This window comes from Paramacrobiotus metropolitanus, unplaced genomic scaffold (assembly GCF_019649055.1).
Source record: "Paramacrobiotus metropolitanus isolate TYO unplaced genomic scaffold, Prichtersi_v1.0 Parri_scaffold0000021, whole genome shotgun sequence".
Taxonomy (NCBI): Eukaryota; Metazoa; Tardigrada; class Eutardigrada; order Parachela; family Macrobiotidae; genus Paramacrobiotus; species Paramacrobiotus metropolitanus.
In genome coordinates, this window is record NW_026570241.1 from 946,107 (window position 1) to 1,014,067 (window position 67,961).

General features: G+C 43.2%; 8 protein-coding genes across 11 annotated transcripts in view; 4 read left to right on the forward strand and 4 right to left on the reverse strand.

The window, feature by feature from the left end:
* LOC129586480 (uncharacterized) overlaps positions 1–1,166 on the reverse strand; it is a 2,179-nt gene extending 1,013 nt beyond the window's left edge. The window contains exon 1 of the mRNA XM_055479740.1: positions 577–1,166. Within this exon, the coding sequence (XP_055335715.1) occupies positions 577–1,166 (590 nt within the window). The remainder of the gene's footprint in view (positions 1–576) is intronic.
* A 13,239-nt stretch (positions 1,167–14,405) lies between these two features.
* On the reverse strand, positions 14,406–17,891 carry LOC129586583 (uncharacterized). 4 transcript variants are annotated; one of them, XR_008690152.1, is made up of 6 exons: positions 17,510–17,891; positions 16,901–17,215; positions 16,304–16,384; positions 15,788–15,932; positions 14,758–14,810; positions 14,406–14,665 (listed from the first exon to the last, which is right to left on the reverse strand). XR_008690152.1 is itself a non-coding variant. In XM_055479901.1 (5 exons), exons 1-4 carry the CDS (start codon positions 17,691–17,693, stop codon positions 15,868–15,870), a joined length of 645 nt encoding a protein of 214 aa, XP_055335876.1. In that variant the 5' UTR covers positions 17,694–17,891; the 3' UTR covers positions 14,406–14,810; positions 15,788–15,867. The 4 variants fall into 4 exon arrangements, 2 of the variants coding, with proteins under 2 accessions (XP_055335876.1, XP_055335875.1); XR_008690151.1 differs by adding an exon at positions 15,049–15,098 and having other exon boundaries at positions 14,406–14,810; XM_055479901.1 differs by having other exon boundaries at positions 14,406–14,810.
* Positions 17,892–24,474: 6,583 nt separating this feature from the next.
* LOC129586589 (uncharacterized) lies at positions 24,475–25,663 on the forward strand. Its single transcript, XM_055479910.1, has 2 exons — positions 24,475–24,880; positions 25,084–25,663. The coding sequence occupies exons 1-2, from the start codon at positions 24,706–24,708 to the stop codon at positions 25,419–25,421; spliced, it is 513 nt and encodes a 170-aa protein (XP_055335885.1). The 5' UTR covers positions 24,475–24,705; the 3' UTR covers positions 25,422–25,663.
* Positions 25,664–26,091: 428 nt separating this feature from the next.
* Positions 26,092–27,500, forward strand: LOC129586586 (uncharacterized). Its single transcript, XM_055479905.1, has 2 exons — positions 26,092–26,466; positions 26,742–27,500. The coding sequence occupies exons 1-2, from the start codon at positions 26,292–26,294 to the stop codon at positions 27,077–27,079; spliced, it is 513 nt and encodes a 170-aa protein (XP_055335880.1). The 5' UTR covers positions 26,092–26,291; the 3' UTR covers positions 27,080–27,500.
* Positions 27,501–28,342: 842 nt separating this feature from the next.
* LOC129586525 (adenylosuccinate lyase-like) lies at positions 28,343–33,345 on the reverse strand. The gene is made up of 9 exons (XM_055479804.1): positions 32,899–33,345; positions 32,097–32,300; positions 31,958–32,002; positions 31,769–31,848; positions 31,072–31,290; positions 30,874–30,964; positions 30,013–30,230; positions 29,107–29,464; positions 28,343–28,680 (listed from the first exon to the last, which is right to left on the reverse strand). Exons 1-9 carry the CDS (start codon positions 33,058–33,060, stop codon positions 28,594–28,596), a joined length of 1,464 nt encoding a protein of 487 aa, XP_055335779.1. The 5' UTR covers positions 33,061–33,345; the 3' UTR covers positions 28,343–28,593.
* Positions 33,346–37,292: 3,947 nt separating this feature from the next.
* LOC129586603 (astacin-like metalloprotease toxin 1) lies at positions 37,293–39,805 on the forward strand. The gene is made up of 7 exons (XM_055479928.1): positions 37,293–37,571; positions 37,672–37,796; positions 37,859–37,937; positions 38,112–38,235; positions 38,347–38,525; positions 38,858–39,088; positions 39,237–39,805. The coding sequence occupies exons 1-7, from the start codon at positions 37,520–37,522 to the stop codon at positions 39,662–39,664; spliced, it is 1,218 nt and encodes a 405-aa protein (XP_055335903.1). The 5' UTR covers positions 37,293–37,519; the 3' UTR covers positions 39,665–39,805.
* Positions 39,806–44,992: 5,187 nt separating this feature from the next.
* On the forward strand, positions 44,993–45,946 carry LOC129586481 (neuropeptide CCHamide-1 receptor-like). The gene has a single exon (XM_055479741.1). The coding sequence runs from the start codon at positions 44,993–44,995 to the stop codon at positions 45,944–45,946; it is 954 nt and encodes a 317-aa protein (XP_055335716.1).
* An 888-nt stretch (positions 45,947–46,834) lies between these two features.
* On the reverse strand, positions 46,835–48,896 carry LOC129586645 (uncharacterized). Its single transcript, XM_055479968.1, has 3 exons — positions 48,356–48,896; positions 47,453–47,791; positions 46,835–47,206 (listed from the first exon to the last, which is right to left on the reverse strand). Exons 1-2 carry the CDS (start codon positions 48,792–48,794, stop codon positions 47,475–47,477), a joined length of 756 nt encoding a protein of 251 aa, XP_055335943.1. The 5' UTR covers positions 48,795–48,896; the 3' UTR covers positions 46,835–47,206; positions 47,453–47,474.
* Positions 48,897–67,961: the final 19,065 nt, after the last annotated feature.

Below are 67,961 nucleotides of genomic sequence, written 5' to 3' on the forward strand. Positions count from 1 at the left end.
ATGGAAAGAATTTCCTGTAGTACCGCGCCGAGCATCAAGTCGTTGTCTGCAACAAAGGTGCCGAATCATTTATGGCGCTCATCATTGACAAAAACTTCGTAGTATCTAAGTAATAACTATTAATTGGTTACTAGGATTGAATTCCTGGTTTCGGGACTCTGCTGTCCAATGTCCATTTTTATAACATACAGTTTGGAATAACATTACAGCGATGAAGATTGAAGCCGTATAACACGGAGCCTTTTAATACGAACTGAAACTGCTATGTAAAATAACAAGAAGTGCGGCAGCTACCACACGGCAGTTCGCTGTTACTCTAAACCGAAAAAGGCTTGATCACACATCATTCTTACGTTCTCACCTCGAACAAAATTCGGACAGGAAATGTAAAAATGCGGTTGGGAGCGGTATGCTAAAATGTACTTTTCGATACCCTGCGATATCTTCTTAGTAGTTCGTGAACTCCAGCAATTTCCAAATGAACACGGTACCGATTTTAAATGGCGACATTGAATCCGCATAATTAAAAACACAATTTCTTCTTCCCTGATACGGACGAATAATCTATCCCAGTACTCGACCAACGGTATATAGCCATCACGAAATTCCAAATGCAGCATATCGACAATATTCTGTTCTTGAATCCCGCTAAGTGCAGAATTCACTCGGCTGGAACGGAATACCACTTTTTTAAAGGGCAGCTGGCAGATTCTCTCCACACGACGATTGCTCGGCAGGCGGTGAATCAGCTGCCAGGCATGCACAACCTGCAGATCGGATTGCTCGTTCCCTGTGGATGAAGTACCACAGTGAGAACCAACACTGACGCAGCACAGCCATTGGCTCTCATGACTAAAGCTACGCAGAAGTTTAGCTGGTCGAAAAGTGTACGGTCCGCCGTCTTCCTGGCGTACAGCCACGTAGACATCTCGTGGATCGCTAATCATCAGAATGCTACTTCGCGCGTGGTGCCATATGCGGTTGATAGGCACCCACTGCGCCGGCTGCTGGCTTGAATCGAAATCAATGAAAAAGCGGTCGCCTTTAATATCCTGCAGGAATCCCAGATAAAAGTCGTCGTTGTTGATGCCGCTGACCAGCACTGTGTTGCCCAGGTTGAACTGACTGATGCGGCGCTGACGGCTGAAATATGCATTCAGAGCCATTTCAGACGTAATCAGTCCGCAAATACCCTTAAACACCAATCGAAAAATCAAATGGTTATTTGGCGTACAATTACAACGATGAACTGATTTCACTATCTCTTTTGAGTTTCATTTGGCACTCGTATAATGCTACAGCCACGTCATTAGATAGACGTGTCCTAATGGGCTATTCAATGACTTTGGCTACAGCGTTCACTGACCGCGCCTGGGCATAATTGAAAAAATGTCCTTTATGTCATATTGGCCCATTTAATGAGCCATTCGTCTCCGTAATATCCTGCTAAGGAATCTTTTTCTTAGCCTGTTGTTCTTAGCGTATAACTATACGAGTAGTCTATAACCCAATAAATCTCGACCTAACCTAGCTGTCTTGAGCACTGGGTTGTGGTGGAGTCAACAGCTCTGTAAATAGGCAAATGCGCTCGCTTTTACTGTGCAATAATGTGCTATTCGTGCAATAATGCTGCTCGATGGGCTCCCATCCCAGTAGGGTAAATTATACGGAGATCGTAATTAATGTAAACATAAAATAATAACGTAATTAACACCCAACGTTTACTGTTATCAAACTTCTCGGAGTTTTGATACCAATTTTTCAGATGTGCTATACTGCTATAGCAGGGGGTCTACTTGTGGTCTCTTTGTTATTTTAGTCGGTTGTGCGTGGCAGCAGTACCTAGTCAAATAAGTAAGCATGGTACAGAAATTAGCATACTACGAGTTTTATCCGAAATACGTACTAGTACCATTTTAATTCAAGGATATTCGTTTTGATGCGTGTACCACAAGCTGTCGGTCTCGACGATTCCAACTGGATTGTACCTTGCAGTTACTACATTCACTGTACTTCAGTCATCAGTGCAAGGATGTTAATGATCTATTTATCCTTTATGCAGAAATCTGAGACCGTAGTACGGTACGTAGTTGTTTTTACAAAACAGCTCCTTACTACAGCTAATGTACTTCGTTTAGCCAGGAAGCAAAATCACAAGATTTCGTATTCCGACAAAGCATTTTCAGCGCCGACCTCAAAGATGCAACGCAGCAACAGCATTATGAGAGACAGATAAATTGCGCTACTAAAAGCTAATGTCTTTGAACCGGCCAACATCATTAATTTTGACCTTACTCCACCTGGGGGTTTCCTGTGCAAATTAAAGTGATTCCGTAAAGTCATGAACAACCGTATAGTGTCTTTCTTGGAATGCAACACCTGGAAGTGGAATCACTCAAAAACTGATACTCGTAAAAGTAATAATTAAAGGAAACAGCCGTTCCTGCTCTCATCCAGCTTCCGGTCAGATGATTTATGTAATTTTCCCTGGTGGTTTTAAACCGAGCGGCAAACTCAGTTTGGGATCAGTAAGATGCAGGTAACGCATGCACTTTAATTATTAAACAGCATTTTCTTTCCTGTTAAATCGTTCATTATGGATAATCTTACCTTTGCTCAACATTTTAATGCCTCGATGTTTAATGGAACATCAGTGACGGGTCTGATAAAAGGCAGAACAGCATTCAACTGGACTGTCGCCGTTGTTTACTGTACGTAATTTTCCTAACTGCGGCTACGTTTTTAATGACTGTTATGGTTAAACACCGAGAAAATCTTACCGGTTCCCGTATTTTAATTTTGCATCAACTAATCACAGAATGTTTAATTACATTATTCTACTGGCCGATGAATTACGTCCTGTTACCGCTTATTCACCCAACGCTGGTCACTGTTACAAATGAATTTTGCAGCAGTTTTTATTATGGTAACCTTCTAACGTACGGAGCTGCATGGTATTGACTGTCGATTTTAGCGCTTAACCGTTTCATCGCGGTTATCTCGCCCTTTAAATACCGCTTCTGGATAACAAAACCTGCGATTGCCGTACAGCTCCTGTTTCCCTGGATAGTTGCCGCATGCCCTCCGATGAAATTCCGCATCACACAACGAGGGTTTGTTTTCAACCCCAAAGCCAAGACGTGTGATGTAGAAACTAATGATCCGGATTTCATGATTATTTCGGTGTTCGGAGTGTTCTTTCCTCTTTTGGTGACGTGCGGCTTGTATATCGGTCTGTTTATTGGAGCAAAGGTCAACAGGAAGAAGCAGATTAGTGCAGTCGTGACGCAATCTTTGGGGTCGTCTGCAACCGGTCAGCCACAACCCAGCAGACGTCTAATACGACGCCGGCTCCAGTCGTGGCAACCGAATATACGCGTGTGGCGAGGAACGGCGGGGGAAAATATAATACTCGGCAAACGACTTTAATACTCGACCAGAACTGAAACACTAACACTCTGTCTTGGAACTCGTGGACATCATCGCTATATATACTCCCAAATAAGGGGCGGAAACAGAGATACTGGAACATACATAGAGGCATATCATACAATTCAAGGGGAGGGACGATTCCCTTCACATTTCCCCCTTCTCAGACGGGAAAAACTCCGTTTTTACCGAAAAGCAGGAATCGGACCACTAATGCAAAAGTCAATATTGAAAGAAATATCAGAAATATCGTAACATCAGCACAAAAGAGAAAATACTGGCAGATTTTTTTGGTTGTACAACACGTAGCAATTACAACAAAGAAGTGGCAGGCAAAGATATTAATTATAAAAAGTACTGCACTCGACGGTGTCCAGTTGTCCAGGATCCAGAGTCCATAGCTATAACTGGTATCGGTTGGGACACAATCTTCGCTGGCACTTTCCGGTGACATGATGCGGTCGTGGATGACAGATCCATGGTAGGGAAAGCGTTGCACTCGAGGTGGAGTTTCTGTGACTTGGTTAAATTAACTATTCACTGCAAATATTCCTCAAAAACAACATTAGTAAAACGTAGTTTGTGACATGTTTATTGCTATGTATTCAAATTTGCAAAATTATGATGCAGCCAGCATAAATAGAAGACATCATATGCATGCGTTATAACCGAATAGTTGCCATAAGAAGACATAGAGAGAGAGAGAGAAAGAGCGGTAACACACACACACAGTAACGATACAACCAAACGCTGGCTTGACCGGGCGCCGGGCAGTAAATGTAAAAGACACCGAACAGGGCAAAAGCTGGGAATTCAGAGCTGCTAATATCATCGACCAGGTTAAAAAGCTGGGAAATAGTGGACTTAGAAAATATGGCGAGGCAAAGAACAGTGAAGTAACCAACTGAGTTTTATTTATGGGGACTGTACAGAGAACTATACAGTTTTCAAAATGGCGTATTAAAACACTTTTTGCTAGCACAGCCAAGACTACGCGAAAAACTTTTGGGAACAGAAAGCGATATTTTTTTTTATTTTCATATAAAAGGAACAGCTTACCAAAACAACATTCCCAAACTTTTTTTAAAAACCGAGCTTCCCAACACAAATAAAAAAATTACTTTGTTTTGTTAGATTTCGAACAGGAAAAAGCATGCTAAACAAGCTATTAAATCAAACTGTAACTGAATATATAGCGCGCAAATAAATTTCATCATTCCGGGATGCGGCAATGTGGGAACTATTTCGAATTTCAAAAAATTTCAAAACAAAACGTGGGCAGAAGCAAAGCGCGAAACTGTTCACTTGAACTGCCACTCTCCGGTGACTCTAAAGTGGGAGGATCACGGTGAATGGGACAAAGAACAGCTTGGATTTATATGGTTTTGAAAGCAGCCATAGCAATGTACAACGCCTTACCAGTCCAATTACAACTTTAGTGATAAGGTTAATCCTGTGATTACTTGAAATCCGGCACTTTGCATTTTCGAAAACAAATTTTACTGTGGCACCGCCATCTTTTTGGCCAAATTTTACTGTGGCACCGAGTTATTTTCTTTTTTTTCTTTTGAAATTCTGTGAATTTATAAAGTTTTTAACAGAAGACCACACAACATCAGCGCATGGACCATATAACAGGGTTCGACGATAGCTCCAGAGCGGTAGTGGAAGACAATTCACAGAGAGGTGCCTGAACCTGGCTGCTTGCGCGGCCGAGGGCCGAAGTTGTTGGTCACAAGCCAGCGACTGTCCGAAACAACCATCTCTATTATTGTATCGCGTACGCAGCAAACAACAAGTGTTTCCTCTCGTTCGGCATTTATTTCTGAGAATATGAAATACCAACAAAAACCAAACAAAAACAGGACGGTTGTACCGCGGGTGCAACCGAAAACCTCTCAATTGAATCTGGTAAAGGAGGGACGGTGGGAAGATCAAAAAGCTAACACGATTCGCTGCGGTATCAATGTCCAAAGACTAGTTGAACCTTGGCAGCGAAAAACTAAAACTAAAAGAGCTGTTGAGGATAAAGCTTCCCGGGACAGCTGTTTATACGGTCTCCTTCGGGGCGGTGTTGCATTCCGCTTCCCCATGAAGTGACCAATGGCTAACACGCTGCCAATAATCGCACAGGTTACGCAGTAACCTTAGACCATTATTGTATCACGTACGCAGCAAACAACAACAGTGTTTCCTCTCGTTCGGCATTTATTTCTGAGCATATGAAATACCAACAAAAACCAAACAAAAACAGGACGGTTGTACCGAGGGTGCAACCGAAAACCTCCAAAACGCCCAGAACAAAGTAAAAAACAAACCAAGGAACGGGGAACGAGAAAGTAACCATCCGAGTCAATTAGGAAAGGTGTCGCGATAGAATTGTGGAGTACTGTAGCCGCAAGTCGTAGTCCCGCGATACGTAGCGTTCAAAACAACGGCTCCTCCAGTTTCCTTGCGCTTTCAATACGTCGGTTGGAACATCCAGGGAGTGGGCATATGTTGCTGCACCACGCCTAAAGGAATGTGTTGATACATGGGCTGCTGATAGGCCGGCATGGTGTAATGTTGACCGTAGTAAGGCGTTGAACCTGTTAGCCGACAAAGGAACAACCAAATTATGGTGCGCGTAAGAAAATAGAGCACTTTGTGAAAATGATGGCAGTTTTGCCAACAACACTTGCAGTGCGCTTGTGGGGCATAACGGATGTGATGCGGGCAACTTATGTACTGGAATACGTAGAGTACAACTTTGAAACCGGTTGGTTTTGAGCTGTTTCACGGTAAGTACAGTTACCTTTTCCCCGAAAGAAACGTCACTAGGCCTTAAATGTAACCCGCGCTTGTTATAGAACAAATTAGAAGATCGTAACATAGAGAAAAAGGCTATCAAACATGCGGCCCAAAAACAATAACGGAAACGGCGTTCTACTTTTGGCAGTTGATTATGTATAGCAAAAAGTTCGGTTATACCTAATGCGCGTCTTCTGTGTGGAAGTTCGGACCGCTGCCGTTGCACTCCACTTAAAGCGCGTGTAATTGCAAAATGCGAAAGGTCAGGAGAGGGATGGCCGTGAAAGTTATTAAACGATACTAATCCGTTTACATAATTTATGACAAAAGAAAACTCTAACGTGCGAGATAAGTGTGAGATAAACAAGCAGACGGTATGTACCGAAGTCGGTAATGCCCGTAAATTATACTGCTGACAAAACTTCTCAAAACAGTGCCACTGGGAGGAACGGGTACGCTGTGTAGATTTAGCCATCCTTTGCATTTGCAAACGTTTCAATCGTTGTTCCAGTGCGTGAATTTGGGTAGCTACAAAGAACATCGCGCGGTAAGTTGGAACCGGGAAAAGGCTTTGCAAAGCTTTGTAAAAACCGGCTCCCCTGGCTCGGTGAATCGGTTAAGCGACTAAGAGCGTCCGCTTGAACATTTAAAACACCGGCTGAATGTACAGCAGCAACACGAAAGTTAAAGCGCAAACTGGCATAATAAACCGCTTTGAGCCAGAGTAGTGCTTCACAATTCTTTGTGCTACCGCGATTTAAAAACGCAACTGTTTGCGTGTTGTCGCTAAAAACAAGCACTTTACAGCCCGAGAATAATGGTGCCCATACTAGCAGCGGGAGACATGCTCCAATTAGCTCCAAAAAATTAATATTAGCGCGCAGGTTAGTATTGGTTGTGGGTGCTGCCATCCAGTTTCTTGTGAAACCCGTTGGAATCAGCGCAGAGGTGATGTCCACCCAACAACCTACTAACCACTGATCATTAAACACCGCGCCATAACCGGAAAACGAGGCGTCAGTACTAATTGTTAATGTTGGCCAGATTTTCCCCAGTTCAACTGGGCATAAGCCATTGACCGTTGCCAAAAATTTGTGTCACCATCCCAGTTCCTTGCGCAATATTGCGGTTAGCCGGAATTTATCTTGGGCGCGTTTAAGCTGTGCTATGCAATCATAAAACATGCGCGCGAAAGTTCGGGCGCCATAAACAGCTTTACTGGCAAAAGCCATATGACCGGCGATAATTTGAAGGTCTTTTTTTGTAAGCTTTTGCTTCTGAGAATATGCATATGCCAACTCTGACAAGGTTTGCATTTTGTCAACCAGCAATTCCAAGCGTTCGTTGACTGAGTCAATGATATAGCCTAGAAATTGTATACGCTGAGTTGGCAAAATGATTTTTTCATGCTTTACTTCAAAACCCAGTGACGTTAGCAGAGCTATTAAGTCACGTTGAGCTAACTGGCAAGCTTCAAAGGTGTAAGCTATCACCAAAAATATCACCAAAAAATCATCTAAGTATGCTATAACACAATGACCACGCCGGCGCATCATGCGTACAATCGCTTTCGATATACGATGAAAAATATGTGGGGCATTTGAAAGTCCGAAACACAGAAAGTTATCGATATAATAATTTTCAGCTTCGTTTTCAAATTTCCACGCAAAACCTTGTAATTGACGGTGAGGCGGATACACCGGCACCCAGCGGTACGCAGATTTAATATCAGTGATTCCGAAAAAACAACCCGGCTTAGCAATCTCACACACATGATCGATAGAATCAAAGTAAATGATTCTGCTTCGATATAAGAATTAAGAGAACATTCAAAAGGCCGGCTGCAATCTGTAATTGGACGCGGGATCAAAGAGCCTTTCTTGGGAACGGCTCCTATCGCGTGCACGCGAAGTGGTTTATGAGCTTGTTTTGAGAAACGTCCCATATTTAACTCTTCGCGAAAAAGCTCATCAAGCAAAAGCTTGCTGCTGGGATTCAAAGCACTGGCATAATTAGCGCATGCAGCAGAGACAAAAACATCAAGATTATTCACTAATCTGAAGCCTTTGCGATCCCAGTAAGAAGAAAAACAGCGTCTTCATCACAGTGCAATTCTCTTTCCCAGACACCGAGTGAGCGGGTGAGAGAACACCTGTGAAGGAGATCTGTGTCAATAACTATTGCCTTGCCGCCAACCTGGACTGATGGTGCGCTAATTACGGCGGCAAGGCTTGGTGTTTCACGTGGCACTGTGACCGGCAGCGCGATTGTTTGCTCTGCCACAATGTGCCGCTTGGTGGTTGGCGCCGCAGTGGCCACACACGTGCGGAAAACCGGAACATGTGTTTGCTGTACACCGGTTATCTTGCCACAAAAAACAACATGCATGCCGGTATCGTTTTGGCTGCTTATAGGAACGAAAAAGCTGTTTCTTATTAACTTTGTGGCTTTCCTCATGACGGCGTGTCTTTGCATGAAAAAATTTATCACACAACATGGCACGCTCCTGCACGCTAGAAAGTTCAAATTTTCGAAATCTGCCTGTCGACGGAACTCATCGTCAAATTTAAGAACCGCATCGTCATCATAATCTCGCTGACGTACTGACAAAAACTCCAGGTATTCCAGATAGTTTTCGAGGGATTTCTGGTAAACTCCCGAGACTGTTCTGGCTAAACGAAGTGCCGTACGCAGACTATACACCATGAACTCAGAGAACGAGATGTCTGTAGGCGTAGGCCGGCGTTTTTTGCCGTTTGCATTTACTTCATACGGTGCTTGATGATGCGGCCGAGGCAGATTACGCGCATGCGATGAAAGTTTCATATATCTGCTTCGCGACTCGGAACGAGTACGTGAACGTGATACAGAACGACTTGCAGATGACTCACCCGATGCGGAAGACGGATCGGTGTGGTGATGATGTTGATCACCGTGGTGATGGTGCTGATCGTTGTGGTGACGCGGCTGACTGCTCTGAGGACGGCTACGACCGCGATGTCCACCGCGCCCGGATCCACGAGATGCGACCGAGTGGTGGCCGGAACGATGCCCTGTGTGGCGGCGCTTGTTGATCACATCCCTGGCGTCAACAACTGAACCGACAAGGGAGTCAGCGATGAACAATTCAATGGCAGTCTGATCAGCATGATGATTGATGAACTGAAGGTTGCCCGGAAGGCGCTGGCTTTTACCCAACATCAGCAGTTTTGCGACGGTGGTATATCCGGCGGAGTTGAGCAGCTGGATAGTTTCGACAGTCAAACCCAGGATGTCTTTAAGTTCCTCCAAACCGCATACCTCATACGCACTCTGTGGCCTTGACTTGGCATCCTAGAATGCTTCCGGAGGAACTGGAGAGGAAAGGTTAAGGTGGTCATACAGGCGTTTGAGGAGATCAGTGCGGACTCCATCCACTGCGAGACCAGCCTTTCGGCATTCTTCTTTAAGCTCAGACACTTTCAATTTATTCAGAGCCGTTTTGGACGACATGATTATTGGAGGGAAATTAATACAACAGCACAAAATTACAAAAACTTTTAAAAATCGTTAGAAATTAATCGAACGATAAAACGAAGATCTTATCTGTCTCTAACTATCTACGATAGTAGAGAAACAATTCAAAATAAGTGTTAGCTGGAAAATGATTACGGAACGTATTCAAAATTGCTAAAGGTCACAACCAAGGTAACTTAGCCCGTAAGATCAAAAAGCTAACACGATTCGCTGCGGTATCAATGTCCAAAGATTAGTTAAACCTTGGCAGCGAAAAACTAAAACTAAAAGAGCTGTTGAGGATAAAGCTTCCCGGGACAGCTATTTATACGGTCTCCTTCGGGGCGGTGTTACATCCCGCTTCCCCATGAAGCGACCAATGGCTAACACGCTGCCAATAATCGCACAGGTTACGCAGTAACCTTAGGCCATACAACATGAATATTTTGCCGGTTAGAGTCTTCAGTTTGATCTGTGATTGCGCTTTCGGTCCAATCGGCACGTGGTCACGTTGTTCAGTTTATTTTTTTTAAGCCGGTCCAAGATAAAATGTTTACAAAAGATGATAAAGCAATATTAACAAAATAATTTGTATTACAAATCTGTTAAGGCGCCGCTGTACTATAGGCTTGAGTTTAAATTCTGTTTTGTTTGTTTCTGGAAAATTCGGAGCAGATTTTTCTTTGTTAGCAAATTGCACCATATTATGGGGCGGGAAGAGGAGAGTAAAATAAGGTCATCGTATCGAGCATTTTGAACAGTAAATAAGTTTGCGTGTCGCATCCGCTGCACGTAAAAATATCATTAGCAAAACTGCGTGCACAGAACATATTATACAATTTAATTATCGGATACTGATTGCAAGCAGAATTTCATTGGCGTGTTGTGATCGAAAATCCGAAATTAAACTTGACCCAGATAACGGGATTTTATTACGATGTTTTCGTGCCATTAAAAGTTGTTATGAGCGGATTTAGGAGGATATTTTCGTCTGAATAGTTTTGTTATTCAAATGGTTTTGCTAGATCGCTCGACTTGTTATTGCCCATATCGATGTTATTGACGGATGTTAGCATTTATGCAAGGATAAATGGTATACAGCTGCAGAATCCAGAGCAGACGAGATGAAACAAATAAAGCAAGAGTGACACGTGTGACAGCGCTTTTATGCCCAAAAAAGGAAATTACAGAAATTCATCACAAGAATAATTTTCAAGCCGCACATGCCATGCATTCTCAAATTCATTAATCGCACCATAATGTGCTCTGGCCATAAAAATCCATGCGTTGCCCGTTTACAATATGAACGGGAGGGATCCCTTTTAACAACACGTATAAACCACAATATTACGTAGCTACCGATAAGCAAATTTAAAACACATCATCGGGTTAAATTTCACAAAACTTTCACATAGATTTATGTTAAATAATACAGCTAGCATTGTTCTATTGCGCTTGCCGAAAACAGTTATACAGAATCTATTTTTCTGAACCAGCAGGCCGTGCACTGCCAGTGGCCGTACTGCCTAGAGTCTGCACCGGAACATATTCCTGTATGCCTTACGGTGTTCGAGCATATGCTAAGTGATGTGCCGGTTGAGGTGTTTGAACTGTATCGGCAAGATAATTTCGACTTTCGTTATCAAAACGGTATTGTGCCGGACCCATATAAAACTGCCTACCTGTCTCATCAGCGGCCGTAGGGCACCATCGGCTTATGTGGCCAGGCGCGCCGCAACTGTAACAAATGGGCTGACCACTGCTACGCGTATAACTAAAATCCCTCCTGCCATTCTCTCGACCACCTGAGTCTGGATAATCATAACCTGTTTCGTGATAAAAAATTATTTTGCCGATCTGTGTAACAATGGTCATCCTCATCATCATCCGAAAAATACTCTGTCCCCTCACAGGCAGCGGTAATATGGTTGACGGCATCCTGTACTGCTTGTGTAAATTGTGAAAAGACATTGACAATGTCCTGCTCGGGAACTGCGCCGGCCGTGGTAGCTAGCGAACACAAAATGCTTGCGTTGTACTGTTAGCCTTATTAGCCATCTCGATGGACTTCTTATATGCCTCCTTGACGGTAACACTGCGCAAACGCTCGATAAAGACGGCTACAGTCTGGGGTGTATTCGCGACAAAATGGGGTTTAAGTTCAAGGTGTAAGGATTCGAATAGACGATTTGCTTTTTCGAGTTCTGTCGCTTGTGGATTTGTCGCTGCGACATAATCCAACACTTTGCTGACGTACGCACGCGGATCCGAGTTAACGAGGACTCGTGCTTGTTCACCTACCAAATCTAACTCGAACCGAGATTTGCGAAATTCCCTCAAAAAATCTTCTTTAAGTACTGGCCAGGTGAGAATGGCTGGCTGAGTGCCAAACCATTTCACAGCGTATCCGTACAGGCACATGGGGAAATGATCGACTTTATGCTGGGGGTGAAATGATTTGCAGTGGTCAACGTCTCGTACTGATTTAAAAATTCGACTGCATCTTCCATAGCTGCACCACTATATCGCGGCAGATCTTTAACTTGCAACGATTTAACTGTAGCGACATTATTGCTGACCTGCTGTTGGAAAAAGTTTAGGGTGCTATTTGCAATCTGCTGTAACTGCTGCACGGCATTATTGCTATTGGTATTAGCCTGTGCCATTTGATCAATTAGCGCCTGGATCTGATGAGCGGCCATGACATTAACCTGCTGCTTTGGTTTACGGAAATAAAAGTGGTTTACTCAACTACGGACGTTCTTTATTTTAAGAGAAAAAAAGTTTTCAACAGTAGAAGAATATGACTTACCAAAGGGTAGAGGTGGGGACGAGGTGGTAAAGCGAAAAAAAAAACTGGTAGCGGATATCGGCTCGGGTGACCTTTCCGAGGAAGCGAGGTAGTTTCTCGGTATGCGACTCCAAGTGTGGCGAGGGACGGCAGGGGAAAATATAATACTCGGCAAACGACTTTAATACTCGACCAGAACTGAAACACTAACACTCTGTCTTGGAACTCGTGGACATCATCGCTATATATACTCCCAAATAAGGGGCGGAAACAGAGATACTGGAACATACATAGAGGCGTATCATACAACTCAAGGGGAGGGACGATTCCCTTCACACGCGACGCGGAAAACGACGCATCTAGCTCGCGAAAGGGCTGTTTTTGATGTCGTTTATTCATTTGATTGGGTTTGCTTCCGATCCGGTGTTCCTGGGCATTGTGCCAGACGGTGCGGAGCGGTATCCTCATGTTCGGCAATGGATTCTTCTGGTTTTCTACCTGGGCTACCTTTCCACGCCGGTAACTGTTATAGAACTAATAACCTAGTCGTAGTTTAATCGTATCGGTTCGAAATCATACTTTTGCCCTCCGTTTTCTAGATAACTATAACGTTAACAAATCAAGACGCCGAACGTATCGTAACGCGGTTATGCAAGGCTGGGTTTTGCCAAAGAGGATGAATCCGGAGATGAGACCACCACCTGCTTATGAAAATGCAGCACTCCCACGCCTACGTACAGTTGCACTGACAATGCACGCGCTAATTTTAATACCTGGTCCCAAGTGCGACACGAATATTCATTCTGGTTGCTTTCTAACTGTGTTTCACTGGGGGAATCGAAATTAGCCGCACACTATCGCTCGCAAATCTGTGAAGAAGATGATGATTGGATCGAACGCAGCACTTGTCTCCATGAACCAGTGACTAAATTTTTAGAATTCCACTGCCAAATAAGGAGCGCCCACGGTGTCCAGCATGCGATAGCATTAAGAGAACGAATTCAGTACGACAAAGGGTATATAGCGTTCATAAAAATATGTGACATAAAAAAATATCTCATCACTTTTTGCCGAATGCGAATAACCTGCAAACGCGCTTCTTCCAAAGCGTTTTGTTCGCCCGTCCGAAGACAGTGCAGAAATATGTATTAGAAAAGAAACTGTACGAAAAGGGTCACGAAACGGCAATGTATTTACGGTAATTCCCTTTTCGGAACTTGTGCCCCTTTTTTGACGCCAAAGGCTTTCAGAAACGGCGTTTCTCAACGGTAAAGTAGGGTCTAGCTGCTTTCACGGCGGCAAAAGTAAAGTTAAAAAGATAACTTTGCATTTCTTTGCCTTGACCTGCAACTTGAAAGGCGATGGCATACGGGCGGCAAAGGTAAACTTGGTCTACCCGTGTATTGACGGATAATGTGAATTAGGTTGATGATCGTACTTACATACATGTTGATCCAGAAATTGTGTAGCGAGTACTCCATTATGTATTATGCAGAATATGATCCAGATCACTCATGATTGAGTTGTTTATACTGGTATGTTGTTTATACTATATTCGTGTACAGTATATTAGTGTCTTCAAGCAAGTACCAACTTTTAAGGTAATACGAGTAAATTATTATACGAATTATAATAATTTGCTCGGCAGGAAGTATATAGGCAGAACAGAATGAATAGAACAGGCAGAAAGTATGTATTATGGCATATTTTTAAATGATATTTATTGTTTTTTTATATTGCCCACGCTAAACTATTCAGTTAAGAATTTACCTATTACGCTCGGTATGATGAAAAGTGTTGTGGAACTGGTAACTTTCATTTATTTTCATAGTTGTTTTTGGGCGTTTTTGTGGCTGTAAACTCTAAAGTAAACGCTATGATTGTAAAAAGAAAAAAGAGGCCGAACAGGTTAATATTTTACTGTGAAGCTATAAAAACGCATGGAAACATGACTTGATGAAAGTTTACAAAGGTCTGCATAAGCAAGGTTGAAGAAAAATCTCGCTCAAAATAATATAAGGGACAGCTCCCAAAACACAGCATTACCACGTTGAAGCTCAAGGCTTAAGCACTGAAAAAGGAAACTACTGAAGCGGCTTCCTTGCGTTCGGATATGCAATGTTTTGCCGATCATCTTTGAAAATTCAGCAGACGCGTGATCTATGAAATTATCTATGAAATTATCTATGAGCAGCAAGTTAAAGCGATCAATGAAGCGAAGAGGGGAGCACATATCAGCTTGTAGTTTATACTTAGACGTAGCGCTTCGTTCACTTCCGCCAGTGGACCTGGACGCTCCCCATATCTATGCAATGCAAGAGCATTAAAGATGATTGTACTGTACTCGCACACTCCATAGCAGGAACAAGCGCATAATAATTATATCTTGCGAAGCTCAAAGAATATTATACTTTTTTTAAGGGAATCAAAAAAAGCGTTCAAAACTAATATGTTGTATTGGCATAATTCCGTAAAACGCCATAAAAATAATGAGATCATATCGGCATCGTAGCGGTATCAAAAACTGATATTTTATTGCTTACATGATATCTGAGCAGCTCTGGTGATAAGGCTTCCACAGCATAAGCAACAGCTACAAAAGCGAGTTGACTCTTGACTTCTGTATCGTTGACTAAAGTTGGCACCATTTTTTACACTGCGCCAATTCCATGCTATATAGGACCATGCGCAGTGCAAGCGTGCACTGGACTGCTGGAACAGCAGTCATACAATCAACCCAAGCGGTTGATAGCGACTGTTGCCAAAATACGGCCTACTATCAGGGCCGTGTCGAGAACGCCGTTAAATTTCCAAAATGATTTCCTTCTAAAATCTCGGGCGTCATATTTTTGACAAAAATTATGAAAACTCACCAATCATTTAAAATTAGGAAAACAATACAGTCAGTCGTTTTTTTTTTGCGGAATTCGCTTTCAGCCGCCCGGGTTGACTGTAATATTGTTCAAGCAGTTCACTGCACCCGTGCACGGTGCCCGGTGCTGTATAGCATAGATTTGGCGCACTGTAAAAAATAGTGCCAACATGAGTCGACGACACAGTACAGTACTTCTGTTGCAGTTACGCAGTGTTACCCAACTGAGTCTTTTACAACAAGAAAAGTTTACACGCTCGCTCGCTTGCACTAAGGGCGGTTACGACCTTTATACTAGTTATATCTATATACTACAATAAAATTGTAGATACCGGTAGTAGACATCACTCAGCACACTGTATAAAGTATAACCTATGAACTTCGTACATGCTTCATGCTTGCATACTCACGCTCGATAACATTAGCCAGACAAGTGCGACCACACGCATGACATGCTTTCCTCATAAGTGCGGCAACATTGACACTCCGGCTATCTGCAGGGTTGCGCGTAGGTTTCACATCGTACTGCTGTAGTGGTGGGTGTAGTAGGTGCAACTGTTCGAAACAAGCCACTCGTCATAATCTGATTATTGGTTACCATTGATTCACTCTAAAAATTTATCCAGATATTTTTAGGAAATCAAAATCGAAGCTACGCCGTGGACAAACTCATGCCAGTAACCGTGTAATTTTACCGACGAAATCATGTGTCAAGAATGCACGTATTTTTCAATCCAACCTGATTTAATAATTAATTACTCGCATATTATGCATTATAATAATTTACTATCAAATCAGATGCTGCTACTGTATAATATTATATAGCTGCAGTACCATTCGCCTCACTTTAAACACACGTCAATATGTGCAGCGGTTTGGGTTACACCGATCTTTCCTGATTGATGCTGACTCCGTACCTGTCATACCTGTCACCGGCATATTGCGCACACGCAATGGTACATAAGGCTTCGGTATGGACCACAAATATTCGCCCGTGCATGGGTCATCTAAAATTAAGTATTACATAAACTTTTCTGAAACATGTTGCTGTTTATCCGTTTACTAGTACATAATTTTGAGAATTCGGGAGAGCTGATACAATAGTTGTTGCCTATAGCTATAGCCACTTTATTCTGTGCCGTGTTTAATCAGTAGAATATGTATAAATTACATAAAATATGTAAAATACATTTTATTCCGTTTGCACTGTCACTCTTCTATCAGTTCTCTATAAATCTGTCGTTCCGGAAATTAAACTGAGCTTTGAAAAGGGTGTCTGGAAAATAAAACTCAATTGACAATTTTTCACAGATGCCATTGATTGGTACTGTATTATCGCGAAATTAGGAGACATTTTTTTGGACTCGCTTCGCAAAACGGTGCCATTGCTATCAGAAGAGTAGCAAAGTCGCCGCCTAAAAAGGCATACTGATTCAGTCTAAATTGTGTCGCTAAACTTTGCGACAATACATTACCAGAAAACAAATTGCTAGGTCATTTGTATTAGAAGCCGTCTTTCTTACCAGTCCAGGTGTAGAAGTCGTTCTCCTTATTCAGATATATGTCTCCGTTGGGATTGGTAATTGTTCCCAGGCTCTTTCCGAAAAAGGCATAAGGATATATGTTTTGTAGCGCCAGCTTTCGCGTACGCGCATAATGGTGCGTTGCACAGCACTGTGCCAGTACCCACGGATGGCCGTTCCCACCGTTTTGGAAATCGTTTTTGGATACGAAGTTGCAATTTTCGCAGTTTGGCCAACCATCTTTTGGGCATAGAGGCAGACCTTCGGTGAATGCGGGTTCGTTAAAGTACGAATGAGGGTTTTCGAAGTCTTGATCTGGAAGATACGACAGCCATGTGGTGAGAACAGGAACATTGTTATACTCGTACGCAATGATAAAACGACGATAAATCGTTATAATTATTGATCCGTTTGGTTTGCAAACAAGAAATCGTCACCTTCTGTTGCAACTTGCATTTGATGTCTTTTATGTACAAGTAATTGTAGCTTCATTTTGTAGGCAATAGTCATTTAAGTAACAATAATTTATAACGCGGGCACACTAATTCTAAATAGTAAATTGCAGGAGTCTCCTGCAATGATCAGCGTGTCATCCCCAAATTCACTTACAGATATTGATAGACCACACGGATCCAGGATGTGTATATGTATATTGTTCGCGAACTTTAATTTTATAGCCGGCATCTTCCACTGTAATTACGGGCGGAGTATTTGGAAGCCCCTCTTCGGGCACTATCACATATGACGATACGGAGGACACAATGCCAGAAATAAGAAGATAAAGGAGCGCCATGTCAAGTAATGGTATTACAATCTACTTTAGAGCTTCACAATATTGCTGGGTATGAGGTCCAGGTTCATTCAACACTATAATAATGCAGTTATTCCATCCACTAAACTGTCTTTTTATATTAGAAAAATACCAGCTTTCTTGCGAGCAACTGAAAAAGAACTAATGCGTTGGTTGTCCTGGCGGCTTCTTTCGCGGCATTTGTTCGGCAAAAGGTGAATAATTCTAGTAATTCCGGTGTTAATATTGCCCAATCAAGTGGGAAAATCGTTCCATCCGAAAATTACTGCAGTCGAATACACTTCTGTCAAGTGCTTTCCAAATATTCAAAGCGGAAAACTGCTTAGACGACAGAGATATTACGCGAAAGTGAATGCTAGCTCTTCACTGTCGATTCCGAAATCGCATTGTCGGAAATTTTTTCCTTGTTCCCGGCAAACTGGTGTAAGTCCGCGTGACTATCGAAGCAGTTTTTGGCACGGAAATGTGGCCTACAGAGTTTTAAGAACGTAAAATTTTACATTAACAACCCCAAAAGGTATGATATGACGATGTTCTCATACTCGGTCGGTGCTGGTTGGATAAACAAACAAATTTTCATTAACATAGCGGGCTGTAAAATAACAGGAACTTCAGTTACGTTAGATTGGTATGAACCGGTGACCTTCCGTTATATACGCATTTACTTATTATATGTATTAAATATTTTGCAGTTCAGGGTAAAAAGCCATTTGTTGTGACAGTGAACTGAACCACCGTTGATCAGTCGTGGTTTGTTGCCTAACAGCTGGGAGATTTTAATGACAGCTAGCCCATGCGGATACTTATCACCAAAGCGTTTTATGGAAAATAAGTTACCTGAACGGTAATCAAGAAATCAATACTTTCAAGCGAAACAAAAAGGTTAGCAGACGTGGGAACTTAGATGCAGCTAAGTCACAGGCGTGCAGTATCCGAATTTTCGGCTAATTTCGCTGTGACTGAGTTCTTTTGAAATAAAAACTGTTTTATTACGATAGTGCCTATGGCCGCCTGCTTTTATTTTTTCGATGTTTCAGGACTTTAATTTTTTAATCATATTAACAAGATCAGTTTGAACGGGAGGTGCCAGTTGCAACTGATCAAAGTGACAGACCAGTCTACAAACTAAAAGAAAGAATATAATATTATTATAGGCGTGCCTCATCAGACCCAAATTACGGCGAGAGAGAGATATTTTCAAATCCATTTCGCGCCAGTATGTGACAATATCGTTAACCCGACATTCTCCGTAGCTGCAACACAGAAACATCGTTGTCAAGGTTGGCTTACAAAACAGTAGTTGCTACGCTTACAATTCAAGAAACATCTGCAGCGCGGCCCACTTCTTGCCGGGATAAGGAACACTTCCCAACCAGCGCGCATGCCGACTTTGAAGTTTCTCAACGATGGCCAAGGTAACCGGCGGGCAATTACGATTTAATTCGGCTTTACACTTTTGCATGCATACGTCATCCCACTCCTCCTTGCGAAATCTCATAATGGGAATCTTTATGAACAGTTTTAGCTTTTGGGGCTTCTGGCCCGAATTTGGCATTTCTGGATAAAACCTCGGTAGAAGAAAATGAGAAAGGCATACGGTGAAATTGCTGACAAACAACCGCTGGCAAACCGCTTTCAATGGCAGCAGATGGAAGCGGATTATCGCCCACTCTGGACTGCCCCAGTTGAACGTTCCCGCTGTTGGCACCCTCTCTATGCCGGCGCGGGGGTTTTTTACAATAGTAACTGGAATTATTGGCTTCAGACGCAGCAGTTCGACGACGACCGATACAGCATGGTTCAAGGTGTCGGCGCGGTGCTGCTTGTTGACCAGTGCCAGCGTTTTGGTGCTGTTGCTGACGACGCGATGGAATAACGTTCCGAGACGGTACGTTTACCATTATAATCCCTTAAAATTAGTAAATAGTAAGTAAGGTGGCTGAAAGCTGTAGCAGCACATCACTACAAATAACCCAGCGTTGACGGCGTCCAGCAGACGATTGCATTGATAGTTAACGAAGTCAGCACGATAAAGGGCGTGTAACGTTCTTGAAAACGTGCCCGTGTCGTGGTCTCATCGCTTTTTCGCGGTTGCGATTGACCGGTTTCCTCCAAAGCGTCTTGATCACCGGTCCGGACACGTCGGCGAGCTGTTGCTTTCCACAATAAATACAGATACGTTACGAGAATAAAGGTTACGGTGGAATCTACTATGACAATTTCATAGATTTGTGCATATAAGGTGTGTGCATCAAAATTTAACCGGCAGCCGTTAATTGGGCCGGGCAAACGATACCACAATGCGTCCATAATCTCGAAGGGTAAGGTAGCCGCGTGTACAAAGATCCACATTCCCACACACAGCGTGGTAGCCACCGCTCGCGAGTGTTTCTGATGATAGTGCGCGGGGTAGGTGAGAGCCCAGATACGGTTGGTGGTAATGAGAACTTGTGCCCAGTTCATGCAGGTGGCAAGATTGTCCAGCGAGTATAAATACAACTCGCAGAGAATGTTACCGGGCCACCAGTTGTGTTTCATCCAGATAATTTTTGTACAACTCTGAACAAACGAAAAAAACGATGTTGGAGAGCAGAAGGTTCATTAAGTAGATGTTGAACGTCGTACGCAACGTGCGTTGGGTTAACAGTATCAATAACACCGCGACATTCAGTAAAAATGTTGTGGTGCCGGTAAAACCCTTAAACCCAGCAACGAAATCCCATTGGAATTTCGTCGTTGGGTTCGTTAAATTACCGTCGTACAGGAAAGGGGCATCACTATCCGTACTGTTGACCATTATGGTACGTTTTGTACTATACAATTCTTACGATGGAACGGATAAAAAATCTAAGTAAAAAAGTGTCGAAAGCCTGCTTGCGGTTTCCGCTGGCCTATGCGCAGTGCTATATGAACGCTTCATTAGAAATTTTTATGGGGTACGGTTTTCGAAACTCCAGCAGAAATACGAGTATAGTTCATAGATTCCCACAGGAACCAGGTTCCGTTGACACTGCCAACTACATCCGTCCGTCTGATTAGAGCTATATCGTATCTGTAGTTATGCAAAAGTGCAAATAGCAAATAGATGGCTGCAAATAATACCATTATACTCTTTGCGCTTCGATTTACTTTTACGACTTATGTTACTCGTAATGTACTGCTTTCACTCGAATGAATTTTAGCTTTCGCATTTGGTGGATGCAGCAGTCATTGCAGTGTGATTTGGAACAGCTGCGAGCGGCAAAATTAATTATCAACCGACAAGTACAATGGACACCATAAATGTGGTTACACTCAAACCGCGCGCAACCAGATACTTATCTGTACTCAGACATCCAATTCCGTGCTGACCGTCGGCCTGCTGATGTTTACACTTGCACCTTGCACATTTCCCAACGAAAACCATCAATCGATAGCTCAAACGAATGAGAAAAAAATTCTAAGAATTTTGATACCAAACAAATTGGTTTTTATTACTTCTAAGAGAAAATCGAGGTTCCTAAAGTTTCCCGTAGACAAAGCATAGGATCCCTGCGTGTACGTGAAAACAAACCAAACCGTGGATTCAAATCCTATGCTATGTCTACGGGAAACTTTAGGAACCTCGATTTTCTCTTAGAAGTAATAAAACCAATTTATATCAAAATGAATTTTTTTTCATTCATTGAGCTATCGATTGATGGTTTTCGTTGGGAAATGTGCAAATTCCAAGTGCTTGAGTTTATTACGAGTCTACGCGCAATGGACATGACCGACTTCTTTTGGTCTGTTGTCGATCTTGCCGTTAAAATATCGGTCTTCGGACCGATTGTCAAGTGTAACCACATTTATGGTGTCCACTGTACCTATATCATATATTTATACCATACAATACATAGCACGTTTTCATCACTACTGTATTTATTCGTATGTGATAGCGGCACGCTTTGCGGCAAAAACGACTGACGACATGTTGCCGTTACTCACGCCCTCCACGTATTGTTTCAGATGCTTAATCGGCACAGACTTTTCATGCCTCAGACCTGTGTACTATAAAGGAAACCTGGAGAGCATTTAGTTAGAATTTCTTTTCATTTCGAATTTTCGCATGCCCGCGCCATACAAACAGAAACACAACTGTGCAGGGGTTTCCCAATCAGATCTGACAACTTCTAGAGCAGGGCAAGGAAAGCTTGCGCATTTTGAGAATAACCTCGAACTGACGCTGATGAGGAACGTTGACTGCCAAGGTACTCTGTATGTGATGTGGTCCAAGTGAAGGGAAATTAGCGCTGCAAATACAGCTGGGCTATGAATGAAAGATATCAACTATTATTTATGTTATTATAGTATTTCGCACCATGACCTGCAGGAGGCAACAGTCCCTACTACAGATAATTTTCCTTGGCTTGGGAGGTGTTTTAAAGATTTCCGTTCTGATGGGTTCCATTATACTGTATTTGCTAAGGAAAGAAGAAGGCTTCTCGAGAAATTTGATACATAGTTTGATTGGTCACCCACCCCGTTGGTGGAAGAATTCAAGGAAACGTGTTCTCGCGCGGATTCACTTTAAATCAATGCATAAGCGGAACGTTAACGTGAAAAAAGAGCTAGATGAACAAAAACAATATGTCTGCAGCATGAATAGTAAACCATAACGGAACCCTAGAAACATTAGTGGATCCGTCAGCCAGGGACAGCGGGTCCAACCTCGTGTCACAGTTCCGGAATGTGCAGGAAGCCTCGCTGTTTTAAAAACATTGCTAATTGACTTTATTGGTCGTGCCCATAATCTTTGACGCTTCCTGCGTGACCTAAATTACCGGAAATCCCGGAGTGCATTCAGTCGCATTTGCCCAGGCTAACATACCGTATCCTTATACTCATAATATCGAAATCAGGTTACAAAGTGCCAGCCAAACGTGAGTCAGTCATCAATAGCAGAGCGGATTGTTTATCTCAACCTAGTGACAGTCTATGTATGACCTTTAGCTTACAATTTGCAGATTGTGGCCATAATGTACAATTTTACACATAGACTATTTTTAAATGCGTCGAACGCTAGTGCCACTGAACATAAAAACGGTCGCGCAGCATTCCACGGCACCGTTGCTTGCGTTTACGTAGGTTTCCTCACGGCCGCTGTATTTCTGATTACCGTAATGGTCAAGAACCGCGAACACCTTACTGGTTCCCGTGTCTTGATGTTGCACCAATTAATCACCGAATGCATGATAACGCTGTTTTACTGGCCAGTCAATTACGTTCTCCTGCCGCTTATCCCGAACGTTGCTGACAAATTCTGCCGGCATTTCGAATACGGTCAGTTTATCACGTATGCCGCTGCTTGGTACGGATTATCCGTTTTGGCCCTAAACCGCTTTGTAGCCGTTATTTGGCCATTCAAATACCGAAGCTGGATAACGAAACCGGTAATCGCTGCGCAGATTTTAATCCCCTGGGTTATTGCAATATTCGCCCCTTTAAAATTTCGTCTGGCGCAGAAAGGATTTATTTTGAATCCCCGGGCGCGAACTTGCGATGTCGATACGAGTGACGCGAGTTTTCCTGCGATTTTAATTTTTGCCGTATTTATGCCGTTATTGTTAACCTGTGGATTGTACATTGCTCTGTTTATTGGAGTGAAAATCAGCAGGAAGGCAAAAATTACAAATGCGACGCAGTCTTTGGCATCTGGATCTGGCACCAGATCAACTAGCATGCATTCCACCCCGGCAAGGATTCGAGCCGAACATACGCGAAGAAGTGAGCGACGTATCCAGTTGGCCAAGGAACTGTTTTGCATGTCGGTCGTGCATTTGATTGGCTTTGCCTCCGACCCGATTTTCGTTGCCATCGTTCCGGATGCCCAAGAAAAGTATCCCGCTATTCGGCAATGGATACTCTTGGTATTCTATCTCGGCTATCTCTCGACACCGGTAATTCCGTACGATATGTCATGTGCTTAATACTGATGCTAACAAGCAATTGTATCGCAAATTTGTAGATCACCATCGCTTCCACAAATCAAGATGCCCAAATGGTGCTGAGAAGAATTTTCAGGCCGATTTTGTGCTTATGAGAAGCGCAGAAAATCTTGCAGCAGCAAACGTTGCCATACCTAATTAATAATAAACGACTCTTTTACAGCGGTGAAGTCGCAATGGTTCATTGATTTTTAATCCTACTTTTGTTTTGATAAGAATGTAGACGTAGGAGTGTATAATCGATAGTTCTACAGCGCATGGCTTTCATGAATGATTTTCGTAAAATATCCTTGTCGAAAGAGGCGCATAGCATTAAACGTTCTGCTACAAACTACGTGTATGTGTACTGTATATGTGTGCGTGTATGTGTACTATACGTGTATTGTACAGTATATACCAGATAATACATTCATGGACTCGTAATTACCCAAATTAAAGCAACCTCGGATTGTGATATAAATATTGTTCTTACTTTACTGGACCAGACGATCATTTACTCAGTTTTCACTGCCTTTGTATTTAAAATATTCTAGCCAGCAACATGCCAGTGTTTACATTAGGGTTTGTAAAACAAATAAGCTTTCTACTATTTCTCCCGGCTTGCTTGTACCGTCATGGTGCAATCGTATGCCAGTAATAAAGATGCCAAGTACATTCCAACCGTCAGCCGTGGTACCGTTTAATACCGTTCACGGCTACATGACGCTGGGGAATAATAATTAATATTGACTCCTGCCATACATATCTCTATCCACATATCTCCATTTGCCGCTTCTGCGTGCGATCCTATCGATAATATTTTAAACCGGTTCAGCATACGTGGTAGCCGTAAAAGTAAGCGACGATGCATACGTTGGGAACACTGCGACTGCAGTGGTTATGTACACAGTACAGCTGCGCACCGGTACGGTCTTTTCAATTTGAAGACATTCGCAGTTTGTAGTTTGCTGTGAAATCTGACAACAGTGCACAGTACTCTGTACGCCTTTATATTTTTTATATCATTATTGCATTCAAAATACGACACCATGCCGAGTCCGTTCCTGAATAATCTGGATGGCCTGGCCACGGTGGCAGCTGGTATTTTCTCCGGAACGGCATTCTACACTTCCTCGCAGGAAGTGCCTGCCATGCGCGATCTGGGCCTGAATGAGCACTGGAGGTTTTTCCCTTACATGTACCATCGTGCATTTGTTTACCAAAGTATGCTACTGTTTTACCTTAATTGCAGTTATTTCGCTTGCAAAAAACTGCTGATCGTTAAACATATTCTTTTTTGCCTTAAATGCTGTTTTGTTTTAAAAATCAATGTCTACCTCGTTCTTTAGGCGTATGTAAACAACTTAAGCAAGCACTCTGTACACAAAAACACTTAAATTTTCAAGAACGTTTTATTCTGACTCCAGGCGCTGCGGGTATAACGGCTGGTGTCGGCAGTATCATCCATGGACTGCGCATTGTAAATTCGGATTTCGACCAGAAATTGTGGATTGGCGTAGGAGCATCGTTCTTGGCGCTCGTCCCGTACACCTTCATCTTCATGGTGCCGACAAATAACGCCATCTGTGAGGACAGCAAACGGGTGACCGAAGGTGGACAGTCCCGTTTTGAGATCCATCAGCGCCGGGATATGCTGGAGAAGTGGAGCTCCATGCACTTGGTGCGCACCGTCACTTCGTGCGCTGCCTTCGGTGTCATGGTCTATGCGCTGGCGCGTCATGCCAATCTGGTTTTCCGGCAGTAAAACCGTCTGGAAGTAACGGGATAACCGGTTGCAGATAGCGATAGGTTACTGGCATTTACTGTTGCTGTGCTAGCGCCGTGCTAATGTCGTTATGATTTTTTATTTGCATGATCATGGTCTTCATAATTCACTGTAGCGGGATTTGTTAAGATAACTGGCACAAGTACGGTATAATCGCTGTTGTTGAATTTTTCTTAGTTTTGATTGATTGTATTTCTTGTGTGAAGAATAACTGAACATAAGCCTAAAATTATCACGACCTCGGCGCAAATTTGCACGAACGTTTCAAAGTAGAATTTATTCAGTAAAACGTTTTCACGCGCGGAGTACTGCCTAGTTTGAAAGTCCCTTGCATTTTACAAATACGAATGCACATCCTATGCTTTGCATATTATGCTATATTATCGTACACAGTATACCGGCACATGCCGATGTTAAAAGCCATCGTTCGCCGTACATCTTGATAAGTTACTACGCCGTCTGCAGCTGTTCAGCGAAGTGTAAACAGTCGTTATATCAACAACAAAGAAACCGGTAAACTGCGGTACGGGATACCGGCGGTAGCCAACGGAAGTACGGTATATATAATATCTTCCATATGTCTATCTGGCTCATACGTAACGATGTACGAGAAGTATGTGCTATGCAGATTGTTTTGCTTGATATTCTCCGTACTGCAGCGTCTGCACTTTAAACCAGTTTCGCATAATGCTGACTGCAAAAGTGGGCGACATGACAGGCGTTTAAAAGATTATGGTCGCGTGATTAATCACTTTTTCCGTCTTCCACTTTGAAGTATAACACAGCCGTTTTTTCTCAGTTTCCTCTAATCTCTCCCAAAATTGTTATACTTTCAATAACGGCTGAATCATGCCGCACCCGCTTTTTAATAACCTGGATGGACTGACCACCGTGAGCGCTGGCTTATTTGCCGGCACAGCGTTTTATATGTCAACACAGGAAGTGCCGGCGATGCGCGATCTTGGTCTGGATGAAAACTGGAGATTCTTCCCGTATATGTACCATCGCGCTTTCATCGCGCAAGGTATGTTTAATAATTTCATACTTAAATACAGGGGAAGCTGAATAATCCATCCGGATCCACAATTACATGTAGTATGGTGATCTTATTATACAGATGTATACAATAAAAAAGCCATTTGTGTATAAGTATATACTAGTAAACAAAAATTTTTGAGTAACCTTGCATGTTAAGCTCACTCAGTGTTACAGCAAACAAGGCTTGTTCTAAAAATTGAGACAGCCCATTTATAAATTTCCTCGGCAGTTCCGATACTGTACTTACACCCGTTATAACAGGTTCGCTATGTTCATTGGCTGGCGTGGGCAGTATCACCCACGCTCTGCGAATCATCAACTCGGACTTCGACCGCAAATTGTGGTTGGGCGTGGGAGCGACATTTCTGGCTGTTTTGCCCTACACCTTTATAGTCATGGTGCCGACAAATAACGCCATCTGCGAGGACAGTAAGCGTGTCACCGAGGGTGGTCAGTCCCGCTTCGAAACAGGCCGACGCCGAGAGATGCTGGAGACGTGGAGCTACATGCACCTGGTGCGCACTATTGGCTCCTGTGTCGCTTTCGGCGTTATGGTGTACGGACTGGCACGTCACGGCCATCTGGTTTTCAAGCAGTAAAAATTTGGTCGGAAACGTTAACCGTTCTGTGCAGATATGTATTACCTAACTGCCACAGCCGACTCAAACACAAAACTGTATCCTCCACAAACAGTGGTGTCCTTTATTCTTCAGAGTTCAGGTGGTGGTGTACTTGCCTATCTTGTGTTTGCGTTTCGGTTTTTACTAAACAAGCAGTGTAATTCAATCCAAAAATGAATGGAAGTCGGATTTTCCTGTTCATCTTGAATAAGTGCTTAATTTTTCCTGAAGGTATCTTATTGTCGCTCTTGTGGTTTCTTTGGTAATGCATATTATTGGTTGTTACTTATTGCACATTTGTTTCTGTTTATTGGTGTCGTGTTACAATATACGTGGTGAAGAGTCAGAAGAATGAATGTTAAACAGGTAGATCATAAAGCAACGAAAGAAAAAGAATTTTTTAAGGGAGTAGAAATAAGATCACCTAAAAAAAGTTATGTCCGTGACGATTCTTATGGTTAGGAATGCTGCTGTAATGTTACATGTGCTACTTCAAAACAGGTACCAATGCAGCGCTTTGTTCCCTTATTAGCTGCGATACTGGGCGTTTTCCTTAACAAAAACCAGGTTATTAAGCCAAATATTGTTCAAAATTGTTCCTGAAGGAAGCCACTTAAACATTTTCATAATAACTCTTTATTTTAGCGTTTTAGGTGCAACATTCCGATCCATACAATAATTATATCACTATAACACAGACGCTGTCGTTCCGTGGTGCGCGTATGCTCCAGAGAAATTTGCGCTTCGGACAGGGAAATTCCGTGCAACCTGCTACGGTATCAGTTAAGCTGTGCAAGAGTTGGGATATCCATATACAACCTTTTAACAAACTGATCATCGTTCACTTTATGAATAAAACCCACCGCTCCGCAGACTGTTCCGGTATGGGGAATGGGGATGCATGTTGTTGGGAAAGTGCGGCAGCCATGCGTTGAAGCACCAACTGGCGCCTCGTTCGTGGGGATTTGGCTACGCCACTGTCATAAGCACGGCACCCACAGTGTGACAGACATCCTCCGCTTGGGTTTTGTCGTATGCATAGTCAAAACCAACAGCAAATGCTTCTCTGCAATTAGTGCATGTCTCAGTGCAACTAGCAAGGAAGTACACAGATCGGTATTAGAAACTTAATTTTCCGACACTTTCCCCGCTCCTATCAGCCGAGTAGCGATCACATCAGAACAAGCCGAAGAAAAAAATTTATCAAGACCGTGAATGAGTTTTCATATTGTTTTTATTACATCAAGAGCAGAGAACCCTATAGAACGATCTGCTCTTTATTCCATCGAGAACTAAATACAACAAACAAAGGATAACAACAACAACAACAACAATAAACGAGCGGACAATTACGGTATATGGAAATCTCGCAACGTTAACATTACAAACCCGATTAACGGGACTTCGACGTCTGGTCGGTAAAAACAATAATTACTAATAATATTCATGATTGTGTAAACACTGCTCAAAATTCCAGGATGCGGTAGCATCCATCACAATTCCACCCTCACGATGCCAGCCAGCTCCTTCGTGTACGCATTCAGCACGGGACGCACTTCCAAATCCAGAAACTCTTTCACCTACGCAAGAAAAGCAAACCGCATTAAAGTGGTACTGAAATGTGTACTGCAACGTTTGCAAAGTATCGCAGTACTTTATGAACGAAGTAGGTTTAACCCGAAATTTTTTTATCAAGCCCGTCATTTGATACAAGTTACGGCCGCGTTAGCGCGCCGTCATTCGAGTCAAGTGAAAATCGACAGAATTTTTTACTTGTCCTTTTCGGATGATTTGTTTATAGCACTTTGAGGGTTTGCACGCTTAGGACTAGTGTATCTGGCAGTGACAAAGAATATTTCGATGAAAGTCAAGTAAATGAAAATCAATTTAAAGCTGACACAACGGTGCGAAAGTCGACAATTCCGCCGACTAGCGCTTAGTCACAAACGGCCGTTTATTTTTATCCGATGTTCGGATGTTGTTTCCAAATTTCGCCGCATTTTTACCTGTTGTTCGGCGCGTCCCGTGAACGCCTTCGGATTCATCAGGTCGTCCAGTTGCTGATGGATCTTGGCGAAGTAAGCATCGTTGCGGATGCGCTGCAGCAGATCGTTGTCCTTGCCCTCCTGCTTGACGACATTCCCCGCCAGCTGCGATAATTCGCGCAGTTTTTCATGGCATTCCTGCCGATCGCCACCGGCCTTTACCATGGCCATGAGAATGCTCTCGGTGGCCATAAAGGGCAGTTCCTCGCGGATACGCCGCTGAATCACGTTGGGATAAACCACCAGCCCTTCACAAATGTTCTGCAGTGTAATCAGCAGAGCGTCCGCGATCAGGAAAGCATCCGGAATGCAAATACGTCTACGAAACGAAAAACTCAATTTTACTTGCAATTTTTAGCAACATAATGACACATTTGATACCGGTAACAAATTCCACCATCATAAGTACTTTTATGGTTAGTATCACATACAAGATTCCTAAAGAAATGTTTGTCGAGCATGCCAACATGGTTATGAATAAAAATAATATTTAAAAATATAAATATCATATATTTTACCTGTTGCAACTCGTTCTTGTGTTAATCTATTATGTTTCGATATATTGTTAATAATACTATTTCTATAAATAAGGACATTATTATGAAGATACATTTTTTATTGATTATAAATAATACAAATTAACAAAAACATCAACAAAAATAAAAATGAATGTAATTTTTATAAATTAATACTAATAAAGCACCAATAATTATTTATATTAACCTATAAAATCATTTTACAGAGATTCATAGCATTTCTGCATCATTAAGAATGTTCTTTAATAAACGTGGATAAAATCGACTTTTCAGCGCTGAAAACAGGAGAAAAGGCGTGAACTTTCTCACGCTGACAATAACTTTCGTTTACCGATTGGCACTATCGTCCAAAGTCCGCTCCATCCACTGCACCGCGTGCGTCTGCAGGGCATCGTTGACCAGGTTCATCAGATGGCGCGCCAGACTGCAGCAGCGTTCACTGCGCATCGGATTGCGCTTGTAGGGCATCGCGCTCGATCCGATCTGGTCCTCCTCGAAAGGCTCCTCAATCTCCTTAAAGCTGGCCAGCAGACGAATGTCCGTACAGATCTGCGCATGATTAAACAGATAATATGCTACAATAATGATATGTCGTCGATTGAATCGCTCGTTACTGCAGTTTTATTAGAAAGTGCGTAAAGGCAAAATTTAACCTTACTTATAATTCATCATACTCAAAATACATCGCTTTTTCTCTTATTCCGGCCACTTTGGATGTATGGATTTATATTTCGGTCACCAGGTAGTTAAATTTCCTGACAAAACGGAGTTGACAAAGATCAGTAGTTGTTACAAAAACGACTTCTCTTATTAAATTTGAACGTATAACATTAGTAAATTTTTATGAAAATTAAGCAAATAACAGAAACTCTGAATCAGGTGAGACCCAAAACACCGGTCTTTTACTCTTTAAACTTTCAACAAATGAAATTTAATGGACCCCTCAAACGTGTGAGGGTTGGGGGGGCTTGCTCTGCGTCTGTCTGCGAACAGCAAATTGACGGGTGGCTAGAGGCAGTGCGATCAGCAGATATGTATGTATCGAGATATTTGTGTAGTGCGCCACACCATTACCCGTCGCCGTCGCACCATTACCCGGTGACCGAAATATGAAACCATACACTCAAAGTGACCGGAATATGAGAAAAAGCGAAATATAGTGAGAAAAATCAGCCATAATCTCCAGTTGTACCTTATGCACGGACGATCCCAGTCCAGCCAACACCGATAAAACTTCCAAATCCTGTTTGCGCGTGTATGTCTGTCCGCAAATGACAAAACACCTGCACAGAGAAAAAAAAATTACACAAAGAGGCACGAACTAAAATGTTTAGTTTTAAAACCAAGAAGAACAGCTGAAAGCAATTTCGAGCATCGAGTTAGCGCTTACTTCTTGAAGCCGGCAAGATCGCAGACGAGACGATCCAGATTCTGAACGTTTTCGTCGAACCCATCGAACAGCTGGACGAAACTGGCCTGCGTCCCGGTGGTGCCCTTGACGCCGCGGAAGCGCAGATCGGTTTTGATCCGTTCGAAATTATGCAGATCCATCACCAGATCGCCTATCCACAGCGCGGCACGCTTCCCGACCGTGGTCAACTGCGCTGGCCTACGATTTTACAAAAAATTAAAAATGAATACGGACAAAAGTTTTAGATTAAAAGAATCGATAAAGCGCACAATTTACACATTTTTCACAGCAACTAATTAAATTACTTCAATATCAATTACATCAGTATAGTAATAATTGAGCATAAAATTTGATGCTTTTAATTAGCGTCAACCTGCGCAGGTGTATTGTTATGTGTGCTGGCGGATGCCGAATAAAAATAGAATAATTATGATGAGTTAAATTATGGAGGAAAAAATTAACTGAGTTTGCGTCAAAATAGCCACAGCGTAAAATGTGCAAAAATGAAAAACACCCTTAGCATAATAGCATTACAGAGATGAAAAACCGCCGTACGTAATTCTTATCAGGCAAAAAAATGGTAGCATTTCTCCAAAACAACAATCAGAAAAAATTTTGCAAATTTCCTCCGTCAACTTTTAACACGGGAAAAATTGACAATAATTAGTCAGCTTACTGCAAATGAGTGTATCCCAGAGTAGGCAAGGCTTTGTAATCATCAGCAAATTTACTCAGACGATCAATGCAGCGCGCCAGCTAAATTCCGACAAAACACATTCAAACACCCACAGAAATTTTACAAACGAGTACAGACTCCCATTTTAATTTCAGCAGTACATATTAACAGAATAATCTACTATTCTACCTTCGGCAGGAGTATTTGCAGCCCATCGCGGATGCAGATAAGATCCTGGACAAAACAATGATACCAGCAAAATTAGTGCTTACAGAATGCGAAAATGAAGGGCGCATTGCTATTAGTGTGCGTTATCATTGTGGCTTACGGTATTGTCGGTCACGTAGCAGGATGTGGCTCCCAGATGGATAATGGCTTCGGCTTTCTTGCACTCCTTCCCGAAGGTCCGCACATGCGCCATCACATCGTGCCGGACACGCTTCTCCTCCGCCAGCGCAAAATCCCAGTCAATGCGCTCCACGTTGGCCTGCATTTCCGCAATCTGGTCTTCTTGGATGTTCAAACCCAGCATCTACATGTATAAATTTAAATAATACTATGTGCCACAAAGGCACACTTGCCTTCTGAAAACATAAACGACTTAACGGAAAATATTACAAAATAGTAAAAAGGAGTGGAAAAACTTTCATGACTACTCGCTAGACGTTCACGACGTTTTAAAACGTTTTAAACCGCTGTACAGAGTATAATCACGAAACATCTGCCAGTGCACAACACTTCCTATCAATTTTAAGCACCAAGTAAGCAATGGAGCATCTGCGGTCTATGCCTAAATAAATAACACAAGCCACAATTTCACCATATAAAAATTGATATAAAATCCACAATTTTTTCTCACAAAGCCTCAGCGAGAAAAAAATATTGGAAAACTTGTAAGAACAAGCAAAAATGAAAGAATATTCGCCAAATAAAATTATGATGAGTACATACTTTGATTATAATGGCATAATGCTCGACTGGTATGTTCAGTTCTATATACTTTTTAGCTGCATAAACTCAAAATGGTAAAAATATAAGCGATTTATAATATTCTTATGATGTAATTTTATGTGATAATGTAACTGGCAGGCTGAAAACACCCACAAACCCCGCCACTGAGATGTGCGTACCTGTTGCGATTTAGCCAGCCAGATCCACAGATTTCTCCAGGTGATGATGCGCTTGCGCTCACTGAAGTTATAGCACATCTCCTCGCTGGCATAGCGCTGCTCCAACGGGCTTTGGTAGCGGGACTTTTCGGGATTCTTGTCATTCATAGCCATGATGGCCATTGGCAGGGATTCTTCACAAGCGCAAAGCGTGGCGGAACACAAACCAGGCTAGTGCAGTGTATCACTCAACGCCTTCGCCAAATCGGTGAATCAATGAATGGAACCGTCACTCCCGTGATAGAGGTACGTTACAGCAGTACCTAACTGCAAAATTATTTGCGCTGAATATCTGAAAAAAGGATGGAACAGAACAATCAAACAAGCGACACAGAAAAAGTCAGAAAGCTGCCAGAAGAGTCGGTGACTGTGAGAGAACTGCAGAAGTCAGAAGAAATCTGCTCTCATTGTTTTCTATCTTTTGATTTTCCACTTGGGCGTCGTGACGTCACACACTACTTCCGGTATATGGCGTACCAAATACCTCACCCCGTAAACCTTAAAACTTAAAACTCAGAACACTAAAACGTAAAACACTAAAACGTAAAACGTATGTAAAACACTAAAACAACAAAACGTAAAACACAAACGTAAAACGTAAAACACTAAAACACTAAAACGTAAAACGTAAAACACTAAAACGTAAAACGTAAAACACTAAAACGTAAAGCCGTAAAACGTAAAACACAATACCGTAAAACTCAGAACTCAGAATCGTAAACCTCAGAACTCAGAATCATAGAACTTGAAACTGTAAAGTGTAAACCCTGAAACATGAAATCGTGGTTTTCGTGGACTTAGACACTTTTCAGATTTCCAATTCCACAATGCCAATTCCAATAATATTAATGGAAGTCTACTTAATTATTGGAGTTAGGCGGTGATTTTGGAACTGGATTGGCGTTGGTGGAACTACCGTTTATTTTTGCTTAAAATTATCTAAGTCCACGAAAACCACGATTTCATGTTTCAGGGTTTACAGTTTCAAGTTCTATGATTCTGAGTTCTGAGGTTTACGGTATTGTGTTTTACGTTTTACGGTTTTACGTTTTAGTGTTTTACGTTTTAGTGTTTTACGTTTTACTGTTTTAGTGTTTTACATACGTTTTAGTGTTTTACGTTCTAGTGTTCTGAGTTTTAAGTTTTAAGGTTTACGGGGGGTGAGGTATTTGGTACGCCATACCGGTAAGCATGAAGGGGTATCCAAATACGTCGTAACGAAAAAAAGTTTCAATTTTGACCCATACTTCTACCGCTGGCGCCGATCTACTGTAACAACAACTTCGACTTCCGGTACCGCGTTACGTAATTTATGGAAGCCCCCTAAACGTATCCGCTGGGCGCTGGGCGTCTGACTTACTGGCCTTTGTGAAATTTTTGCCGAGATACGAGAATAGTTTTTAATCCACCTTCCAGTATCATTATTGTGCGCATGTAAAAAATGATAATTTTTGGGCACGCTCTGCTGGAGTTTGACCCAGTCAACCAATGGAACTCCGTGGATGTGCTGACAGAGAGCGGACTCATCCAGCACGGCGAAGTGATCGATGTGGCGGAGGACGGACTGATCGTGGATTTCCACTGCAGCGGACAGCGATCAGAATTTCTGATCTGCGCCGGAATGGCAACCGCCGTAGACGTTGTTTCGCACGTCACCAATTACAGGGATTACACAGTGCACCAAAATGGGAACTACGCATACGCTACGTATCACGTAAAGATTGGCGCTTGGTAGGCGCACTGTAATACTGGGGACACTAACTGACCGCAGATTTTACCGAGCACACTACTCTTTTTTATCAGGCATGTGTCTTTCGCTTTGTAGACCTTGGTTTTCTGTTAATTTTCATGTGCCACCCGTATTTGCAGACAGCACGATTTTCAAAACGCGCCCTAATTAAAAATTACAGTAGGAGTACGCGTTGCTATGGAGCAGCCACGACTTCCCGGCTACTCGAAGGCTACTGTGTCCAACCGCCCTCGGGCGGCGTGGCGGCGCAGATCAGAAATTGGTTAAATACGATCCGGAAGGTTTTGTACTTTGTCCTGGACGACGCAACATGCAACGTTTCTGGTTGAACAAAATGCTGGATCGAATCCAGAGGAGACGGACTCACTTATGGAGAACGCTAGCGTGTAAGTGCTGTGCCGATCTTATCCTGGAGCTGCTTGGTTATGGCATCCCAGCAAACTACTCTGTCCAGTGGTAAATCTTCCCAAGGACAACGCCCTTTATACCGTAAAAGTTCTGGAGAAGGGCCGGGAACGTTTAGCACTATTCCCCGGCGGCCAAGGGCGTGTACCGCCGCAATGGTATGAGCTAACTGCTAGATGCTCGAAAGGCGCGCTATATGTGATAGATACGAAGTAAAAGTGCGCCCTTTGCCGAAGAATAATAATTGGTCAACCGTCACAGCAGATATCGCATCTCGAGTCCGTCACCGCATTGAGCGAAAGTTCGGAGCGCGCATCCTGTCAGTCGGCGAACAAACGCTCACGGTTCTGCCCGGGGAGGGTTTTTACTGTTTAAAGCAGAAATGGTGCGTACAAATATGTCGCATTTTTCTTTTTTATTTGTTCAATTTTGTTTTTGTGAAGTGAAAAACAACCAGTTAAACATTTATCCATAACTATTTGTTTTAGCGGTTTAGACACAACATTCCGATCCGTACAATATATCACCATCACACAGACACTGCCATTCCATGGTGCGATTGTACTTACTCCAGAAAAATTTGTTGAAAGGTCGTATATGGATATTCCATCCTTGCCGCTTGCGCAGCTTAATACCGTAGCATGTTGCACCGAATTTCTCTGCCTGAAGTGCAAACTGGTCATCGCTCACTTTATGAATGAAACCGACCGCTCCACAGAAACCTCTGGTATGGGGATGCGTAATTGTATACTCGTATTGTTGGGAAAGTGCGGCAGAGCGTCGGCCAGCTATGCGTTGAAGCACCAATGGCAACTGGCTCCTTGTTCGTTGGCGTTTTTCAGCTGCGCCATTGTTGCGAGCATGGCACCCACAGTGCGACAGGCATCCTCCGCTTGGGTTTTATCGTATGCATAGTGGAAACCAACAGCAAATACCTCTTCTGCAATTACAGTTGTACACAATATGTGCGTTAGTGCTCAGATAAGGGTCAGTCAGTTTAGCGTACGCATATGAAAACCGATGTTCGAACATGCGTATGGCGGTTCATCGTTGGAATAATTTACCATGGGAATAAGAAGTTAAGACTTAAGGCCCTTACAAATTACGTACAACTATACGGTGGAGGGTGGACGATGGTTTTGGTGCCATTTTAAAGCAATCTTTCCAAAAAAATGCCTGCTGTTTATCGTTTTTGTGATTTACCATCTATGGCACTATTTATACACCTTAAATTTTCGAAGTATGCCGCGCTCTTGTATTCTTTGTACTCCAATATCCGCGCTATTCCTACTTGGAAATGTTTTTAAATATTTCCGAAGCTCGTTCCGCGTTAGCGGGGCCATATGCTCTAAATCTCCAGTTGAAAACTTTTTCTTAGGAAACTGTCTTAAGAATTATGAGTATTTCAAACGTTGGTCAGATGAATGAAAAGGCCGCTAACAAAACTAAAAATATATACATATTTAGCATACGTGAACGATACTGTCACGATTATTGCTCTGGGATATTGTGAATGCCATTCAAAAATCATGCAATGGAACAGATTGTGCGTATGACCTCGTGCATATGCGCAATTTTATGGTTTTTGCATTATCTTGTACCTTTGTCTTCTACGTTACAGCTGTAGAATTTTCTTACAAACAGTTTGTCATACGACAAACGTATTAGACCCGTTAATGGGTCTATGGTCTAAGTAATATATATTACTTAGACAATTTTATTAGCTACTAAAACTTATCCTAAAAATTAGGGTATAAAGTTGTACACGATAAGCGAAAAAACATTCAGAATTCAAACGTCTCCTGGATTTGTGATACAGAAACGTATGAAAAAGAGTTTTAGCAATTAATAAAAGCATTTCTCGAGGCGATTGCCCATATTGCGTCAAAATCAGTGTGCTTCAAGCACATTAAGTTCCCTATGTCGCTGAATCTGATTTCAGATCTTTTATCGCTGATTTACAGTTGCAAGTTCTGAGAAATGTAGTACTATCAGACGCCCAGTCATGTTGTTCGGCTAACTTTAAGTGGTATGTACAGAGTACAGTACGATGCTGATTCCTCTTGTCTATGATCAGGTTGTCGTAATGCACGTAAGATGGGCAAAGGTTAGTTCGGTCCACGAAACAGTGGCACGTTGAAGCATGGAATTGTCACACTTCTATGACATGAGCCACACTCCTTTCCTGATGGGAATCGGCGCAAAGTGCACTCGAGGCTCGCTTCCGTATTGTCTTTTACAAACGCGGATATTTCGAGTACCGTGCAATATTTCACGGCATTTAATATCTCGCGGTGGTTGCATGCGTCAACGTACAGCGAGTTAGTAGAAAGCTGAATGTACATCTATCGTTTCCATCCATATTTATTTTAAACTTCTGTTTGTGACATTATCTTCATTGTATTAAGTGTGCGTGGTATTTTAAGAATGGCTGTTATCTGGTTATTCATTTGTCTTCTAAATTTCTATTTCTGGTCCGGTAAGTTGACGTAAATTCGTTCATGAAGCACATCGTACATGAAGCGCAAAATGTAACCACTTTAAAAAACCGGATAACACTATGATAACTTCTGAAAAAGGGTCTGCAAGTGCCGGCAGTGATGCCGATAACAGCACAAGCGACACAGATGGACGGTATTCGGCTAGTCTGTTCGAAGGAGATATCTTGGGAATCGACACAATGGCTGATCTCGAATCAGTACAAGTAGGTTGTGGTTTGAAGTGACAATTTATAAAAATAGTGCCATTATTTCGGATTAATTACAGACCCAATCCAATGCCGTCAGCGTAGAGTCTAGGAGATGGCCAAGAGGAATAGTGCCCTACACTCTTGGTCCAGCATTGCGTATGTTTTTACTGTACTACGATGAGCGATCTTTATCAGATCACAAAATTTAATCCTCACCGTATCCACAGATAAAAACAGAAAGTAAAGAATGAAACCTAGATGCACTAGCTATCGGTAAATTAACTGCATTAAATTAAAATAATGCAAGCAAGCGACAAATCATCATTACAGGTGTCCATCAAGGTACCATTCTGCAAGCAATGGCATTGATTACATCTGAAACCGACGGATGTATCCAGTTTGTCCCTCGAACGCACGAAAAAGATTACGTAGAGATTTCCCAAGTTCACGACAGGTTTGAATCCTTTATGCCAACTGCTGATGTTTCGTGCTTTAAAATCCAAAGTTAGGCACACCCCACAGTACATTTCGTATTAAATTTATCCTATTTGAAATGGCTCATTAGGTGCGCATCGGAAGTGGGCCGAGCAGGCTACCGGCAGCGGATCTACCTCACATCCCGATGCGCCAGGTCCTTGGGTCACGTTCTTCACGAACTGATGCATACGTTAGGATTCTTCCACGAACACGCTCGTAAAGATCGCGATGATTTTGTTACCGTCAACTTCGACAACGTTAAAAACTGTAAGGAATATTTGCACATATAATATTCAATTTAATTATACCCACTTCATAGTTCATCTATAGGGTGTTGTCATCCGACTTGCAACTTATTGATGCCACTGATCAAAAACTTTATGATGTAACCCATAAAAGCGAAGTTCGGCCAAATATAAAGCCGACTATTTCTGCGTGAAGCGTCGGTAATACTGCCTTGTATGATAATACATCAATCCTACGATTTAAATGCGCGTTTGGGGTGGAAAACGTAGAGTAACTTGTTTGCGGGTGTTGTACGTGGCGGACACACCTTACTGTTTTAAAACAAACAGTTTTGTTGACTTTATGTTTTTCAGTTGCCGAGGTGCGAATCAACTTCGAGCGCAAATATATCGACACCACCGTGCTTGGCCTACCTTACGATTACCTGTCGATTTTGCATTATTCACCGGTAGCGTTTGCCAAAAGTCCTTTTACACCGACCATCTCCACAAAACGACCTTTTAGTATTGGCCAGAATTATAACTTGAGCTACAGTGATATCATACGGATTCGCAAATGTTACGGCTGCAACGTGGAAGGTAAAGGTAAGCAGCAGTTGAAAAAGGCTTCTCATTAGGTGCGTTTACTTGCAATCAAACGAAATTCATATTTCTTTGATTTTAAAAGGATGTTTTTTAAATGTACGCTTTTTAAGGACTTTTGTGGTGCGACCCGTAATAATTTTAATCGTAGAGGAAGTATTTGCCGTTGGTCTGAACTACGAATACGACAAAACCCAGGCCGAGGATGCCTGCCGGACAGCGGGTGCCGTATTGGCGACAAAAGCACAGCTGGAAAAAGCCCACGAGGACGGCGCCAGCTGGTGTTTCTACGGATGGTTAGCCGATGAAATTCCGCACTTCCCTAACAGTATACACCTTCACCCTAAAGGCTACTGTGGAGCGATTGGCGTTCTGCATAAAGTGGGAGACGAACAATTTACGCTTCAGTCAGGAAAATTCGGTGCGACCTGCTACGGCATTAAACTGAGGAAGCGGCAAGCGTGGAACATCCATATCCGACCTTTTAATCAGTTTCTCTGGAGCATCCATGACCGCACCATGGAGCGACAGTGTTTATGTGATGGTAATATACGGTACGATGCGGAGTGTTGCACATAGCACATTACCGCTTTTTCCATGATGTAATAGTCAACCCAGATATTCGATATTCATCAAAACAACTACAACTACCGAGTACTGTAGCTTTTGTTGTTTCCAATATTGTTTTTGTCGAAAACCGGTGCAAAAGTTGAAATCATTGAATTCTGTATGCCAAATTGATGCCAGATACAAAGAAGATTGGAAGAATACATGTTTCCCACTTGCACGCTGCTAGCTTTCGTGAATCTTGATTAATGGATTAAACAAAATCTTCTTTATTTAATTTTCTGCTGTGCAGCCAGGAAATCCCATGCTAGATTATCAGTCTGACAGGGAGCGGGCTACCTGCTTGGATTCCAATAAAATTTAATTTAATTTACATACGGCATAATTTGGTATCCATACAAGTGTACACTGCAGTCTCAAAGCTTCCCAAGTTGGGAAGCTTTGGGAATCCCAACCGTAATAAAGTACGTACCTTACCGCGCTATACCGCGTTATCTTACGCTAACGACAGCCATTTTCTCTTGTTCACGGTTTGTTACGATTACATCCGTACCTTGATACGAACAGTTTTTATAGACGTATATATTAGCATACGTATCACTTCTTTAAGTTTGGACGCTGGTTCTAGTTTATGGTATGATACTTATACTTATGGTTTATGATTTATGGCATACGTGTAGCAATAATACAATCTCCAAGTGATCGCGCCTGATATTATATCGATTCGTGGGGAGTACATGCAGCAAAATTTGTTGCTACGTACTTTTGCCTTTTCGAAAGCTCCATACAGGTATATACTTGTACACCGTATTTACTCTTTAAAGCATTTATAGCAGGGCATACTGAATTAAACTGAAATCCGTGTTCAAGGCTTGTACTATACAGATGGCTCAGATGCCCGCCAAAAAATATGGTTCCTGTTGATAATTAAAGAGGTCCTGGAGGCACAGTGCTTAGTGCACTGCTGACGTAGTTAATTTGCCGATATCGATTTCTCGCGGTAACGGATAAAACTTTCATCAACTATTGTTTACATGTGAATGCTTGAGCGACTTCGATTTTTGCTGCGCATCCTACGCCAATTGTGTAGTGGCACTATGGCTTGCAAAAAATGCACGCCCACCAATACCATCGCCGTCTGCTTGCCGTAAAACGCTGCCTTATTCCCGAGAGAACGAGAAGTATCCAAAGTGCGTGCGAGATCTACTGATTTAAGGTTGAGCCAATAAATAAAGCATCCCGTCACCATAAATATCTACGTAGAAAAAGATATCTGCATCTAAATCAATTATCTCTGCCATTTTGCGGTAATTTTATAACCCATCGCCCATTAAACCAGTCGGATCAGTATAGCGTAAAACGCCAGTATGACGGATTATTTCAACATGTCGTTGCCAGCAAAGAATAACTCCTCTATAATAATAGACAACCAAAGTTCGACATCTATGGATGATGCAGCTTATAAAGCATGGTCAGACGCCGCCGTGTATGTGCCTATTTTATTCCTAAACGGGACATTATTGGTGACATTTTTAACAAATCAACACTTGATCAACGGTTTTGTCGTATATGTTATCAATCTCACGATCAGTAACCTGTTTTGCTGGTGTATTTGCGTTCTTCCGTTGGAAGCCACGTGGTTCTTTACAAAAACCTGGTGGATGGGAAATTCGGCATGTGACCTTTATCTGTACGGTATTTGGTTGCTGCCGGGTGTGACGACATACTCCCATGTCTGCATTTCTTTAAATCGATTGTGGGCGATCAGTTCACCGTTAACCTATCGAACATATCACTCTCAAAACTTTGCCATCTGCACCTGTATCGTATTATGGCTGACAATGCACGCGCTCTGTTTACCGCCTCTTATCCGGGATTCCTTGGTCTTTCGGACCGACCGCAAAACGTCGTGCGAACTGAACGTTGATGCGCAAAAAGCGTGGTCTGCTGTTTACATGCCATTGATTTTCTACGTTCCCAACGCGATTGTATTGTTATCATTCCCGTGCACAGTCGGCATTAGTGCCTGGCGCAACCACAACCGGCACCCGGCCATCGACAACAAGTCCAGTAGCCTGCACGCGCATGCTGTACATGCTGTAGTTGGGCGCAAATATCAGTCACGTGCCTTATTAGCACTAACGGCGATGACCACCAGTCTGCTGGTGTTGTGGACACCCAATCATGTTGTGCAAGTGTTGCGACATCTTTCGAATTTTGTGGCCCCGCCCTGGCTCATTCGCATGACATGGCTGGCGTATTCTCTGCAGGCAATCATGGATCCGCTTTTGTTTGCTGTTTGTTTGCATGATGTACGGAAGACCTATCTGCTAATCATACGGAAATGCGTCAAGAGCAAGCAATATGCAGGGCGTCACTGAAGCTGACAAAGGGCCCTTTTCTCCCCAACTCACAAGATTTGTTTACTGAATGAAAAGGCGGTTTCGACTACTCCAGTTGCGCATGTTACGGTTATTCGGTTGATAGCTACATAATTTAATAAGATGTTTTCGTATTACCGTTCATAACCCATGCATGTACGGTCATGTAACATATTCTATCAAGTACTGTGCACTTATTTAACTAATTTTGCTAGCGCGACTGACTGTCGCTGTCTTGGCTACGATGTCAGACGAAGAACAATAAAGAAACCGAACAACTGCTATCTTTGTCGAGCAGAAATCTTTTCTACAGGAGGCGAAGAACTGCCATTATCGAAATCTCGGATTTATGAACAGCGAAACTCAGCATTATTAGAACACCTCAGCTGTATAATACATTCGGGCTTCCATTTTACTTTAACAAAACCGGCCACTGAGTAAACCATTATGTGGCGCCATTGACCGGTAATGGACGAGTAAGTACGCTGCATGTATCAATGAACCCGAACATTACGTTATCGTAAGAACCATTAAAAACTGAGGCACCTTCGCCCTAAAATACATCCGCAATAGACCGCGTCTCTTTAATTCCCATCATACTATCATTACTATGTACAGATACATTCGGGATGCCTACGGCCCTTAATGGTAAAGATGTAAACATATCCTTTGACTGCTTTTAATCAAGCTGAGGTGAATACACGCCATAAAATGTCCAAAGGAGCTACGCTGTTCGTGAATCCGGGTTACTGATCAAAATAATCAAATGTTTTGCACGATTGCGTGCAACATATACATGCTGTAAATACAAACATAAAAAATAAACAAAATATTCAACAAGATGAATAGAAGTATTCCTGGTGCAATGTTTGTGAACATGTCGCAAACAAATGCATCTTCCAAGCTGACTAGCAACAGCTCCGTATTTGCGACATTTTGCTGGATTGTAGCTTTTTTCTACATCGTGTTTTTCATATCTACTCTGACTCTAATCATTGTGATGGTCAGGCATCGCGATCACCTGACTGGCTCCCGAATTCTGATTTTGCACCAGCTGATCATGGAATGCCAGATCACGTTGCTATACTGGCCAGTTGACTATGTCTTACTGCCGCTACTCCATCCTCATTTCGTCACAGTGACCAACACATTCTGCCGCCATTTCCACTTCGGCTTTCTGCTGACGCTTACCGCTACGTGGTGCGGCTTGGCGATCTTGGCACTGAACCGGTTTATTGCGGTTATCCAACCGTTTAAATATCGCAGTTGGATAAGCAAACCGATGATTATGGGACAGATCGTCCTTCCATGGATTATCGGCATTGCTACAACCATCAAGTTCTACTTGACCGATGGCGGACTTACGTTCAACGAGCGCAGTCGAATCTGTGTGGTACAGACAGGAAGAGATTTTTTGATCAGCTCCATATTCGGCGTGTATTTGCCGCTAGCTTTAACTTGCGTTTTTTATATTGGATTATTCGGTGGTCTCCTGGTTAATAAACACCGGCATAAAGTCATGCTAAGCCGGGCATCAGGGTCGGCGAGTGATCGTTCCGATCCGACTGGATCCGGGTCCATTGTTGTGGAGAATATGGGGCAGAGTGGACGACGAATACAGCTGGCTAAAGGTCTATGTGCTATGTCGGTTGCACATTTGGTGGGATTTGCTTCCAGTCCGATCTTTCTGGCTGTAGTTCCCGATGCACAAGCTCGCTATCCTATCACACGACAGTGGATATTGTTTGTATTTTATCTAGGATATGTTCCTACTCCGGTAAGTTTGTGTATTGAAGCATGAGCACATGAAAACAACTGTCTGTGCTACTGTGTATATTGTGAAGTGTCTGGTGACTGATTTGATTAAAATTATAGAACTACCTTTGTAGATTATTATCGGACTGACGAACAGGCATGTTCAAGCAACGGGAAAGAGGATATGCGCAAAGTTTTTCCGGGATGGCGTCTGAACGTTATCCGCTAGAACTTTTTATATATAGATACTAGAATAATACCGGTATTAGCGCAGTTCTGCATCGTTAAAGATTTAATTTACGCTTACCTCGGACTAAAACGAGCAACGCGCTCTTCCTTAGAAGATACAGCAGATTATAAGTGTCCAGTGGCAGTATCTGTAGTTCTCGTACTGGCGTTCATCGTCTTGTTGCATTTCAGGCGAAAGCTTCTATCAGCAGTCTGTAATTTTCGAAATGTGACCTATTTCACTGTCGCTGTCTTATTCTATTTTTTTATATTAGATCATCAGTTTTCTCGTGCCACGTTGCGTGAATGAGCAAAAGGTAAATTGAGGAATCAATATACGGTCGAGAACATATGCATCGGGACATCAGCGAACAATTTTATCCTGAATCGCGCTGGATGCACATGCATACTGCATTTTCACATGTACAATGATCGCCGTGAGCCGAAAAAAGCTGATGGTAGCAAAATTTTGCAGTTTGTTTTAGGATACCCTCTAGGTTAGAATATATATATAGCAGGTTAGTATGTATTCCCACGAGAAATATATCTAACCTGCTGCTACCGGCTGTAGCGAATGAACTACAGTACTACTTTTTCATACTCGGTAACACCCAGTTGCGTATCTTGTCTTCCCAGATCGTAGCGTTGTTAACTGTCTTCCCCGGTTCCCATTATCGCAGCGTAGCAAACTCTAAAGTCACATACTACGTGATGTGGATTGCGGGCGTGTGGTATCTACTTGCTTATCCGGCAAGCTAAAGTTCAAACCATATTCTACCGTATTATTTCAAAAGTCATTTTGCATCGAAATGCGTATTCTGGCAATAATATAACTGAATGAGCCCGATATTGCTTCGTTACATTAATGCACATCGTTTATTCATACTTCAACGGAAAGTGCAGCATTTCCGATTTGGGATTTGTAAATCAGCCGAAATTGAACGCATGAAACATGAATTAGCAAACAAACACCCTAATGGACTTCGCATATCCTTCGTCTAATTACAGTGCGGCATCTTCCAGTTTGGCGGATTTCCGTGGCGTCGTTAGTACCGTCGCTTTGGTCATTATCATCATTCCCAACGCAATTGTCTTGACCTTCTTTACCATCCGCAGCTGCCGGCGGAACTCCTTTTCTGTCTACGTAATGGCACTGCTAATGCTAAACATTATCGCGACAGTGACATATTATCCCTTTATTTTAATCAGCAGCCTGTCGTATTGGTGGATGGGCTCATCCATGTGTACCTTCTTCCTGTACTCTGCCGACGTACTGGCTTTTGTCATAACCCTGCTTCACATGGCGATGGCTCTCAACCGGATATGGGCGGTGCTAAGCCCCATTCATTATCGGCAGTATCATACCCGAAAGGTCGCCGTGGCGATCATCTTCATTGTCATCATTCTTCCACATTTCAGCGCTTTACCGGTGCTGATAACGGATGCCCTGTACTATCGCTTCCCCGAAGAACGCTACGGTTGCGGTATCAATATCCAGGCGCAACTGGAATGGATGCTGTGTAACCTTCTCCTCTTGGGAGTAGTACCAATCATATTCTTACTACTCTCCTACCCAGTTGTATTATCAGTGCTGATGAGGCACCATCGAACCGGCCCGCAGGTGGAAGCGCGACGAAATTCCCGAACACGGCCACGACGATTTCCTCGCAAGGCGCTGGTGACCCTGACCATTTTGACCGGAAGTGTTATCTGCTTTTGGTTGCCTTCGGTGGCTGTGGCGTTTTTGGACCTCGCCAATCTGCAGGAATCAGTTGAGTGGCTGGAGTGTTTGGCGATGATAACGTATGCGGCGCAGAGCGTGCTGGATCCGTTTCTGTTCGCTGCTGTATTGTCGGATGTCGCCGAGCAGATGAAGGCTTTGATCTGCATATGCACCAGAAAGTTGGTCAGTGGAATTGCAACTGCTTAGCACGTTAGCAGTCGGCAATATTTGAGCGAATACATAGTCTGACGTGATACTGCAAATTGCTAACAGCGAAACATACCAGTTTTTATTTACGGATACTTAGTGACCTTTGACAACGTTTTAAAACGAATGAGTGACTGTCGTATATTAAGTTGATTTTGTTATTCGCCTGCTGAGGTGCTTACTGATGTGTACTGCAAACCAAAGTTGTTTACCAAAACAGTAATAGCCATTAGCCAACATGTTTCGTTAATAATACCTGCAATTCCTAACGCGTGCACCCATGGAAGAAGAATACCGCGGTAAATACTGGAGTTTTTCTGGTCAATGGTCACACATCTGCCGGCCGTTGTACGAAAAAATCGAGCCGGCATGTTAGCAAACTTTTCTTGGGAAAGATAAAGACATTCCATCAGACAAAGACATTTTATCACTGACAAAAAAATCAGTTTGTATGACGGTTTTACTTGCAAACATTCGAAATTATAGGATCAGATACTCTTGGTACTTACAACAATAAACAACGAAAAAACTTTAAAGGTGTTCGGTTCTTTACACGACATGCCGCCTCGTATTACGTATATCTCCAGTGATACGCCAGCGCACACCTCGTTTCCATAATTATGTTTACCAGAAACGATATGAGAGTATCTGTAGCAATTTAGCAACGCATTATTTTGCATCCGCCACGGAATCCGAAGCAGGGGTAAAGCGACTGTTAATCGACAATGCTCGTATACAATTTATTTCTTCAGACATACAAAAATGATAGAACGACAAGAATAAAGCGCAAAACACTTGTAAATTTTACCAGAAAACATCTGGATCAAGTATTTTAACCCAAATTTAAAACATCTGGATCAAGTATTTTAACCCAAATTTAACGCACCAGCCAGCCAGACAAAATGTTTCTATTGCGCACAAAATTCTAGCGGTAACCAGCCACTGCAGAAAAGCGTTCGTAAATTAGAACACATAATAATGATACACGGAAATGGAATGAGAACTCTCAAAACAGCTATGAGTTCATCATTAAATCGATGAGATCTGTGCACCATACCATGATATTTACCAGGAGGGCATCCCCGGGCAGGAACCGGTCTACGAACAGTTTCAACTGTTTATCTTATTAATACATCTCGACATCGGAATCCCGGTCAGCCACCTGCTGGTCCAGCTGGATAATCGTCTTCCGAATGGTCTTCACGTAATGCCGCATGTGTTCGGGGCGGAGCGCTTTCAGCATGGCAGTGATGTACTGGCCTAAAGAAAAGTGTATACTATATGGGGCATGACACTGATGACAGTAATGGAAAGTACTGGATTTAAATCTATTTGCTTTGTTTAGACACATGTGTGCGAACGGAGACTAGCAATAAAACGTAAATACACGACCAAAACGAATATCTATATCACTTTAACGAACCCGATCTCAATGTCCGGATTCCGAAAGTCAACCATTGCAAACTGTGACCTGTCGTATTTGAGAACCAAAAATAATATCATTACCTATTAAGCAGTCAATCAGCACCTAATTACCAAATGTTTCTGCGGCATCAGTCCCAACGGTTACCGCGACAGCTATGTTGTTACCCTTCGGAGCAGGAAGTGGCACGGCATCAGCAAGACATGAAGGATCAGGGACAGGAGTTGCGGCCAGTCGTGGCAGTCGAGGAATAGGCGGTAATGGTGGATCTGTCAATGAGGATCGATGATCTGGTGCACTCTTGGTCGTTCTCTTTGCATTTCTCTGCACGCTTTCGGCGCCCACATCCCGTTTAATGTCACCGCTGAATCCACTCGTAGCCCTCACCTTTGCAGATCCCGCTACACTTTGTTGAGTGTCACCTACAGATACAGCAAAACAGCTGCCAGCCTGCCAGAAGACGGGGAGCAATGACGAACAATCTACGTATAGAAACCTAAAAACGTCTTCAAGATTTTTTACACTAAGCTCACAGTCTGAAACTTGGAATCTTGGTAGTGCCAAATTACCAACAATTTCAAACCGATCTCTGCTCATAAATGATAAGCTACATGATTAGAAACCATATATAGCATTCTTTTGTGAAAGACTAACTCTAACTGCCATTTACTAAAACGTTTTTCTGAGAAATTGACACTGGATTCTGACCGACCGCAATTCAACTCATCATGTAGCCCAGCCCAGTAAACTGATGGTGAATGCCAGGCCCGAAAGACGAATCTACCGTAAGTTTTTGTTTTTAAAGGATAGGGGGAGGCAGTGCACTTGCACCTCCCCCAAGAGTATTAAGTCGAATTTGCAGCCATCTCCATTTTCGCAATACAGCGAATTCTTTCGACCTGAAAGCTATGGAGGACATGGTCCCTCAAGCCTACCCCTAAATACGCCCTGTGCCCTTCAACTACAACACGAATCCAGCCACGAACCGGGCACAGATTTGCTGCTGTGCGCCACCACCGGCGGAAACAGTCGCAGCGGAAACTCCATCTGTGGACTACCCGAACTCTGCATGGTCTGGCCTGTCAAATCAGACCGCTTCGGGGGCGCCTTCGTTCGGTAAGCAGACGCCTTCGGGGACTTCTTTTTCGGCAACGACACCATCTTCACCACGGAGCTTTTTGGCGGGAACTTCTCCGCATGCGCGGCTGGCTCCTGCTGCTCACTGCGTACCACGGGTTCGTGCGTGTGGTGCGAGTGCAGTGTGGCCACCACTTCATCCATATCCAGCGTGGCGCAACATTTAGGACGCATACGGCAACGCCAACGATTGTCATGACGCCATTCGTAGGTCCGCACATATTCATACCCTCCCAAAATCAACAGGTCGCCACCATTCCGCGTTTTCGAATACACGGGAACGGCCATATTGCTGCGTTTCAGCTAAATCAAGTAATAACTGATAGCAAATGATGCTACCACTGTACTGGAGTCTGGAGAAAAACGATGAGGCGGTCCAAGGAATCACAAAGTCGGGAACTTTTGCTAGCGAGTGAGATTTCTGTGAGATTCGTCCAGCAAAAAGCGGGGCCTGTGAGACTGACTCAGTCACTCACTAACGTAACACGGGTGACCGTCCACCATGGAGGTTGCTGTCTGTACTGCAACCTCCACGGTTGACGGTTCGCGCAAGTTTCATTGGCAACCATCCAATGACGACGGTTACATCAACCAATAGTGGGCTTTGTTACGGCCCGCGCTCAACTTGTCACATAAAGGAGCGCCAGCCCACGGCTTTCGGCTGGAACGCGGCATGTGTCCCGCGTACTGAACGTTATCGTGACACGGTGACTCTGACAGTGACGTAGTACCCCTTCCTTCATCAGCAACCTGTCACATTGGTGGATGGGCACTCTCTTGGATACATTGCCCCTGAATTCTGCTGACGTGCTGGCGTTTGTCATCACCCCGCTTCACACTGCGCCCGAATATGGGCGGGTGCTAACTGCTAACACACACTGGTTACCGACAGCATCTACCCGAAAGGTCGCCATGGAAACCCTCGTTACCTTTATCCTTCTACTTTGCAGCGCTTTACCGGTGCCGATATCGAATGTATTGTAGCAGCGTAAAGTAAGACTATTGATTGCAGCACCGGGAGCGGTGGAAGTGCTGTAAGAATACTTACAGACTACAGCAGCGGTGGAGGTAGGAATATGGATTAGCTCGAGTACAGTAGCCTGCAGTCGTCAAAACAACATTTGTACCATTATTTGGTGTACTTTGTTCGTTATGCCAGATCCGACGATGCTTCTTGCACTTGGGACTTGTCTCCGACTTTTGATACTCAAACATGAACCGGTCGTGCATAATTTCCGGAATCGTTTGCCATCATAAATATGGCGAACTTTATTGCTGGGCTCCATTTAAACAGTGATCAAAAACAATCGATGAGATGTCATGATAATGCTGCTTCAAAATGCTTGGTTAATGCAGATAACTTACAACATCATATGCCAGGTTGCAGAGAGTGAGCATGAGTTGGGACAAAACTTAACATATGTCTGGTAATAGAAAGCAATCTGAACACTACGAATACGGAACCGAATACGAACACGGATTGAAATCGTGTTCGTAAGCGCATCCGAGGTCTGACGATGCATTCGGACCGAACCAGATGACGAAACGGTTGATAGTTGATATTTCGGCCATTTACACTTCGGTTACGCTCATTTCGGCCATCACTCACATTCGGCCGCATTACATTTAGGCTGAGTGTTAATTTATTAATAATTGAAAAATTTGCAGACTACAGCCAAGTAAGAAGATTACACGAATGCGTCGATGCATTGTTGCCAACTTTTATCTGTTTATAGAAAATTTCATTAATACTTGCTTTTATTAAGAAATAAGCCAACAAATTCAGCTAATATCTATAAACTAAGCGTTATGATTCCGCAATGACGCACAACTATAATGTGTATGACATGAGTTTTGTGTCTACTTGATAACAGATCACTGGATACTCAGAAAAAGAAGCTAACTATTTTGTTGTAACAGAACACAAATTACCCCACGTTCACTTGCAACTTCAGTTCATCATCAGCCTCTCATAATTCAAAAAATTCTCGTCACAGAAGAAAACCAAAACGTATAATTTAAATTCTAAAAAACCAAAGATTCCTAAAAAACCTAGAAAAAACTGACAAAAGCAATGTTTCTCTTTTAAAAAAAGTCAAAAACATTAAGTAACAACTTGACACAAGATTAAAGCCGAAATATCATGCAGCCAAAACAACGGTGGCCGAATAAAATGCGGACCGAAGTGAGCATGACGAACTGTATGGTGCCGAAGTGAAAACATGCGGCCGAAAAGTAGCGCGGCCGAAGTGGTCAAGCAAAACCTGCTTCAGACCGGAAACGCTCAACCGCCCAAATCGGCGACTGCAAGCTAACTAGCTGCACTCGATCCAACTGCTTTTGGAATTTTCCTATTGGTCGGTAGAGCTCGATGCGTATGCCTGTACGACTCGTACAAGTTTAATTTTTTAACGTAATTTCAATTGCGATACCCCATGTCAATCAAAATTTTGTTTTTAAATTGTGAAAAGGATTTTCAAAAACTTCTTAGATTCATAAAAAAGAGGAATGTTTTTTCTACTTAAAATCCAAAGCAAACGGATTTCCATCAACACAGGCAGAATCGACAGCTATCCGGAGCCATGTTACGATTCAAAGCTTAAATTTCGTGCTTTACGAAAGGTTTACGAAACGAATAGGGTTATGACGTCTACAAAAGAGGCGGGGATTCGTATTCGGAACCGTATTCGTAGTGTTCAGATTGCTTTCTAATATCGTATGTGCATACGAAATGCCAAATGGCACATTGGCCGTATGGGGTTGCATACGCATACGGCCAACGTACTTTGTTGCACGTACAGTACTCTGTACTTATTTCAGAGCAATAAAATTTTTCACGCATTCTACAAATATCGTGGAAACTGAAAACACAAGCGAGTTACACAGCAACAGCTACAAACACAGGCGGGCAAATAGCAGAGAAGATTTCGTCTAAATCCGCCGCCGGTGGTACTGTTCCCATTATACGAGTAGATGCTGCGTTTCATCGCTGAATTTCTATGCTGATCCTAAACGTACTTTGTATTTTACAAAACTAATCAAAGCCGGTGTAAATTATGAGAGACATCAAAGCGTGGAATGAAGAGTGAAGGTTGACCTACTTTATAGCTTTGGTTCACTGCTAATCAAGACACCGTCAACAATTTAGCGTGTTAAATAGCGTTTCATCATCTACTGCAATTGACAATTCTAAACTTTTGCAGACTTAGTAATTATAGGTCGAGTAAATACAAAGCGGTGCACTATACGGTGTTGTGCGTGCTAGGTCAGTTTGGTTTTGCGGCCGTATTGTCGGATATCCGCGAGCCGATGAAGACTTTCATCTGAATATGCACAAGAAAGATAGCCAGTAGTACTCCGCATTTTAAACCGAACGAGTGCTTGACGTATCTGTAGGTTAACTTGCTTGGATAATTGCAGCTAGAACTAGGTTTGCAACTGATAATCGCACCACATTTGACCGGTCGTGAGAATAGCCATTTCTTTATTTATTACTTGCCTTTATGGTTTTGTTTCTTTATTACGTATCATTATGGTTCTGCATGTCGAGAAGGTTGGGGGTTCCTCGTCAGATGATTAAGGAAGCACAATGGGTACTCGTTTTAATGACCTCCCTCCTCGTATCATTTTTCAGTGTTATGCCTGAATATTCAGCCACTATTATGAAAGTGCTTTTCTTTGCGACAGTCACAGCACAAACCCCGTTGACATGATTAAAAATAAGACTTGACAGTAGCAGTGTAATTGCGTCCGGCACGAAATGCTCAAGCAAAGCCTAATTAAGTAAGCACAAGTGCACAACGCAGAAGCTGGTGTTGAATGTTGATGTAAAATATGCTATTAACGCTTGTCGAGCTCGCTCGCGAACGCCGCCTGTTGGCGCTTGAGGATGCCGGGGCAACTGATCAGGCCCGGCAATGTCCAGACGACGCACTGATAATAGTACACACTCTGTAGTTTTTCCGAAAACTATGAATACGGTATGAGTACGAAAAAAGAATGTAATGATGGCCGCGTCCGTCGCGATCGCTTCGACCACGTTATATGTCGGCCGCAATTGCAAACGATCACTTCGGCCAACATTCGTTGCGGCTGATGCTCACTCCGGCCAGCATTGAGGTTTAGGTCTGTTAGGTTTCTTCGTTTACTTAGGTGCAGGGTTCTTAGATTTGTCTGGTATTATGTTTGGTTTGTTAGGTTGGTCAAAATCTTGGAGGTCAGTGTTTGTTGGGCGGAGGCGGACTTTTAGCTTATTGTTTAAAGTACTGTGAGGAGAGAAGCGGCTCATCTACAGCGACAACAAAGTCTTTCACGGATTTTCAACACTTTGCGCCGTGGTAGTGGTCCTGCCTACGCGGATCTTACGACGTAGCCGGGGTTCGATTCCCCTATCGGCGCATTTTTCGGCCGTTTCTCGGTTCCCTCGGATGGCGCCCTGCTAAGAGGGTGTCCATTCATTTCGGAAACCATTCATTTCGGAAACCATTCATTTCGGAAACCATTCATTTCGGAAACCAAACGTTATCACTTGTAACTGCAATACTATTATAACAGTAGTTTAATATTATTATAACTGGTACCAGCGGCGTAGGGAGGTTTCGATTTTGGGGGGGGGGCCTTAAGTACTGGCTTTGGGGGGGGCCGTCCATAGGCTCTATGTTAAAAATTTTCCTTCCGTGGCCCCATACCTCCCTACGCCACTGACTGGTACTATTGTGTTTAATAGCCAGTGTGCAGTTTGTGTACTTTGTATCTGTACAATTAAACGGGTTCCCGAAATAACAGTAACCCATGTATAAATTCTGTACATTTCAGCGCAACATCAACGCCCAACATCAGGGATCTTTTTCATAAACGTTTATGATAAAAGTTTATGAAAAAGATCCCTGAAATGCTTTTTTGTTGACAATTCACAATTGTACTGTATACGCAGTAATTGTTTCTGTTCAGTAATGGCCGAAATAACGTTTTCTGTGACTAACTGTAAAGGAAAAGTGTTCAAATGCATGGTTTCCGAAATAAATGATTTCCGAAATGAGTGGTTTCCGAAATGAATGGTTTCCGAATTGAATGGTTTCCGAAATGATAGGGTGCCGCTAAGAGTACGTACGTATGTATCATCATTCTGTAAGCAGAATGGTATTTTTTGAGGCTACGATTTCTAAAAACCTGTTTTATCAGCAATTTAGTCAGTTTCGGTGGGACTGTAATTTATGGCTGAGTTGGACCAAGCGGCAGTTTGTCAGCCAAAATTTAACGAGACCGAAAAAGTTTTCCGAAATGAGAAGTGAAAACTGCCGAAGCGATCGGTACCCAGTGATGGCCATTGCCAGCAGTTACTGTAGGTTCATGATGATATATTTTATCAACTCACCGTCTATGGCCATTTGTTATTGTGTCTGCTTGAATGTCGAAGAGTTGCTTTCGGGCAGAAAAATTCGAAATCAGTTAATGGATAAGCAATAGCTGCCAACAGTCATGTTGGTTGTAATAATTTTGTAGCAAAAGTGCAAAACTGACATCAAGGCTTAAAATGAAAAAGCAAATGGCTATTCCCACATGCTTGGTGGTGGGAACTGCCACACCCAATACAAAAAAAAGAAGGCAGAAAACTACTTAACAATCCATCTGGCATCTACTATACAACTAAAGTTCGCCCTTTTCTACCTCAGTCCCTCCTTATTGCCTCTTAAGCGCGCCGCTGACGGCAGTCTTCTGAGAATGGCGACGGTGACCCGGATGCCGGATTTGAAAGCCCATAGCTGTCGCAAATTTCTCGAAGTAGCGAAACGAACACCGAGTAGAACAATGGTTAAACTAGTCTAGCTTTGTGCAATTGTGCTGGGCGAATTTCTTAAAATTCTTGCTCGCCAATACATCTTTAATTTTATGACTTCTTGGATCGACTCTATCATTTTCACTTCTCAGTACAGTAATTGTACCACTTATTCTGTTACTGATCATCGCAATAATTTCGTTGAATCGCAGCGACATGTCCGTTCCCGTCTATTCGAAAACCCAAAAATAGGCGACATATTGATTTTGGAAGGCTATGATTATTTGCGGGAAAGTCGTTATGACAATCGCTGGCGCTGCCGCCGCTATGGTAGAGGTCAAGCATGCCCCGCCACGTTGGACATAGACGAAATTAAAAAGGTCGCCACACTGCGCATGGAGCACACGCACGGACCCATACGCAATAAGCAGCAGGAGCCAGCGGCACATACGGAGAAGTCCCCGTCAACGGCTCCCGTGTTGAATATGGTATCGTTGTCTGAGATGCCCGCGATGGCGTCTTCCGCACTGGAGGCACCCCAGAAGAAATCAGGTCCATTGAAAGGTCAGGCAAGGCAATCTGCGGACAGTCAGGAGATAGAGTGGGAGTATCTAGAGCCGGAACTGGCCTATTCTGCTAGGCCAGTTCCGGCTCTGAACGTGCCGAGAAGTGAAAAGAAGAGGACTACGAATGGATTCAGCCATGGCACTAAACGGGCTGTCAGCGCTGGAAGTTTACAGGAAAATGCTTATAACATGGCGATGAATGGATTCAGCGGAAGCGCACAGAAGAAGACCAAAAGAACACCGGCCCATCGTGCTCCAATAGCAGCTCCACCATTCCCGCCAGCTCTCCGGCTGCCCAACTTGATCGGGCTGCCTACTGCCGCACCTTTACTTCCTGCTGATGCTATACCACTTCCTAGTCCGAAAGGAAACAAGGGCGTTGCGGGGATCACGGGGACTGATGTCGCGGAAACATTTGGTATGTCGATAGACGTAGTTTAGAGCTCATAAAAACTAAAAAGATAGTAATGAGTACGGCCGGTTGCAGTTGATGGCTTCAAAAATTTTGGGAAATAGAGAGTAGAGTTGTTATAAAAAAATTAGTGATTTTTTCGTCATATATTATGATTTATGTGATATATAATTACGTTTTATAATTTTATTTATCAGATGGCGCTGGCTAAGCGCGCATCCTCCATCGACAGCGTAACAAAAGCAAACCCGGATGAAGGCTTTAATGCCGAAATGTAACACACCGCGCCTTGCGCACCAGCCAAAAACCAACTGGTCTCTGTAGGCAGCGCAGCTGCCTTACAGAGCCATCAAAACGCATGAAAATGCCCAGACAGGAAAAACCCAAAACCAACCAATGACAGAAGGGCTGAATCATAAGCCCGCCCTGACATATTCATATCAGCAGTAACACATGTTTCTGTACTGTATGAGCAAGGCCTAGGCAGTTGTAGAGCAGCTACTTTGTATAACAACAAGAGTACATACACGTGAATGTTAAGTTGCCGGGACTGCAGCCATTACCGATGCTGCATTTCTCCGCTGTAAGTATCTTCGGTGACAGTCCTGTCTGAGAAAATTCAAGTGAGCTCGGGTTTCGCTTGAATGATAACTCAGACAAAGTGGAGAAATTTGGAGAAACCAGAGCTCACCGGTCAGTTGTTGTGGGTGGGATGTACGGTGCACACGAAAATACGTTCGTTTGATCGACAAAGTACGACAGAGGTAGTGGAAGACTTTTTCTATAACAATAGAAACCTTAATGTGACCGTGATTGTCAAAGTCAAGTTTAAACTGTTTTAAATCGCGTTATACGAAAAATGACTTTTTGTGCTTAGGCCAGTACATCACTGCCATGCTGAAAGCTCTCCGCCCCGAACACATGCGGCATTACGTGAAGACCATTAGGAAGACGATTATCCAGCTGGATCAGCAGGTGGCTGACCAGGATTCCGATGGCGAGATGTTTTAACTCCAACACAACTGTTGCAGTTGTTCGCACTGTAAATAAGCCTTTTGTGATAGAAGGCCTTCCGGGAAGATATTGTGGTATTGTTCGCAGATCTCCTTGAATTAATCACAAAATCATAACTATTTTGTGAATGATCGCTGCGTGAATCATTGACTTTGTTATGTTTCATAATTTTCGACCTGTCTCCTGCAATTGTTTGGTACTTGGTCCTAGAAATATTTTATGTGTATATTTTATGCAGATATTGTGTGGCATGAGGCATACATACACAGAGGTCGAAGTACTTGATCCAAGAGTTTTCACTCAAAAATTTACAAGTGCTGATCTCGGGTATTGCACTTCAGTCTTGTTATTGTGTTGTTTTAAGGTGAGTATAAAATTAATCCCATCAAATGCACAAGCGTTAAATGAGGTTTACGCAGAGCGAGAGAGAGTGGGACTTGGCAACAACGGAGAATATCCTGCTGATACTTCACCACGTCTTTGCCACAAACCTTTCGCGAACGCACCAAATTTTGTATCCCTTCCATCCGCCGCTTATCACACGCACAACAGATGCGTCTTATTTCATACGCACAGCAGATGCGTTGCATGTTCTCTGCACATAGCAAATGTGTTTAATTCCCTAGAGCAGCATTTACGTCAAGACCTCGTAATATCTGTGCCTAGTACAAATTAATCATAGGTTTTCTTACTTGTATAACCGAGCCAGGTCATAAAGGTAATACACACGTAGGATCATTTGTGGGCGACTCATTTTCGTCGCTATTCACCATTCGGAACGCTTTCCAGATACAACTTGTTACGCAGATCATCATTTAGTAGGTGTCCTTTTTCTTTTTGGGATGCCACCGCATTACATAGCAAAAGTGGGTGCTTGAGGTCAGCGTGGTGCCTTAACGTTGACCACCAACTTCCGGTTAATAACATCCACGATGACGAAGTGACTCGTGCGGTCATACAATAGAATACCTCGGTAAATAATGGATCTGAATAATTTTAAATTGAAAACCGAATCACACATGTGTCAGTAAAAGACAAATGGACAGAGTAATTGAAGTTAGCGTTTGCTCGCTAACTTGTTTAATGATACGAGAGAAACGCCGGCAAGAGCTGCTCTTTTTTGACCTAGGACATCAATGGCTAGCCGCCGGACCGCCGGAGTGAATCGACGGCTGTTTTTCCTCCTCCTTCTTGGAATGTTGCACCAGCATGTAGGCAAGCGAATCGACTGCCTCTCCTGTTTGCGTACGGTGTGCATATTGCCATTTTACCTGCGGTCTGCTGACCACAGTCAGTTATATTATTTTTCCTGCTGGCCTAGTTGTAATAATCGCATTCGTGTTTTTCGGCATGTGCGAAAATCTTGCCTGTTATTATCACATTTTTATGTGTCAGATTTTGGATGTAAATCAGTGTTAGCGTTTGAAACCTTCCTGTTATTAGCAGTTATCTTCCTGAGTGATCAGAAATTGTGGTAGTATCAGGAGAAATATGACCGGACGGCGCGGTAGGAGATCTAGTGCGTCGGGACCTCCTGCGAAGCGCCCAGCTCATGGCCGTTCACGTGCGCGTGCGATTCGTGTCTGAAGATTTATCTGCTCATCCGACGGCAGCTGGAGGAACCACCGGCACGGGAAGTACAGGGGATCTGGATGCTCAGATTGCCGTGGCCAGGCAACGTTTGCACTCATTGTTGGCGAAAAAGGATTCGGACGTCATCCCAGTATTGTCGACATCGGAGACACCACCACAACTGCCTCAACCGACGGAAACGACTCTGCTGATTCAGCTAATGATGAACCAACAGAGTGAGCTTGCCCAGTTAACTCAGAAAGTCAATGATGCCAAGTCGACTCCATCCACCGCCACCGAAGCGAGTAACAGTAACAGTAACCGAAGCGAGTAACGCCACCGTTACCGGCTGGGTTCCCAATTGTCAGTGAGAAATGTCTGGAAGAGATTTATGATCTTACTATCAATGTCGATTTAGATAAGCTGCTTAGGACTAACACCATTACGTCCCCAATTCAAGGAGAGGCTAGAATTTAGGGATGGAACTTTTATCCTTTTTGATTCTAAACCGAGGAAAATAACCATTACTTCATTTCCTCTATGGATTGAGTACGCAGCTATTACCATCCCACTCTGCAGTAGCCGTTAGATTCGTATCATACCATCATTACTCAACTGGCAGGTGTATATCTGCCTGCGGTCTGGATGGAATACGACAAGCCTTTCGCGCAAGCCGCATCCGTACCACAACTACCCACGATGAATGGAACTTTCTTGACAGAAACCGATCAAGACTGCCCGAAGAAACTCCAGATCGCCCGGCACAGTCAGAAAGACAACAAGGGAGATCGGCCCTTTCGATACATCCCGCCGGACGTGTGCAGGAACTGGAATAACGGGGGATGCACCAAAGGATCCAACTGCCGCTTCAAACAGATGTGTGGAGCATGCAGAGCGCCTGACCATCGATAATAATATTACTGACGCTTAATCCCGATTGCAGTTGCAACGTTTTCGTCAAATCCATCCGCTAGCGAACGTCGACGGCATAACACCGCCGAAGTTCCTTAAGCGACTTCGACCGTTCCTGACAAGAAAAGACTCCAATAAGTCTTACCGGGGGTGCCGCTTTTACCGCCGGAGTGGCCCTGCTACCCGAAGAGCTTACGCCAGTATTGTTTGGCCAATATTCTTTAGCCTTTGCAGATAAAATAAGCCTTTCCAGATGAAATATTTTTTTAATTATACTAATTATATTCTACCTTTCTACAAAATATCAGAATTTTTTGAATTTTTGACCCGAAAAATGTGCCCTGGTCTGTCGGAAACAAAACGTTTGAATTGCACACAAGATTCTAGGAAAAATTACCAATCCATACAGGAAAAAGTGCATTAATTATTACGCATAGCAGCGATACATACAGCGATGATTCACAAAACAGTTACGATTTCAGGATTAAATATACCAGTACCAAGAAGGCCTCCTACCATATACAAACAACCAATCTACAGGACGAACAACTGCAACTATAGTACCGGTGCTGCAGCTAATTCATCTCGGCATCGGAATCCTGGTCAGCCACCTGCTGATCCAGCTGGATAATCGTCTTCCGAATGGTCTTCACGTAATGCCGCATGTGTTCGGGGCGGAGAGCTTTCAGCATGGCAGTGATGTACTGGCCTAAGCACCAAAAGTCGTTTTTTATACAGTACTAGGAAAATTCACTTTGGCGTGCATTGGCAAACCGGAGCGCAGCTTAGTCGCTTAATTACGGTGTTAGAACGGCTTTCATTATCTTTTTCAGTTGTTTCATTTTTTATATAACGGGAGTTCAAAACAGTTAAACTTGAGTCATTGACACTCACAATCATATTAAGGTTCCTCGTTTATTGAAAAAGTTCTCCGCTACCTCTGTCGTACTTTATCAACCAGACGAACGTATTTTCGTATGCACCGTACAGTGTACACCCCACCCACAACAACTGACCGGTGAGCTCTGGTTTCTCCAAATTTCTCCACTTTGCCTGAGTTACATATTATTCAGGCGAAACCCGAGCTCACTTGAATTTTCTCAGACAGGACTGTCACCGAGATCCTTACAACGCAGAAATGCAGCATCGTTAATGGCAGTCCGGGCAACGTATCAGTCACGTGAACTCTTGCTGTTAGACAAAAAGTAGCTCTACTGCCTCTACAGTACGTATAACTGCCTTGCTCATAGAAACGTGTGTGTAACTGAAAACTGCATATCAATAAAACGTTATTACATATCAGACAACATATGACGAAAAAATCACTAATTTATTTTGTAACGAATCTATTTATTTCCGAAAATTTCCGGAGCCATCAACTGCAACCGGTTGTACTCATTACTATCTTTTTATTTGCTCTAAACTACCGCCATACCAAATGTTTCCGCGACATCAGTCCCCGTGATCCCCGCAACGCCGTTGTTTCCCTTCGGACTAGGAAGTGGTATAGCATCAGCAGGAAAAGTAGGCGCGGCGGCAGGCAGTCCGACCAAATTGGGAAGCCGGAGAGCTGGCGGAAATGGTAGAGATGCTACTGGAGCACGATGATCTGGTGTCCGTTTGGTCTTTTTCTGTGCGCTTCCAGTGAATCCATTCATCGTCTTGTTATCTTCGTTTTCTTGTACACTTGCAGCGCTGACAGTCCGTTTCGTGCAAAGGCCGAATCCATTCGTAGTCCCCTTCTTTGTAATTCTCTGCATATTGTGCGGAAAGTCACCTACAGCGGAGCCGGTCGGTTCCGGCTCCAAATGCTCCTCCTCTTGACTGTCCGCAGATTGCCTGGTCTGGCCTTTCAATCGGCCTGATTGCTTCGGAGGTGCCTCCAATGCGGAAGACGCCTTCGCGGGCCTCTCAGACAACGACACCATGTTCAACATGGGAGCCGGTGACGGGAACTTGTGCGAATGCACCGCTGGCTCCAGCTGCGTATTGCGTACCTCAGGTCCGTGCGTGTGCTCCATGCGCAGCGTGGCCACCTTTTCAATTTCATCCATATCCAACGTGGCGCAACATATTTTATTCTCACGGTAGCGGCGACAGCGCCAACGATTAGCATAACCACCTTCCCGCAAATATTCATAGCCTTCCAAAATCAATAGGTCGCCACCTCTTTTATTTTGCGTATACACGGGAACGGACATGTTGCTCCGATTCAGCGAAAATTCAGAGAATATCAGTAACAGGATAAATTCAGAGAATATCAGTATTCAGAGAATATCAGTAACAGGATAAATGGTACGATACTGTACTGAGGTCGAGAAATGACGATAGAGACGATCCAAGAAATCACAAATTTAAAAGTGTTTACTAGCAACTAGAATAATCTGATGAAATTCGCCAAGCAAAATTGCAAAAACGGGAAGGCTAGTTTAACCGTTATTGTTGCCATTAGCTCTACTCGGTGTTCGTGTTCGCTACTTTTCGAATCTGCGACCGCAATCGGCTTTTGAGTCCGGTTTCCGGGTCAACCGCCACCATTCTCAGAAGAGCTTACTGGTTCCCGCATTCTATTATTCCATCAGATGACCTGGAAGCGCAAGTGACACTGTACTAGTGGCCAACGAACGCCGTCCTTCTCTCAGTCATGCATCCCAACTATCTCACGGGCACTAACGCATTTTGCCGGCATTTTTATTTTGGTTATGTCCTTGACCTTAACAGCTTCCTGGTGTGGCTTAACTATTTTGGGGATAAACCGCTTTGTCGCGGTAATTCGACCCGTTCAGCTACGGACATTAAATAAGACGTCCAGTTATTGCCGTGCAGATAATATGGTCTACTGGGATCGCCCATGGTATATTGGGGTCGCCACTACCATTAAATTCCGAGTTACGGACGGTTGGTTTTTCGTGCCTGCCAAAAGCAGAAAGTGCTTTGTGGAAACAGGACCGGCATTTCTGATTAACTAGTGGTGGTTGATAACCACATCATTGAAACGGTACGCACTACGCACCACTGGAAATGGAATCGATGTGTGGAATTCCACATATCCCATAGGAAAGAGGGTTACGTACGCGCTTTTTGGCGTCAGACAAACTCTGCTATGGAGCGTGTGGTCTTGACGATCAGTTAATTGCAGCAAATTAATTACCTGGGGTAGTCTGGGATGCTACCTGGTAGTCTGGGATGCTACCTGTTGGGACACCGTGGCTATGTCGCACGTGAAAGCCAGCTCGAAGAAGTCAGGCAGCGTGGCACAGCTAGCAGAAGACTTTAAGCGGCGGAAGTACGGATTCGTAGAGGATATGGGATACATGTTTTACCCTCTGGCAATAGAAACGTTTGGAACTTTTGGGCCTGCCTTTGCTGAGATGATACGCTTCGTCGGTAGGAAAATTCGCGATTTGACCGGCGAATCTCGATCCACTGCCTTCCTTAGACAACGTTTCAGTCTAGCTGTTGTTAGAGGAAATGCGGCTGCTGTCTTGGGTACATTAAATGCACGATCGAAAGTTGGAAATGACAGTAATGATTTTGGTTGTTTCTTCAATGTGTAAATTCGGAATCTTTAATTAGCATCTACCAGCGCAGGCTTGCTGTTCTGTTAATAGGCTATTGCCCGAATAAAAATTAACAATTAATTACCTCGTATATTAGCTCAATCTAGAGCCCTGCGCGAGCGCCGAGCCTCGGCTCGGCTCGCGAGCGCTCGGCGCTCACGAGCCGAATGAGCGAACTGTTGTCTTTATTGTCTGTTTTTCACGAGCCGAGCCGAGCCGAGTTGTTCGTCATTGACCAACGAGTGAGCCGAGCGAGCGGCCCTCAGGGACCGCGAGCGAGCTGAGCAATACATTTCGTGCTGCCCTTGAAAAACTGCACTACTCGGCAAAATCTGCCACATACTTGGTGACGCTACTAGTTCTACTCTGCAGTGACCAGTAGCGTCTGCGCTATTAGACGCGGCCTTGAACAATTTCTACGAAAAGTGCCCATTATTTTCACATCATCTCATTACGCCATTGCCGTTGGTCTGTATCCTCTGCTGGATTTGTTTCCGTATGAATAAATTAATAATACACTGGTTCTGCCTGTCATAAAGTTTTGACTGTAGAGTATCTTATCGAAACCGATAAAATGGGATACATTCAGGATATGAAAATTATGAAAACTGACAATACTTGCAATATCCACATGACAAAAATACCTGCGCAGCTGGCTGCGCTGCCTGACACTATCTGTATTAGTACTTTATCTGACTGAAAATTTAAACATTAAAATGCATAATTTTTTATTAAGTTGCTTTCGAGTTAACTGAGCAGAAAAACCGATTTGGTTTACGAGCCGAGCGATCTGAGCAGTGAGACATGCCGAAACGAGCCGAGCGAGCGAGCAAGCGAAATGGCACGAGCGAGCTGAAGATGATTTTGCGAAAGTTAAACTACCACGAGCGAGCGTGAAGCAAGCATTTAGCGCTCGCGCAGGGCTCTAGCTCAATCTTTGGTGTTTATCGACCGTTAGCACCGATGGGGAATCGAACCCCGGCTACGTCGTTAGATCCGCGTAGGCAGTACGCCAGTTCCACTGCACCACGGAAAAGGCGTTGCACTGCTGAAGGGCACGAGTTGCATTTGCCGCTTGAGCCTTTGAAGGAAGTCTTCTTGTCCCTGGATATCATTGAGCAACAGCTCTGCCGCCGGGTTTATCAGCTATGAGAGGAAAGTTGTTCGCACGTCGGTAAAACAGCGCAAAGTGTTGAAATCCTTTGAAAGACTTTGTGGCTGTATGTGAGGCGCTTCTCTCCTCACAGACAGACTTAGAAACGGGCTGACTATAGTTATATATGGTAGATGCCATATGGATTGTTTCGTAGTTTTCAGCCTTTGTATTGTTTTTTTAGGTCCCGATGTCAGTTTTGCCCTTTGCTACAAGCATACAATCAACATGACTGCAGGCAGCTATTGCTACTGATTTTGAATTTTTGGGCCAGAGAGCAACTCTTTTGACATACGATCTGACACACTAACAAATGGCCATAAGCTGGTAAATAAATAAGATAAATTCAATATCATAAATCTACAGTAAATGCAGGCAATGGCCATCGCTGGCTACCGATCACTTCGGCCATTTTTATTTCAGTAAACGTTTTCGGCCGTTAATCACTTCGGCCGCGGTAAGTTCGGCTGACAAACTACCGCTTTTGGTCCAACTCGCCTACAAATTACATCCCACCGAAATTGATTAAACTGCGGATAAAACAGGGCTTTAGAAATCATAACCTCCAAAAATATCATCCTACTAACAGCTTATGTATACGTACTCTAAACATTGAGCTAAAAGTCCGCCTCCGACCAACAAACGCTGGCCATCAAGATTTAACAAACCGAACATAATAGCAGACAAAACTCAGAACTCTGCGCATAAGAAAACCTAATAAAGAAAGAGAACCTAAGAAAACAAAAACGGAAAAAGAAGCCGAAACGAGCAGTAGCCAAATTGAATTCTGGCGGAAGTGACTGTATGGGGCCGAAATATAACACGGCCGAAGTGATCGCGACGGACGCGGCCTGTCGGGCGCCGTGGCCATCACTTAATTTTTTTTCTTACTCATAAGGTATCTACTCATAATTTTCGGAAAAAGGGGATCCTGTTGTTATAAAAAAATATGCGCTTTTATTGTTTTGTTAATAAAATAACTGATTACCCAATTTATAAACATCTGACTAGCTGCACGGCTGCTTGTGGTATCTGTATGCTGATTAGTGATAGGTAACTGATAAGTACTACGGAGTGTGTACCATTAAGAACAGCATTTAAGTCAAAACCTCGCAATATCTGTGCAGTGCATAGCAAAGCATTAATCACAGGTTTTCGTATAACCCGTAACCGAGCCAGATAATGTGCGATGCATCATACGTGGGCGACTGGTTTTCATCGCTACGGTATTTATCATTCAGAACGCTTTTCTGGTACAGCTTCTTACGCAGATCCGATACTGTTGTTGCCGTTTGTGTTTAGGTGTCCTTTTCCTTTCTGGGATGCCACGGTATTACACAGCGAAATTTGGCGCCTAAGGTCAGTGCGGTGCCTTAACGTTGGCACCAACTTCCGGTTAGTAACACCCACGATGACAAGTGACTCGTGCGGTCATACACAAGCATATCTCGGTAAGTAATGGATTGTTATAAAGGTTATAAGTCATCCGTCCCACGTTGTAGGCGAATTTAAAACGCATGTGTTTGTGTGAGAAAACTGTGAATGCTTTGACCGGAGGAATATCTTGACTGTCATCCCTGTCACTACAGAAAGGCAGTCTCGAGTGCGTTTATCAAAATTTAGTGTAAGCTGTTTCGCCAAAAAAAAACATCTCTATTACGAACTTAAGAATTCAGTGTGGTCAATCATTTATTAATTTTACCCTGCGAGAATCCGACTAAGGATTGCGTTCGTTATAAAGGGCACTAAGAACGGGATGATTTGTGTCGTAAGCGTAATTATTTGTCAGCCAAAACTGGAAATGAATATCTCCACTTTGGATTTGCGCAACGCTTCCCAAGTGACTAACTCTTCTAATTTTGCGATAACCTCCACATTTCTATCGTTCAGCTGGACCGTTGCGGTATTGTATGCTTTATTATTTGTCTCTACCCTGTTCATTATCATCGTTATGGTCAAACATTTTGAAAAGCTTACGGGTTCTCGCATTCTAATTTTTCACCAATTGATCATGGAGGCACAAGTAACGCCGTTCTACTGGCCAGTGAATTCCGTCCTCCTCCCAATTATGCATCCCAACTATTTCACAGTCACTAACGCTTTTTACCGGCATTTTTATTTTGGTTATGTCCTGACCTTAACAGCTTCCTGGTGCGGCTTAACCATTTTGGCGCTAAACCGCTTTGTTGCGGTAATGCGACCGTTTATCTACCGGCACTGGATAACACGACCGGTTATTGCGGTGCAAATAATTATCCCATGGTTTATTGGTGCCGCCACTACCATTAAATTTCGTGTTACGGACGGCTTCTTTTTCGTGCCAAAAAGCAGAACGTGCTTTGTGGAAACGGGACCGGCATTCCTGATTAGCTCAGTGTTTGGTGTTTATCTACCACTGCCGGCGCTTACTTGCGTCATATATATTGCCTTATTTATTGGAATTTCGATGACAAAGCACACAAAAAATATCACAGTACAGCCATCGTCTGTTAGCGGTCGCAATGTACCAATGGCTCTAGCGACAAATAGTTCGGAGACCAATAAAAGAAGTGAGCGGCGCGTTAATCGACCGAAGCGTAGCGAAGGTCCTTTATGTTCAGCGTTCATGAAAAATGTGGTGTCTGTCGGTCACCGCCATTTAATGCACACATGCGCGGCCTTCCTGCTATCAAATGGACACATGCGCGCTGGCCGTATATACTCAAGGCGCTTGCAAACTGTGGTGTCTGTCGGTCACCGCCACATAATGCACAATGCGCGGCCTCCCTACCTCCTGCTATTAAATGCTCCCACGCGCGCATACAGGCATACTTAGGGCGCTTGTAGACCGCGGTGTCCGTCGTTGAACGCCACGAACGTCGGTGTAAAATGTGATATGTGGCATCCATAGGCCACCGTCTCTCTTTATAAAGTGTCCTGAGGCGCGGTAGCTGTATTCATATGCAGTTGCTGTGTTGCCTACTGACATTTCAGAGGTATATTTCTTTGAAATAATTCTAAGTTTCCGTTTTGCGTTTCTATCTTTACACCATACCGGTCCATACGTAAACGATTGCATTGGCTCATCGGTCACCACCACCCCACTTAAAAACGTAAAAGGTGCAAGTCAGTTTATACTTGGAGCTTGCGACAACCATGAGTTTTTTTTTGGTTACCCATACAGCAGTATCCTTCTACCATTACACAATTTGCTGATAAAATAACTTTGAATGTTTGAACCGCTCCATGAACTTGAATACAAAGCCCGGAATACGGTAACAACTGCTCAGTGGGACCAGCGCAATACCGGCATGGGCAAGCTATCAAACCGCATTTAATAATCACCTAATGTAGAAAACTAGCTGTGGTTGTTAACCACATTATTGCACGAGCGCGGGCGCCAATACCACTGAGTAGTGGTACTGGGTTTGTGGAACTGGAAAAGTTAGCCGTGATGCTCTTTGTGGCGTCAGACAAATTTATGCTCTTGACGATCATTTAATGGCAGCACCTCGCGCTTCGTGCTCGGTGCAAATGAGCAAGTACCGGGTGGCTGAACAAAATGGCCCTTTGTTTGGTGCGGTGCGCTGGGTCGGCCCAGTGCTCGATTGAGATGATACTAGGTTTATGCGAAAGAGTAACGCCTACAGCACATAAAAGTTATGCCAAACTATTAGTCTAAAAAGATTTCTTTTTTTTCTGAATTATATTTAAAAAATGGGTGGAGTTGAATAATGTCCTGGAAGCAAAAACTCAAATTTACCTAATTTAAAATTAAAATTATAGATATTTAGCTAAGCATATTATTGCTAACCACGTTAGTGTTTTGGAACGAGGAACTGTTCATGTTTTCTTCACTGTAAAATAGAACGCCATTCCAGTGACCCTGTCTAGCCAGGGAGGGAAAGATTTGATGATCCCCATATTTGATCCTCGTGCAACGGGGTAGCAGGTCTTTTAAAAACAATTTTCAAACCATCGCTTCAAAAACAGTCCTGGGTCAAACCCTTGTTTGAAAGGCCAATCAACCAGTTGCCAGTTAAACCGACGTTTTGCAATGCACCCTGTCACGAGCAAAAAAATTGCAACTAAAATACCGAAAAAATCAGAGTAAAAAACTTACGAGTTTTTCGAAAAGTCAAAAAGTTGCTTTGTGCATAGTTCATCCAGCGCATGCACCATGCCAACAACTTTTTCCCTATTGAAAGAGGGTGTCCGTCTCTATCTTAACCAATTTAAAAATTTAAAATATCACTCACGGAAAAAAAGGGTGACGAAATTTTTTACTTTGCGAGCTGGGACAAGAAAAGTTTCGACACGATTTCAAATGACGCCATCGCCCACGAGGAACTTTCAATTTTTCGAAAACAACTTTGTTGTTTTCAGTAGCTAATAAAATTGTCTATCAAACGAGTCTAAACAGTCTGCCGTACGTCCAGTAGTCTGCGAGGGGCAAAGCAAAAATGGAGTATGCAAATTGTTTGGCCACCTTGTTTGGCCATTTTGTTCGG

What these genes read in the sequence shown, in the direction of transcription:
- LOC129586589 (XM_055479910.1), top strand. Translation starts at nt 24,706, where the DNA reads ATGCCGAGTCCGTTCCTGAATAATCTGGATGGCCTGGCCACGGTGGCA. An exon ending in TCGTGCATTTGTTTACCAAA is followed by an intron (nt 24,881 to 25,083) that starts GTATGCTACTGT and finishes TTCTGACTCCAG; the next exon opens with GCGCTGCGGGTATAACGGCT.
- LOC129586586 (XM_055479905.1), top strand. Translation starts at nt 26,292, where the DNA reads ATGCCGCACCCGCTTTTTAATAACCTGGATGGACTGACCACCGTGAGC. An exon ending in TCGCGCTTTCATCGCGCAAG is followed by an intron (nt 26,467 to 26,741) that starts GTATGTTTAATA and finishes CCGTTATAACAG; the next exon opens with GTTCGCTATGTTCATTGGCT.
- LOC129586645 (XM_055479968.1), bottom strand. Translation starts at nt 48,794, where the DNA reads ATGGCCGTTCCCGTGTATTCGAAAACGCGGAATGGTGGCGACCTGTTG. An exon ending in CAGCAGCAAATCTGTGCCCG is followed by an intron (nt 47,792 to 48,355) that starts GTTCGTGGCTGG and finishes CTGTATCTGTAG; the next exon opens with GTGACACTCAACAAAGTGTA.
- LOC129586583 (XM_055479900.1), bottom strand. Translation starts at nt 17,693, where the DNA reads ATGGCGCTCCTTTATCTTCTTATTTCTGGCATTGTGTCCTCCGTATCG. An exon ending in CGTGTGGTCTATCAATATCT is followed by an intron (nt 17,216 to 17,509) that starts GTAAGTGAATTT and finishes CGTATCTTCCAG; the next exon opens with ATCAAGACTTCGAAAACCCT. An exon ending in GCCGGTGACAGGTATGACAG is followed by an intron (nt 15,933 to 16,294) that starts GTACGGAGTCAG and finishes TGTTTCGAACAG; the next exon opens with TTGCACCTACTACACCCACC.
- LOC129586603 (XM_055479928.1), top strand. Translation starts at nt 37,520, where the DNA reads ATGGCTGTTATCTGGTTATTCATTTGTCTTCTAAATTTCTATTTCTGG. An exon ending in CTTCGACAACGTTAAAAACT is followed by an intron (nt 38,526 to 38,857) that starts GTAAGGAATATT and finishes TATGTTTTTCAG; the next exon opens with TTGCCGAGGTGCGAATCAAC. An exon ending in CTGCAACGTGGAAGGTAAAG is followed by an intron (nt 39,089 to 39,236) that starts GTAAGCAGCAGT and finishes TTTTAATCGTAG; the next exon opens with AGGAAGTATTTGCCGTTGGT.
- LOC129586481 (XM_055479741.1), top strand. Translation starts at nt 44,993, where the DNA reads ATGGACTTCGCATATCCTTCGTCTAATTACAGTGCGGCATCTTCCAGT.
- LOC129586525 (XM_055479804.1), bottom strand. Translation starts at nt 33,060, where the DNA reads ATGGCCATCATGGCTATGAATGACAAGAATCCCGAAAAGTCCCGCTAC. An exon ending in GGCTGGCTAAATCGCAACAG is followed by an intron (nt 32,301 to 32,898) that starts GTACGCACATCT and finishes TTATACATGTAG; the next exon opens with ATGCTGGGTTTGAACATCCA. An exon ending in TGGGATCGTCCGTGCATAAG is followed by an intron (nt 30,231 to 30,873) that starts GTACAACTGGAG and finishes AATCATGCGCAG; the next exon opens with ATCTGTACGGACATTCGTCT.